A 72,089-nucleotide genomic window follows, 5' to 3' on the forward strand; every position below is an offset into this window, starting at 1 on the left:
TCCAACTGTTCAAGACTCCAGTTTCTTCGGAATCTTCGCATGGAAGCTGACTGTGATGAACCTACCTTCAATGACAGCAGCAATCCCAGCTGTGAAACTTCCTGGCAGATTAAAATTGTGGGCCGGACCGAGACTCGAGCTCGGGAACTTTGCATTTCACGGCAAGTGCTCTACCAACAGCTACCCAAGCACGACTCACGCCCCGTCCTCAGAGCTTCACTTCTGCCAGTACCTCGTCTCCTACCTGAATTCCAGCTGTGTTAGAAACGATCGTCACTGACAGAGTGTCGCACTTATCTGGGATCCGTGTCAGGGCGGCTCCTCTTTCGAAAACTGCTCCTACGCCAAGTTGCATAGCTGCAGCAACATACCATTCTTTCTCGATAAGTTTAACAATATGCTTTGACCATCAAGAAATCGGCCAGTTGCACTCATGATAAGGTTATGGACCCCTACAAACACTATATCACGTTTCTGCCATTCTGCCGTATCTCCTCTTGGCCAATCTTACTGCGCTGATTCCATACACTGACAGACATGTACGCCACTTCACTGCCATGATTTCTGTCACAGATGTCGGGTCGTACGATCGTCTGGTGCCAGTTGTAGACCACCTACAGTGATCCAAAGAGACCAGTGTGTTCTTTTAAGGGGGTGACACATACATAGTTCGTCCAGTGAGCTTATTTTTCTACCAAGTTAGCAGGGGTAGGGGGGCATGAAAAGATAACATGCTATTTGGTAGAAAGATTCCAGAATGAGATTTTCACTCTGCAGCGGAGTTTGCGCTGATATGAAACTTCCTGACAGATTAAAATTGTGTGCCGGACCAAGACTTGAACTCGAGATCTTTGCCTTTCGCGGGCAAGTTCTCTACCAACTTAGTTACCCAAACACGACTCACGCCCCGTCCTCACGGCTCTACTGCCAATACCTCGTCTCCTACCTTCCAAACTTTACAGAAGCTCTCCTGCGAACCTTGCAGAAGTAGCACTCCTGAAAGAAAGGATATTGCTGAGACATGGTTGGCCACAGCCTGGGGGATGTTTCCAGAATGAGATTTTCACTCTGCAGTGGAGTGTTCGCTGATATGAAATTTCCTGGCAGATTAAAACTGTGTGCTAGACCGAGACTCGAACTCGGGACCTTTGCCTTTTGCGGGCAACTTTTAATCTGCCAGGAAGTTTCATATCAGCGAACACTCCGCTGCAGAGTGAAAATCACATTCTGAAAGCATCCCCCAGGTTGTGGCTAAGCCATGTCTCCATAATATCCTTTCATTCAGGAGTGCTAGTTCTGCAAGGTTCGCAGGAGAGCTTCTGTAAAGTTTGGAAGGTAGGAGACGAGGTACTGGCAGAAGTAGAGCTGTGAGGACGGGGCGTGAGTCGTTCTTGGGTAACTAAGTTGGTAGAGCACTTGCCCGCGAAAGGCAAAGGTCCCGAGTTCGAGTCTCGGTCTGGCACACAGTTTTAATCTGCCAGGAAGTTTCATATCAGCGAACACACCGCTGCAGAGTGAAAATCTCATTCTGGTAGAAAGATGTTGATGATGACGATTATTTCCTTTACACCAGCGGTAAAAGCTTCTTTCACAAATGGCAGCAGTGGCCTTAATGGCTACGAACACCAATTTCATTTCTTTACTACACACACTCGTGTGGCATACGTCTATTGGTCGACAGCGACTATTTGTTTTGCTTCATAGAAAAAGATAGAACGGTGAGATTTGACAGACAAGCAAGAAAACTCAATTCAGCTACTTCTGGTCCTGTTTCAGAGTTTTCAGCATGGCCTTCTACGCTGAGTCGTGGCTCACCGAGCTGTTTGTAGGACTGTCGCTGGTGGTGGTGGCAGTGTATGTGTGGTTCTCCCAGTCGTACAAGTACTGGAAGAAGATGGGCGCACCTTACCAGGAACCGCAGTTCCCTTTTGGCACTGCCAAAAATATTATTTTGGGCAAGCAGTCGTTCGCAGTGAGCTCGTCTGACACATACCGGCAATTCAAAGGTAAGATGAAATGAAAACATTTCTTAAATCCATTGTGATCTCCATGATAAGTCATTGAGGTAATGTACACTCCTCGAAATTGAAATAAGAACACCGTGAATTCATTGTCCCAGGAAGGGGAAACTTTATTGACACATTCCTGGGGTCAGATACATCACATGATCACACTGACAGAACCACAGCCACATAGACACAGGCAACAGAGCATGCACAATGTCAGCACTAGTACAGTGTATACCCACCTTTCGCAGCAATGCAGGCTGCTATTCTCCCATGGAGACGATCGTAGAGATGCTGGATGTAGTCCTGTGGAACGGCTTGCCATGCCATTTCCACCTGGCGCCTCAGTTGGACCAGCGTTCGTGCTGGACGTGCAGACCGCGTGAGACGACGCTTCATCCAGTCCCAAACATGCTCAATGGGGGACAGATCCGGAGATCTTGCTGGCGAGGGTAGTTGACTTACACCTTCTAGAGCACGTTGGGTGGCACGGGATACATGCGGACGTGCATTGTCCTGTTGGAACAGCAAGTTCCCTTGCCGGTCTAGGAATGGTAGAACGATGGGTTCGATGACGGTTTGGATGTACCGTGCACTATTCAGTGTCCCCTCGACGATCACCAGAGGTGTACGGCCAGTGTAGGAGATCGCTCCCCACACCATGATACCGAGTGTTGGCCCTGTGTGCCTCGGTCGTATGCAGTCCTGATTGTGGCGCTCACCTGCATGGCGCCAAACACGCATACTACCATCATTGGCACCAAGGCAGAAGCGACTCTCATCGCTGAAGACGACACGTCTCCATTCGTCCCTCCATTGACGCCTGTCGCGACACCACTGGAGGCGGGCTGCACGATGTTGGGGCGTGAGCGGAAGACGGCCTAACGGTGTGCGGGACCGTAGCCCAGCTTCATGGAGACGGTTGCGAATGGTCCTCGCCGATACCCCAGGAGCAACAGTGTCCCTAACTTGCTGGGAAGTGGCGGTGCGGTCCCCTACGGCACTGCGTAGGATCCTACGATCTTGGCGTGCATCCGTGCGTCGCTGCGGTCAGGTCCCAGGTCGACGGGCACGTGCACTTCCGCCGACCACTGGCGACAACATCGATGTACTGTGGAGACCTCACGCCCCACGTGTTGAGCAATTCGGCGGTACGTCCACCCGGCCTCCCGCATGGCCACTATACGCCCTCGCTCAAAGTCCGTCAACTGCACATACGGTTCACGTCCACGCTGTCGCGGCATGCTACCAGTGTTAAAGACTGCGATGGAGCTCCGTATGCCACGGGAAACTGGCTGACACTGACGGCGGCGGTGCACAAATGCTGCGCAGCTAGCGCCATTCGACGGCCAACACCGCGGTTCCTGGTGTGTCCGCTGTGCCGTGCGTGTGATCATTGCTTGTACAGCCCTCTCGCAGTGTCCGGAGCAAGTATGGTGGGTCTGACACACCGGTGTCAATTTGTTCTTTTTTCCATTTCCAGGAGTGTATTTCCTTTCAGTTAAATCCCACCACGCGATAGGTATTCGTCATTTGTCTTTACTGGAAATGCTCTGTAACATAGTATCAACTGAGATGTATGCATTTGATCCAACAAGAGTGCGACTCTTCTTACTTAAAAAAAAAAAAACATCTCTATAACAGTCATTTATATCACAACCAGTCCACTTGCCGGACGAAAATTTCTTAACCCCAAGCAGTATTTTAGTTTAGGAGAGGTGGAGGAGGGGTAAATGGTAACACTTTTTCTCCCGGGTGTTGCAACTACGACAGATGTTTGAGAAGCTATTTCTGCTTCACCTCACTATGATGACGGTTGTACTCGTATAAAGTTGATAGTGCTTCAGCATTTCATGGAATGAGGATATTGCAGAGAGGAGACATGTGACCTTTGTAATGGATTGCATCGTAGAAATCGATATCTAGGTCATGTGTTCGTCGAAAAGACTTTGCGACTGATTTTGTCTTTGCAGCCTTCATTAGATTCAATGACACAGTGGCATATAGCCACTACACGTTTTATGTTAATACAGTGTTCTATATTGACTACGATTGTATTCATATACATCACTGATGTACTCATTAGATCCGTTGATGGTTGCAAAGCTGAAACAAGTCATGAATTTTAATACATTAATATGTGGCTAAGTCCTTGAGTCCTATAGTTGTGCTTGTTTCGAGTGCAGCTCTGTATTCACGGTTTCATTGGCTTGCAGTTCCGCGTAGTATCCTATAAAGATGCCAGGAGTCCTTCATATTATACTACAATATTTCTGAAGCTGACTTTGAAAAGTTTTCCCTATAATGTTTGATTATGGTCTGCAGCTATAGAGGGATGGAGGCTACGTGGGCCAAGATCAGAGCGGTCCCCATTCTAGTGTTGAGGTTTTACCTGTAGATGGTGGCACCTTTGGGTCTCAGTGACTGGCAGACACTGTGAGTACTAGAAATACCACGTCCATAGAAGAGAGGGCAGCTAAGCACATGTTCTGGCACATGGTCGGAAGAACCCAGGCGCTCCTGCCATTGGCGGAAAACGTGGAGAGGACAGCCGCCTTGGCTGACCTGAGTGACCACTATAAATATTAAATAGAACAAATTTCAATGAAAACTAAACCAGCAAGCTATAGAAAAGTTAATAACATAGTTATGAAGAGAAAAACAAGACGAGTATGTAGGTGAAAACGCGCCTTCGGTCTGAAAAGGAGTTCTTAAGTTATTGAATTTCAGAGCTTTTGTAACTATACTGAACTCTGAGAATTAGTATCTCGACAACGTCTTGTGCGATTTTCACAAACTGAATGTGTACAGATAGGTCTTATTGAATACTATTGGAATGTAATGGCAGATTTTTAGTAAGCATTATATACTTAAAAATACACCATACAATGTACATTCTCCAGATAAAAATGTGGATCTACAGGTAAATAATTAATAAAATGCGAGGCATATCCTGAAAGCAAGTACTATTTTGGGAAAAAAACTCATAAAACCATTTTATCTAAATCAAAATTTATACATTATTTTAGATGGCATTGTTTGGATCATCTGGATATCAGTAAAGTAAATTTAGCTTAAAAAATAGTCTGGATTTGCACATTCATGTATTAAAAATGTCACCGGTAGTAGTAGGCCATCTGAAGATAATGCTCTAAGCAGCTGATGATGATGATGCTTGGAACAGCTCTGCTGACTTCAGTCACAAAAGTGCATTGTGTGGAACATTAATTTAAAACTTACACTGAATGAACTTCGATTTATTTTCATTTTTACTAGAGGTTTACGCATTACTTAACATGAGATACTGGTTTTCTTTGCTTTGAGGTGTCACACCGTGGCCCTTTGATTCAGTAATATGCAATTATTAAGCTAATACAGTGTTAAAGAAACAATGAATGAACTAAGTTTTGAAACTTCTTGGCAGATTAAAAATGTCTGCCGGACCGAGGCTCGAACTCGGGACCTTTGCCTTTTGCGGGCAAGTGCTCTGCCAACTGAGCTACCCAAGCACGATTCACTGTCCATCCTCACAGCTTCACTTCTGGCAGCATCTCGTCTCCTACCTTCCAAACTTTACAGAAGCTCTTCTGCGAACCTTGCAGAACTAGCACTCCTGAAAGAAAGGATATTGTAGAGACATTTCATATCAGCGCACAATCCACTGCAGAGTGAAAATGTCATTCTGGAAACATCCCCCAGGCTGTGGCTAAGCCATGTCTCTGCAGTATTCTTTCTTTCAGAGTGCTAGTTCTGCTAGGTTCGTAGAAGAGCTTCTGTAAAGTTTGGAAGGTAGGAGACGAGATACTGGCAGAAGTAAAGCTGTGAGGAGTTGTGCTTGGGTAACTCAGTTGGTAGAGCAGTTGCTCTCGAAAGGCGAAGGTCCCGAGTTCGAGTCTCGGTCCGGCACACAGTTTTAATCTGCCAGGAAGTTTCATATCAGCGCACACTCCGCTGCAGAGTGAAAATCTCATTCTGCAACTCAGTTTTGTTGACACAGACAATACTGCGAGTTGTGAACACTATTTTTCACCATACATTCCTGACCAAGGTCACCCATCCAACACTTTGTAGAGGGTGGGACGGGGAACCTGTGAGTGTGGGGCGTTTTTAACTTTTCTGAAAGTGAATTGCGACATGTAAGTACCCATAAGAAAGGTTCAGTTACGACCCAGTTTGAAATTAACATAATACCAGCTTTTAAATCATGGCTATACTTTATGTTTTCCTTTCCCGGAAGGGACTCCCTTATGTCTTATCTGTTGCAGTTTCACCCAAACTATGAAGTAAAGCTTTGGATGATATCTTATGGCACCAAAGCCAGAAATGCCACAGCAGCCCCGACCAAAGACTGCCACAGCGGGTTTGATCATGCTGGTGACCCTGGGCAGGAGTGTCAGCTCCGACAGCAGAGTTTACCCACAGCAGAGGCAGGCAGCGGGGATTTTTCCGGCACTGGTGATGGTGGATGAGCGACTTCACGCCCTGCACAGGAACAGAAATCACCAGAGTGGAAGGCGACAGAAGCTGCAGCATGACGCGCATGGTGACTAAAGTGGCTGCACATGTGAGCACATAAGGTGCCCCACCGGACTGCCTGCTTTTCGAAGGCTCCTAATTGCTCCTCACCAGAGTGAGCACGGGTGGTGGTTCTGCGACCGAGGCCCCACGGTGGAACTGCCTGTTCCATAGAAGTGTGTAGACAGCTAGAGAGGCAGATGGGAGTCCGACATAGGTCCCCCCTCCAGGCTTCTCGGCTGCACACTAAAATACCTCCACTGAAAAACGAGCAATATTTGTACCAGACTAGTTTGTGCCTGTTGTGCCGCCATACTAGTTATTACGCCCCAGGTAATAACATTGCTGCGGCCTGGATATGGTGAACATCGACCATCTTAGTCGTGGCTGTTCAATCTCTATGCTGCATTCGTGATTTCGCACTTCAGGTTGCCCAGCTTGGCTATGGCGTGAGATAACTGTCTAGTGATCCGCCTGTAATACTTGCGGTTATCAGCGGTCTCCCCTTGTCGAAATTCCGCTTTGCTGTTTTGTCTTAAGTTGCTTTTCTTTGCTTCATTCGTCGCAAAGGAAGGTGTATGAATTTTAACATGACTGCACCCAATATATTAATTCGTGACCCAAGAGCTTGGAACAATGACGAAGTTGAGATGAGTGGCTCAAGTAATTAATGAAGAGATTCTGTATCCAATTATGGAGAAATGAGGTGTGTGATACTGAAATGCGTACTGTACGGAGGTATGTCACGTTCCGTCTTTGACAACGATACCATTCTGACAAAACAAAAAACAGAAAATTGATGTGAGCAATAACTACGCTTCTCACGAGTTATAAACAAATCAGTTCTCAGCCATCTGACTGCGAGTTTTTAAATATTCTCTAACGTCTCCTAGCAACAGTTCTGCAAAGCTCTGGTACGCAAAAGATAACTTGCTTCGCCTTGCTACAGCAACTGTGTGATCAGAAACACGAAACAATATTTCAAATAGCAATACTGCGAGCCATGCAGGATGCCATGCATCACTAATTGCAATAAATACTGCCCTACTTTTATACACAGAAACTGAATGATCAGGAGGGGTTTGGTCAACTTAAGTGATGTAAAGAAAAATAAAAGAAACCAAAAAAACTTTTAATTTTCCTATACTCAGAAAATTGATGATTTAAATGCTGAGAAATCTCACAAAGTCTTTTAATTACTGCACAATACTAAATACTCAATAAAAACATTTCTGGCCACAGCAAATATACGAATAATACTTTGAGTGTATGCATGCATAAATCTGACAAACTCTCTCCAGTATGGAAGCAACCAACAACTGCGAGCAGCGGAAAGGCAGATTGCCAAAAATAAAAAAAACCTTCGATTACTACCAAACTCTCCTCCGGAGCTACTAGAACGATCACGGCAGGCAGCGACCTCGCAGATTCACTCCACCGCACCCTGCGTCTGAACACTTCCGACTCCCCTCGACAACTGCTAGCTCGCTAATACTCGCGATAATAATATCTCAGTCTCATTAGAGTTTGTGTATGCACACACCAGAGTCATAGACATCCAACACAGCTTGTCTAAAAGAAGAGAATGGTTGATAGACTTTGTCCTGAGGCATCAAATTATCGTCACTTTTGTAATAGAAGCAAGGATATCTGTGTGTGTGTGTGGCGGGGGTTGCGACAAGGGAGTGTTACAAAGGGCGATTCAGTAAATGTTTACTAGCTGACGTGGCACATTGGGTTTACACCAAGGATCAGTAACACATAGGAACCGGGGCCACAAAGGCCAACTGCAGCTACTACATGGTGGTGAAGTTATTTAGCCACATGTTACAAATGGACACCCACTATAGGAGATGCTCAAAGTTTTGTCCAGATGCATCGAGACACGGCTGACATAGGCTCTTCATTGAACGGCGCACCCTCTCAAAGATACCTGGTGTATCTTGAAGACATGCTGCTGCCACAACAATCATGCCCTCTAAGTCCTCCGGCAATGTAAGAAGTGTTCCACACACAAGGCCCTTCAGATACCCTACAGAAAAATAAAATCGTTTGGGGACAGATCGGCTGATCGTGGGGACCATGAGACTGGCCCACTACAACCAATCCAGAGGTCGGGATGTGCCCTCACTTGTCTGCTGAAGTGCGTGTGGCCTCCACCGTGCTGAAATCGAATGCAGCGATCAAGAGCCATGGGAACATCATTCAGCGTTCACAGCAGAATCTCTCGCAGGAGTATGAGATACGTGCGACCGTGAAGTCGGCCAATAGAACGTACGGCCCAATTAAACAGTCTCCGGCGATGCCAGCCCACACGTCAACACTGAATTTGCGTTGTGAGGCATGCTTAAGTGTGGATTCACATCCGCCCATGTATGCAGGTTTTGAACGTTCATCAAACTGTCAAGTGAGAACGTAGCTTCATCAGTGAAGAGGATACTTTCTGTGAACCATCGGTCTGCAGCAGAGCCCTGCATAAGCCACAGCGGAAATTACACGAGTTCATTGTAGTCTCCCGGTCGCAATGCCCCGATGCATTGCAAATGAAAGGCTTGCACTCCTTCGTCGTGTACAATGCGCCAGACGGAGGGGATGAGGATATCAGTGGCGCGGTATATACCTCATGTACTTAGTGACTGTGTATGCTGCATCCGCTTCTAACAATACCACCACTTGCAAAATAGGTTAGAAATCAGATTAATAATGTTGCTCACGCAGCATATGTTCGCTTTATCGGCAACAACAAAGTTATTGACTGTGGACGGTATCGTCAGAATGAAAATAATGAAGTCACTGTAAAAAAGTCATTAATTTTGGCACTTATCTTGAAATGGATCCCCACGTAGATTTCGTCGAAGTTGTTATGGTTCATCTTGCTGATTCTAGGGTGATTCCACAATGTTGACTGCTAGAAGGTCCAGATCTGTGTTTTAGCAATATTTGAAGACCTAAAAAATGCGTTTTTCAGGAAATTCTTAATAATCAAACAGTCCCAGATCAGAACAATGGTATGTTAGAAATAATTTTTCACTTAGTATTCACGATCCATATTTTTATTAAACTTCTTGTAAATTCACATGTACTTCTTCTTAATTGTCACATCATCAAGAAAACAGTTTTGTATCAATCTTCATATATTTAATTTCCACTGTAACCAAACACAAGACTTGACTGTTCTTTTACGAAGCGAAATAACAGCTTAACTTCTGCATTCGCGCCAAAACAGCTACAAGTTAGTCAAAGATTATGACAGTCTCACAGAAATGAATACACACAAGAACCATATCACTGTAATACACTCCTGGAAATTGAAATAAGAACACCGTGAATTCATTGTCCCAGGAAGGGGAAACTTTATTGACACATTCCTGGGGTCAGATACATCACATGATCACACTGACAGAACCACAGGCACATAGACACAGGCAACAGACCATGCACAATGTCGGCACTAGTACAGTGTATATTCACCTTTCGCAGCAATGCAGGCTGCTATTCTCCCATGGAGACGATCGTAGAGATGCAGGATGTAGTCCTGTGGAACGGCTTGCCATGCCATTTCCACCTGGCGCCTCAGTTGGACCAGCGTTCGTGCTGGACGTGCAGACCGCGTGAGACGACGCTTCATCCAGTCCCAAACATGCTCAATGGGGGACAGATCCGGAAATCTTGCTGGCCTGGGTAGTTGACTTACACCTTCTAGAGCACGTTGGGTGGCACGGGATACATGCGGACGTGCATTGTCCTGTTGGAACAGCAAGTTCCCTTGCCGGTCTAGGAATTGTAGAACGATGGGTTCGATGACGGTTTGGATGTACCGTGCACCATTCAGTGTCCCCTCGACGATCACCAGAGGTGTACGGCCAGTGTAGGAGATCGCTCCCCACACCATGATGCCGGGTGTTGGCCCTGTGTGCCTCGGTCATATGCAGTTCTGATTGTGGCGCTCACCAGCACGGCGCCAAACACGCATACGACCATCATTGGCACCAAGGCAGAAGCGACTCTCATCGCTGAAGACGACACTTCTCCATTCGTCCCTCCATTCACGCCTGTCGCGACACCACTGGAGGCGGGCTGCACGATGTTGGGGCGTGAGCGGAAGACGGCCTAACGGTGTGCGGGACCGTAGCCCAGCTTCATGGAGACGGTTTCGAATGGTCCTCGCCGATACCCCAGGAGCAACAGTGTCCCTAATTTGCTGGGAAGTGGCGGTGCGGTCCCCTACGGCACTGCGTAGGATCCTACGGTCTTGGCGTGCATCCGTGTGTCGCTGCGGTCCGGTCACAGGACGACGGGCACGAGCACCTTCCGCCGACCACTGGCGACAACATCGATGTTCTGTGGAGACCTCACGCCCCACGTGTTGAGCAATTCGGCGGTACGTCCACCCGGTCTTCCGCATGACCACTATACGCCCTCGCTCAAAGTCCGTCAACTGCACATACGGTTCACGTCCACGCTGTCGCGGCATGCTACCAGTGTTAAAGACTGCGATGGAGCTCCGTATGCCACGACAAACTGGCTGACACTGACGGCGGCGGTGCACAAATGCTGCGCAGCTAGCGCCATTCGACGGCCAACACCGCGGTTCCTGGTGTGTCCGCTGTGCCGTGCGTGTGATCATTGCTTGTACAGCCCTCTCGCAGTGTCCGGAGCAAGTATGGTGGGTCTGACACACCGGTGTCAATGTGTTTTTTTTTCATTTCCAGGAGTGTATATCGATACATCGGAGTACCTATATATGAATAAAACCAAATGTGAATATTGTCACAAAAATATGTCTGTTACTTCCCAGAAAAGTATTACGATATTACTGGTATCGAGAACTGGGGTTGGAGTGCCGTAATGGTCACGTAAAGAAAAGAACCATTACACACTCTATAATGCTTTGTTCCACTGCAACTGTCCGTGTTGTTCGTTGGCGATCAGCATCCGGTTTAAGCACATGGAAAGAGTCGGTTTCACACAATCGGCGATGCAGTATGGTGAATAATGTGTAGCACTGCATCTCTCTATCGGGATGTTTCGCATGATACAATCGCACAGCTTCTCGTTCATTGCAGTTGGCCGCGCCATAAATCAAACCCATCCCAGCCAATTCGCTGTACATACTTCCAACGCTTCCACGGCGTGAATGACGATGGTCTGAATGCACTCCACTCGTGTTCGTATGACAACGATCTCTCGTGACTTTAGCCCCCTCTCGTATCATTTTGCGGTCCCTGGTTCCTACATGATTGCTGATCTTTATTGTATGCCCTATGTGCCATGTGTCCACAAATAGAACAACTTTCGTCTGTGTGAAAGTAGCACCGCATCAATAAAGAGGTCTGTAATATGTAACACACAGTAACGAAACAACCCTCAGAAGAAATACGAACGCTTCAGTTGCTTTCGGAACAGCTCAACACTGCATTGTGTTATCTCTCTATTGCATTCAGTGAAACCATGCACATGGTGCATCTTGACTTACTCATAATCAGTAAACCTATCCCTACTGCCGTGTATCACAGTTAAAGTACAACTAACAGTGTTAGAAAAATAAGCCAGAGACCTGAGCAGAACGAGTCACTGCTGGGTGCCCGGCCGGCTTCGTATCTGAACGAGTGGAATGGCCCACGTGACACGCCTATTGCGGCCAGAAACAGTGGCCTGTCTGAGTCATGATCGATACCTGCGGTAGGTCGAGATACTGAAGTATGACAGATAATCCTTTTAGAAGAAATGTAGTCGGTTATTTGAAACTGCAAAACGATTTAGAAAAAATATCTGAATGGTTCTAAAAGTGGCAGTTGACCCTAAATAACGAAAGGTGTGAGGTCATCCACATGAGTACTAAAACGAACTCGTTAAACTTCAGTTACACGATAAATCGGTCTAATTTAAAAGCCGTAAATTCAAATAAATACCTAGGTATTACAACTACGAACAACTTAAATTGGAAGGAACACATAGAAAATGTTGTGGGGAAGGCTAACCAAAGACTACGTTTTATTGGCAGGGCACTTAGAAAATGTAACAGACCTTCTAAGGAGACTGCCTAAACTACGCTTGTCCGTCCTCTTTTAGAATACTGCTGCTCTGTGTGGGATCCTTACCAGATAGGACTGATGGAGTACATCGAAAAAGTTCAAAAAAAAAAAAGCAGCATGTTTTGTATTATCGCGAAATATGGGAGGGAGTGTCACAGATATGAGGCAGGATTTGGGCTGGACATCATTAAAAGAAAGGCGTTTTTCGTTGCGACGGAATCTTGTCACGAAATTCCAATCACCAACTTTCTCCCCAGAATGCAAAAATATTTTGTTGACACCGACCTACATAGGGAAGGACCGATCACCACTTTAAAATAAGGGAAAACAGAGCTCGTACGGAAAGATATAGGTGTTCATTCTTTCCGCGCGCTATACGAGATTGGAAGAATAGAGAACTGTTAAGGTGGTTCGATGAACCTCCTGCCAGACACAAATGTGATCTGCACAGTATCCATGTAGACGTATTTTTTTTTTTTTTTCAGGCAATCGTTTCTTCGGAACGTACTTCTTCCACCGCCCAGGCCTGGTGGTAATGGACCCAGATTTGATCCGCAGCATCCTCGTCAAAGATTTCTGGACTTTCCAGGACAGAGCAGTGCCAGTAAATGAAAATGAGCCCCTGAACCACCATCTTTTCGTGTTACGTGGGGACAAATGGCGGAGGCTACGAGTGAAGCTGACGCCCACATTTACATCTGGAAAAATGAAGATGATGTTCCAGGTGAGTCAGCTGGCAGTTTTCATATTCTGTGTTCAACAGTACAGAAACGTTGACGCGAGGTGGGTGCAGTCTCCAACGTCTACACAATTACAGTTTTTGGACAGCAAATGAGATCTAGAAGGCAGTGAGGTTTTGCCGACTCAAGAAAAACATGAACTTAAACCTTACATCACCCAATAGTACGGGAAATACGTGTGCATCCGGAGAAAATAAGGATTGAAAGAGGTGGTATTTAGGAGTACCAACTGGCAACGAAGAGTTAAGATTTGCTATCTATCGTATCTATTTTATGATGTAGTCCACAATTATTTCAATCAAATAAGCAATAGTCTGAATATTAAAGACATATCATTTCTCCTGTGAGATTTTAGATCGAATAAACAAATTGGACTCTCTGGAGGCGGGAGAGAATAGCAGGCACTGGATTGTTGAGCTGATAATTTTGAAGTGAGATGTTACTGACCATATGTCGTATTGTTTGAAGCAGATTTTTAAAATGTTCGCAGCTATACTAACTCCAGTTAGCAGAACTTGCTTACTGATGACGGAAATCTACCGATGCAGCCGATGCAAGCTTTGCTTTAACATGGCGGAGCAGATACAGATTATCAGCAACAAAGAACCTACTAGATTAGAGAATAATCAAAATATGCTAGATTGTCAAAGTATTAATTTCGTGACTGTACTATACAAGTAGGTAATTATTTGATAATTCTTAAGATATTTCAAGATTATTTTTTTCATATTTATCGTTTGCAGTGGATTAACCAAGTTTTCAGTCTTGCCGATTTCAAAATAACGAGGATCTGCTGTAGTGCTGAATGTAAACATCAGGGCAATGAGTTACAGAGATCATTATTCTTGTCAACAGTAGGTACTGTCAGCGAACAAGACACACAGTGTGTGGTGTGCGCACTTTAAGACCTTCGGTACACAGACCATCAGATTATTTGACTTGTCGATCTAACGAAGTAGGCGAGTGTCAGCAATATGTCTCGTGGTCTTATCGTGGCGTGTTTATCTTCTGCCGTTAGGTCAGACGATAGAAATGCCACTTGCACGCTTAGAGTAGCAGATTGCCGGTGACCAACTTTAAACAGAACTTGATTAATTTTCACAGACATTTATTAAAATAATTAAAAGCATGGACATTACGTAACTTGATTCTGGATGCTGTTTACAATTGACAATCTGAAGTTCGTTTGGTCTTGGTACGTTAATCTTATTCTCACATATGTCTGATACTTGACAAAGTGTCTATACATTTATCTTCATGACTATGTATAGGAATATGGTAATCTTATTAGGCGCAGACTGAAACTTGACTATAGACTGGTACATACAAATTCAGACTAATGCAGATTGGTGCAGATAAATGCAGACTGACTGATCGGAGGTCTGTACGCTCGTTATAATACCTCGCGCGTTCAGGTATCACTGCACGAGTGTGATCCGCGAGGAGAAAAGGTTACACGTTAGCAGCAATCGCATTGGCTGCATTACATATTAATACGCGGATCGGCGGAAGCAGAATTTGGTCTGTCTCTAAGGCAGCGCCATCTCGTAGTGCGGAGACGGACGAGCGCTGCGCCTGCGCTGTTGTGTTTAGCGGGGAGCGCTCTAGTGGGAAAATTGTGTACGCGCTATGCGGAATTATGCACACAACACAGTGCATACCCTCGACATTTGCACTGTTATGCGTTATTTTCCACACAACATGTCTTCAAAGTAATTCGGACAAGAAACCCACTGGAGACGATGGTTCCTTACACCAAAATACTCAAGGAGGTATCCCTGAATAAGGGTTGGTGTTCTTGTTGACCCTGCATAGGCCTCCTGGTGAAACAAGCTTTGCGGAAAAAAGTAACCTACCTTCAAAAATATATTGAACTAATGATCGACAACAGTTTAGTATACAGTACGTTTTTTGTACATTTCGTCAAATTTAGTGACTGGGGTACAGTTAATCTTCAAATGCAACGATTCAGTGGTATGAAAAATGGCAACTTTTCTTGGATAAATTTCTGCTGACGGCCAGAGGCACAGAAGTCACTGTCAGCTAAGATGTACACCTATGTCTTCGCAGACGATGGCGGACTGCGGCCGCGAGATGGCGGAGGTGCTGGAGGGTCCGGCGTCTCGCGGGGAGGCGCTGGAGATGCGGGAGCTGAGCGCCCGCTACACCACCGACGTCATCGCCTCCACCGCCTTCGGCATCCAGGTCAGCTGCCAGCGGGACCCGGAGAACGAGTTCCGCCAGTGGGGGCGGCGCATCTTCTCGCAGGGTGTGCTGGACATCCTCACCATAATCATCTCCTCCATACATCCGAAACTGCCGACTTTACTCAGGTAATCACCAGGGCGGCTGCGACCCATACCAGATCCATTCATTATGCACTGACTGAACAGGTAAGAGATACCTGTACGATAGTTGTAAGACTCATTGCATAACGAATATTAAATGATTAAAAGTCCATTTCATTCAGAACTGCTGGCAACGGCCTTGCCTCAGTGGATACACCGGTTCCAGTGAGATCACCGAAGTTAAGCGCTGTTGGGCGTGGCAGGCACTTGGGTGGGTGGCCATCCAGCCGCCATGCGCTGTTGCCATTTTTCAGGGTGCACTCAGCCTCGTGGTGCCAATTGAGGAGCTACTAGACCGAATAGTAGCGGCCCGGGCAAAGAAAACCATCATCCGACCAGGGGAGCGGTGTGCTGACCACACGCTCCTGCTATCCGCATCCTCAATGAGGATGACACGGCGGTCGGATGGTCCCGATGGGCCACTTGCGGCCTGACGACAGAGTGCTTCATTCGGAACTGCTGCCCATCACCAGGATCAGTGTGAGGCGTTGCGGCGTTGATGGTTAAGAAGTTCGCGTAACTGCTTACTGTTTCTTCTGTCGTACTGTCAACCATAAAAGTTCCACCTACCTCAGTACGGCGTCTGGTCACCAACCCAATTCTCTGCAACGTAAATACTGTTCAGACGATTTCTGACGACGTTAAAAGCAGCGTTGAAGAAAAACATCACCAATACTGGAATTAGCACAGTCCGCATTAACTCTGTACCTAAATGTCAGGTAAATATAACAATTTTCGGGTGGAGGGCGATTATTTCACCTCTTAGGAAAATGCAAAAATTCGGAAAATAGTTCTTTATTTTGCTTTAGATGCCAAATCAAATAGGTGCCATCAGCCCGCATTTAAAACTAACAGCTAACATCGCCGTCTTCATCTCACAGCTAATACCATCTAGTACATATCCAAGACACCCAGAAATGTACCAAAGTGTAACCCGAATTGTTACGTGATTTCACAGTTTATACTCAGCTACAACACGAGTTTTACATTCGATCCTTTTCAGTTGATTTCTTTAAAAGAAGTTGCTCGCCAACTATTCCGTAAACGATTACGAGGAATCCTTCAGAAAGGCTGAGAGTTCACACGCGTTTATCTCTCCAACTAATTCCTTCGCAAAGCTCAAATTTTCTGCCCGTAAATGCATCTGCTTTCACGTCGATATAATCCAAACGCGAAATAACAGTACCTTCTTCATTTTCCACATGACTTTTTCGAACACATTCAGCATGACCTGCGCGTCCGACAGCGAGACCACGACTGCCTCAATGCCGTCGCTCACAGGGCATATACTACGTGATAGAGCGCAGGAAAGACTTCACTCTGATTGGTTGATCAAACGAACAGCCACCCAGATCAATCTTTCAACATCATTTTCGCGGCTAAACTGTTTTACTCCAATCAACATTCACAGATGCATTTGTGTCATTTTATGCTGCAAATATTATTAAAATGTTCCACCAAAGGACAACTAATCTTGAAATAACTTTAGAAAAACATTACTCGACAAATAACTATTCTGGCTGCCTTCTTACAAAAAAACACTTGGACATATGTCATCAGCAAATAAGGGCAATTACAGCTTTCGTTGCAACAGCTTGTTGCACACTTTCCCAAGACCAAGCTACATAATGTTTAACAGGAGATAATATTGACACTTTACGTATGTCCCGCATACACACTCTCATTTAATCTCATTTATTTACACAAAAAACAAATAGTTATTAAATGAATATTAATTCTTGCTGAATTCTCTATTACGAAAACGAAAAATAGTGAACGTTATTTAAGTATAAAAATTCAAACATACTGACCTAACATTTTGTAAACTTCAGCAATGATTCCAACTGATAGGACAATCTGTTAAGCATCCGAACTGACTTTAAACTTACTAGTGTCGGTTTTTGGTATTTTTGATAATATTCTCTAACTTTGAACGTATCCCAGCCACAAAGCTGAGATTTTGCAACCAACTTTTTTTATAACAAAAGGCTAAATATAAAGTTTTATCGACATTGAATAAGATTTAGTATAGTTTATTTAGATTCTTAAGGGCTTGAATACTCTGTCGCTGGAACTGACAAGTAGCGCTTCCCACGGTTGTCCCAGCGACAGGTGAGGGTGTATCACGCCGAGATACAAGCGGCTGTCACCTCCACCGACTCCAAAGCTATGAGCCCGTACTGCAAGGTAGCTTACTGCAATAAAATGCTGTTGTAGTTTGACTCGCGGCGTTACAGCGTGATCCTCATAGGATGAACGCGCTCAAGTATTCGTAATGACATGAATGAAAAACAGCCATCGAATGTCGTTTTGAGGAATTTCTTGCCGTGCTTGAAATATGCGCCGTGTTATATCGTGGTTAGAGCTGGCTGATCGCTGGTCTGAAGATATAGCCCATCAGACATGAAATATGAGTGACGAATTAGGGGACCAGGCAGATCAGTTAAGGAGCCATGGCCAGTTCGAGAACACTTTTCCACACAAGCGACTTATCATTTGGCTATCTCCCTTCCTCTCTTTTCCTTCATACACTTTCTCCCATGTCAATTTTCGCTTCTAATTGCGATATGCACTCTACGCAAATCTTACACTTGTACGCCCATATCAGCTCGGCGCCTCAAGTGGTCACTAATAACTTGTGATACATTCTGCATACAAATTTTACAATTGTGATGCCTCTGTAATTCCTCTCAGCGTAGCGCCCCAACCGGCGGCTTGGTTTGCTTGGCCTTTCAACCAGAATTTGGGTTTTGAACTGCAGAGTGGTATCTAGCCTTAACCTACTGCAGTATGCCATTTGGTACTGTTGGGGGTCATCCACTCCCAGACTTTAAACCGCTACTGTTTTGCCAGGATGATATGCGCCGAACACTTCAGTCTGTGTTAGAATGCAATCCTAATCTGATCTCTGTCAACACCGTGCTCTAAATTTTCAGTGACTTCTTGAGGTTAACCATATCAGACTGTTTAACTGTGAACTGTTCTCGGCGTTTGTCAATAAATGCACTGCAATGGCATTCTGGAATGCATTTGAAATAGATTAGCTACTCACACTTCAATTCATAGCCACACAGGTGGAGTATGTGCATCTCTAAACGAATCCAGTATGCTATGTGAACTGTGTCAAGGTAGTACATCGATCAGTATGCTATGTGAACTGCGTCAAGGTAGTACATCGACAGAAAGACACGGAACCGACAGAGGAAAGTCCTATGCGGCTATTCACTAGGATTAAACAGACTTGTGCAGCCGCGAGGGGGGGGGGGGGGGGTTAGCCGAGAGGTCTTGGGCGCTGCAGTCATGGACTGAGCGGCTGGTCCCGGCAGATGTTCGAGTCCTCCCTCGGGCATGGGTGTGTGTGTTTGTCCTTAGGATAATCAAGGTTAAGTAGTGTGTAAGCTTAGGGACTAATGACCCTAGCAGTTAAGTCCCATAAGATTTCACACACTTTTCAACATTTTTGACTTCTGCAGCCTTGAGTACTAGTTGTACTTTATGTCGCCTATACTACTTTCTACAGACTCGTAGCTGGACTGAGAAACATTAATGGATGTGTAGTACCATGGTCGAATCCAGCTACATCCACCATGTATGGAAGAAGAGTAGGCACAGATCTGTCCAGGAGAAGCAAACGAAGACAAGAACTTTTAAACTGACTCTGACGAATAGCCAGACGACAACAGTTGAAAACCGGACAGAAATTGCTGAGAGAGTGCCGCACCATTAACTGTCAAGTTGCGTTCGATGCGATCTCACAACACAGTCCTTCTGATCAGACGCTAAGGGCAATGACGTGAAAAGGACAGAATACTTCCAGAACGGTATGTGAGAGGCAACACGCACGCGTAGTGACCACTGCAGTCTCTACACAGAGCGTTTGGTGGGGCGCGTCTTCCACACCTGCTTACTAGAAGTCACCAGCTTGAGCACGTGACTGATGCAGCGTACTATGGCAGCCTGAGCGAGTCCTTAGGTTCAAAAGATACTTCACCAGATTGCTAAGCCGCCAGCTGACACCAAAGATATAGCAACAAGTTGATACAGAGAAATAAATGAAGTACTATTTACAGAATGAAATTTTCACTCTGCAGTGGAGTGTGTGCTGATATGAAACACCATCACAGTTATTGTGATGTTTCAAAGTTACTTAAACTACTACAAGAAAGTGGAATAGTTGAAAATGGAAACTAGAAGTCGCTATGAATTTGTGTTTGGTGTTCGTAGGTCATCTGTTGCTGGATACCAAATGTAGTTAACATATTGAACTATTCTTTAAACTTAGGATGTGATCTATAACTCACTTCATTCTGGAGAAAATGGATTGTATATAGAACAGTCCATTCTGCTCGCGTTCCCAGATGACACAGGGAAAATGCAATATTCAGAACTCCTTTGTATCTCATAAATGGTTTGAGATATAGAAACAAATATTTGGCAAATGATGGAAATGATGGCATACAAATAGGAGAATAATAGTTACTGTGTGTAATTTTCTTATCTAGTGCAATAAAATAAAGTAACTACAGATTTTGTCAATGGAATAATATATTTTTAAGGGTCTTTAATAGCCGATGAAACGAAAGTTTTTCGTTCACAATAGGATTCACAATCATTGTAAGAATTGTGTAGTTCGCTACCAAAGTGTTGCGGACTTGCCTCCAGACACTCCACGTGGCGGTGCCTCCTGTAGATAATTTTCTAAATACTGTAGATAATTTATATGATATACGGAACTTGTCAAATGCAGTCAGTGATGTTGACAGAAAATGCTCAGAAAAATTTGATACAATATTCTATAGTTATAAACATATTCATACAATCTTACCACAACCAGGTGCAGATCATTATGGGAGATTCATTGCAGTCAGCGTTTGGGCATATGGGAAGGAAAGCAAAAGTGTTAGATTTCGTTCTTCTAGTATACTCGTATATCGTTTGACGCAAGAAGGGAGTTTAACGTACTGCCAGACTCACCGCTACGAAAGACATAAGTTGTTGCCCTTTTGTTTTCATTGGAGATTAGGCAGTTTTTGTCAAGGCATTTTATCAAATATTTTCCACGGAAATAATATTTCAACAATCACTTTTCCATATCATGACGATTAATTGAATTTGCTTTTGAAATATCGAGTTCTAAGTGGGGTATATTTTGGAAGCGAACAGAAACTTCACCAGAATTTGCTGATGATATTGTGAAATCTACTTGTTCTCCACTACAGTATCATCGACCTGGAAAGATCCCTGAGTGTCGATGAGCACAATACAGTAGAAATCGAGCTTTCTATGCAGGGCAATTATCGCACCGTATGACACTTAAATAGGGCTTCGGATGAAGCTGTCAAAATAAGACGGTTTCGAAAACTTTTTCTCACACAATCGAAAATGATTTTAAGTATTTATCAGCTATGCTAGTGCAACTTTATTATCGCCTGTCGTTTTAAGACAACGAAAGAAATAAGAGATTACGGACATGTGTGGGCTTGTAGTTTGTAGTTCTGCTGGCACTTCATCAGAAAACTTGTCCAAAATGAATCAGTTGTGATGATAGCCGTTTCACTGGTCCCGTAAAGGATAACGAATATAAACAGTTGCCAATAAGGCTTCTTCTGATGCCACTTTCTCAACAGAACCACAGAAGAAACACAGGTGCGAGCGTCAGTACTGACTGCTACCTACAACAACAGCTTACTGCTGCCCAGCGAAGGCTTTTCCGACGATCGTACTGGGATTGCCGGCGTTCGCATTACGTCACCCGGCAGAAAAGCCGCCCCTGCGTCAGACAGCACGCATCACAAAAGCAATGTTGTTTTTTGTAAATGAATTACCAACTTTTCAGGCACCTTAGAGACACCTATACATACACATAAACTCTAAACTAAACCTAAAAAAATACGTACCTAACATAGTTCGACATGTTGTTGTTGTTGTCTTCAGTCCTGAGACTGGTTTGATGCAGCTCTCCATGCTACTCTATCCTGTGCAAGCTGCTTCATCTCCCAGTACCTACTGCAACCTACATCTTTTTGAATCTGCTTAGTGTACTCATCTCTCGGTCTTCCTCTACGATTTTTACCCTCCACGCTCCCCTCCAACGCTAGATTTGTGATCCCTTGATGCCTCAAAACATGTCCTACCAACCGATCCCTTCTTCTAGTCAAGTTGTGCCACAAACTTCTCTTCTCCCCAATCCTATTCAATACCTCCTCATTAGTTACGTGATCTATCCACCTTATCTTCAGTATTCTTCTGTAGCACCACATTTCGAAAGCTTCTATTCTCTTCTTGTCCAAACTAGTAATCGTCCATGTTTCACTTCCATACATGGCTACACTCCAAACAAATACTTTCAGAAACGACTTCCTGATACATAAATCTATATTCGATGTTAACAAATTTCTCTTCTTCAGAAACGCTTTCCTTGCCATTGCCAATCTACATTTTATATCCTCTCTACTTCGACCATCATCAGTTATTTTACTTCCTAAATAGCAAAACTCCTTTACTACTTTAAGTGTCTCATTTCCTAATCTAATTCCCTCAGCATCACCTGATTTAATTTGACTACATTCCATTATCCTCGTTTTGCTTTTGTTGATGTTCATCTTATATCCTCCTCTCAAGACACTGTCCATTCCGTTCAACTGCTCTTCCAAGTCCTTTGCCGTCTCTGACAGAATTACAATATCATCGGCGAACCTCAAAGTTTTTACTTCGTCTCCATGAATTTTAATACCTACTCCAAATTTTTCTTTTGTTTCCTTTACTGCTTGCTCAATATACAGATTGAATAACATCGGGGAGAGGCTACAACCCTGTCTCACTCCTTTCCCAACCACTGCTTCCCTTTCATGTCCCTCAACTCTTATAACTGCCATCTGGTTTCTGTACAAATTGTAAATAGCCTTTCGCTCCCTGTATTTTACCCCTGCCACCTTTAGAATTTGAAAAGACATACGAGGTAATAAAGAATGCGTAAAACAAACTTACCACCATTCCGTAATTTTCAAGTGCATCGATCATCTGTGGTTACTGACGACAAACGGCTCTTCATTTCTTACATGGGTTAGATGCCGTTCGCATGAGATTCTTCCTTGTGGCACTCTTCTTTCTTGCTTCTACTAGTCTTTCTTTATTTAAATACCCGATACGTGTAAAAGTTCGCGTTCTAACATACAAACTAATTATGTTTTCGTGTACATGAGGAAACTCTGTTTTGATAATCAAAGTTAAACTTTTTATTACGTTGTTACATTTCGAATTTTTCACTAAAAATGACTCATCTGAGAAGATAAAACTTAACAAATTAGTACCTTAATCTAATTGATCAGTATTACACAGTAGCTTGCTTACCTCATAGTCAGGATCAGTGCTGTTTTCAGCTGTACATAAATCTCCGTGCCGGTTGGGTAAACGTTGAGATATAACTGCATCTGCTTTAAGTTTCTTCTTTTGCGGCAACCCCAGGAGTTCGTTCCTCAAATCCCGCTCGTAATCCTCAGGAAGAAAATGAGTGGAGTGGATACGGGCATTATTAACATTAATTTCGTCAGTTCGCTTGCACCGAGATATCCATTCCCTTCGCAGGGAATTCTTGGGAAGACGATGATACACTATACCACTAGTCTTAGTTCCATAATTTTTACAGTTTGCAACTGCAAAATTGCTCTTATTTCTATTCATAATTCGGCCCGCTCGCAACATGCGCCAGTAATAAACACACTGCTGCTGTACTCAATGCTCTCTGCCCGGTGACGTCACAGCGCGAAGGGTACTGTGGGTAAACTGTTCGCGGACACTGCCGGAGTGGCCTACCTTATATGTATAGATACCTTGACTGCTGCCTTTGCTGCCACTAACGGCGCCGGAGTCACTCGAATGCCCTGGTGGCAAGTGTCAGAAAGAAGCATGTCTTCACTCGCTCAGCGCCGCTCTGCCCGCGGCGCCACTATAACCACACCCACTGGACAGCACTGGTTTGTTTCGCCAGTGCTGCTCAGCTAGTCACATTTGGCGCTGCTCTGGTCCTGCCACACTGCTCCACTACAACTGCTGCCCTGGCCACCCTCAAGAGCGGACACGTACTCACACCATTCTACGTGTATCGGAACTGCTTTTTTTGTACTGAAAATAAGCTCACACACGGATGAAATTTCAATCAATTTATCCCAAACACAGTGAACTGCTGAATTATCATTTTGATAGCTTTATAGCCAAGGTATTGATGGTGTAACGTACTCCGATTCCGTCAGTGTAGGTACATGACACGTTGCGAGATGCAACTGTACTATAGCCTAGTGTCGGGTGAGATGTGTCACCTCCAACAAGAATCATAATCCCCAGCAACCACAGTAGTTAGATGTGCCTACATCACTGGTACGTCTTTATAAGCCGAAGCCAGCAGTCGCTGTCGGAGGAGAATAGATACTATTAACACGAAAGTCATTGTGTAGGCTTGGTATAACTGTATTCTACAGAAGTAATAATTAACCTCTGTATAATGCTCCATTTATTACCACACAGCGCGGCCACAGCAGTTCCAAGAACAAAACACACAGAAAAAAATAAACTCCTAGAATTCACAATAGCCGTTAACTATGGGCAAGACTACCAAGTGAACTAAACTCTAGCTATACCAAAACAGTGAATATGTTGCAATGTTAGATTGTCCATCAGGCTTGGTCATCTTCGCCTAGCGCACACATGTTCCACTGATTCAATTCCAAAACGCTATTAGCAAACTGTACATCAAAACATCAATTGTTCTCTTTAGAGCAGCAGTGTGTTTACTCACGGGTTTCTTTAGTAACCTAGAGAGCATTACAGAGATGCTCTTCAAACTCCATTGGCAGGCGCTACAGAAGAGCCATTGTGCATCACTGAGAGGTCTGCTGTGCTGCAGTCTGGTTTCACGCAGCTCTCTGTGCTTTCACGTCTGCAGGAAAAGTAACAGTTGTAGTTTCCCACTGCTTTCAGACGGCAATTATTGGTATATTTCGATTTTTCTTAGGAAGGGTGGTTCCTCATAACCTCATTTGCGCTGTTCAGATGTCGAACTGCACACAGTGCAGCTCTCACAGAACATGTGAATTTGCCGCTGGCTTGTAAAGCAAGAACGACCACTCGTGACGAGCGAGACTCAGCTCGGGAATAAAACGCATGGGGGTGCTGCCGTAGACTCAACTTCCAGATCGAGCACTGAAAGTCACCCACTGAAATGAATCTTAACACCAGCGCAGACTGGCCGTGCAAGCAAACAAGTGGTCAGGCCAAAGTCTGACAGCCCATCGTGGCCCTCTCCCCATGCCCTCTCACCACACCTCTCGCGTCGCTCTGCAAGTCCTGAGTTTTTGTTGTTGTTGTTGATATTTGGTTTGTGGGGCGCTCAACTGCTTGGTTATCAGCACCCATACAAATTCCCAATCTTTACACTGTCCAGTCTCGCCACTTTCCCGAATGATGATGAAATGATCAGCACAACGCAAGCATCAAGTCCCAGGACGGACAAAATCCCCTACCTGGCCAGGAATCTAACTGGAATCCAGGTGAGTTTGTCATGTAGTATTCATTGTCCAAGTAAAAGTCACTGCACCAATTCGTCTGATACGCCCACAGGATAGCAACTGTAGGTACCTTTAATCGGCCGTCCTGCACTATAGTTCGCGCTTTGTCGCTGATGGTAAGAGGTTGAGGGATAATGTGTAAGCCGGCCGGTGTGACCGTGCAGTTCTAGGCGCTTCAGTATGGAACCGCGTTACCGCTACGGTCGCAGGTGCGACTCCTGCCTCGGGCATGGATGTGTGTGATGTCCTTCGGTTAGTTACGTTTAAGTAGTTCTAAGTTCTAGAGGTCTGGTGATCACAGAAGTTAAGACCCATAGTGCTCAGAGCCATTTTTTGATAATGTGTCTTCAAAACTGTCTGGCACATTGAGTCTGTGTGCTGAACCGGCATTCGAACTTGAAATTTCACTTCTAATTCAAGTCGTGCTGGAGAGCGTCTGTGAATTAGAGAATATTGCCGGAAGTGAAGTCGTTTGGGCGGCCCGTGAGTGGTACGTAGCTCAGGCGGTAAAAGCATCGCCTGGGAAGGCGATGTTCCGTGTTGAAGTCCTGGTCTAGCACACAGTTTTAATCTACCAGGACGTTTGGCAATAGCGCGCAGTGCGCTAGGAAGTGAAAGACACTTGCTGGAGTAATGGAGTTTGTCTCTGAAAGAGTATAGTGATTAGTGTACCTCACTCTTCAGGACTGGCACAGTTTGAACAGATCTGTGCATCTCCCTGTATTAACTTCTGGTAACCGATGAGACGTAGCACTGTTGGGACACGTTGCCATGACAGCGCTGTATGGCGGTAAATGTTTTCCCAGAGTGCAAGGCGGCTGTACATTAGTGACGCCGCACTTTAGTCCATCGCAAACGTTTGTAAGACGTGGCAACAATGAAGGCTTTTGTCCAGCCATTGCTACTATGCGCAAGCAAACATCCTCGCCATTATACCTCATTACTCTTTCTCTCTCGCACTCGCTGCTTTCAGACGCGCCTTTACGCGTGACGCACACCATAGAAATAAAAATTGAGAGGCATGCGGATTATTTGCTGTTCATATGTTGTAATCTCATAGTCACTATAGGAAACCTGATCAGTTATTTAGTGATGACGAGTAGTTCCTTAACTGGAACTCGTTTACTATTTCCGCAGGATGAAAAGTAGTTCTTCACTCGTCTCGGAGTACTTCCGCAGCATGGTGAGAGAGACAGTGAAGTACAGGGAGGAGAACAACATAACGAGGAACGACTTCATGCAACTGATGATCCAGCTCAAGAACAAGGGAAGCATCGACGGCAGCAAGGGTGGAGAGCTGAAGGATGCGGAAGCAGATGCCTGGAGTGAGTAACGACTTCTGTTTGTTCATTTATTCAGTCCATTGTACCTCTATGTACTGCACTGCAAACAGATGTTGGAGCATTGGATTGACGTTGCCGAAGAAGAAATGTTTTTGCTTTGACCTGGGAAATTTGTCCAGTTCTCACACTTTCTTTTATACAACATTTCCGTCTTTCTACGTTGGTAACTACTCAGTGCAAAGCACAACCGAGCGGAAGAAATACATAGAAATGGGCGTTGGGAGAAATTTTTCCAGCGGAGTCAGGGCTCTAAAATTGTCATTTTCTTATATACAACAGTTGGCCAGTTTCCAGATATGGCATGACCTAAAATTTATAGATGACTCAAAAAACCTCTTATATCCCAGGGGACTGAAAATTCTGTACTCCAGATTTCAGTGAGGATAAAAGGAGGGGGAGGAGGGGTGGTTACATGTGCCATGTTGCTTACCCCCCCCCCCCCCCCCCTCATCTTGCGGTCGTCTCCGTACATACACGGATACCCCAAAGGAGCACATGGCCGATGCATCCTGCACAGATTGAGTTGAGGCCTTTTAATTGAGAAACGTACTTCCTATAATAGCTTTCCGTGATGCATCATGGTCATAGCCTCCCCATAAACTCCTGCTCCTGTGACAATTTGTCCCCATGAGCGTATCCTGTTAGCACCACATCATGGCAGTCCCAAACATTCAGCATAACCTTGCCTACTGAGGGTTAGCTTTTAGCCTTCTTCTGCGATGGTAAATCCACACATTTCCACTGCATCTTTTGCTCTTTTGTCTTGGAGTCTCAATGATACACACAGCACCTGTTCATGGTGATTAGCTGTGTCAAGGCCTCTACTTTTCTACAGCTGCTGTTTGGAGGATTTTTTATTTTTGTTTATTTTTTAATGAGTGTTAACTTCTCAGCCACCACTGCAGCCATCTTCTGCTCTCGTACAGTTATAGAGTGGAAAGCGTGGTCCGCATTTGCACGTGAGCTCAATGACGTTTACTTCGCATGAGAGTTTAGTTGTGCTGATCTAATTTTCATAGACAGCTGGCTTCACTTACCATTCACTTTGGCGAGAGAATTGGTGTTCATTCATACTTTTCCAGGATCGTTCTTTAACTCTTTAATTTTTTCGCAGTCATTGGACATTTTCATGATGCAGCTTTATATCGTTTCTTTCATGTATCCATCCACCCGTGCCGAGGCTATACGAGTAGTACATACTTTTAACCCCTTGTTCACTTACTAATTGGCTTATTCCTAATTCGGTGGGTAAAACATTTTTGATGTTTGACTGCTACAGTGACTATTGGTTTTCTTTCATAATATGATGGCTCTTGCTATCAATATGTCAGTGTGAGATGCAGTACCCATACTTTCATGTTTAACTGTACCACTCCTAGTAATTCTTTATTCGAGTCCTAGTTTTCTTTTTATTTGCGTGACCTTGTGGAGAGCTTCTATCGCTCTAGGTCACACGGTACAGAATCTGTAGCATCTCAGCATCACAGCTCTTATGCTGACTTAACTACACTGAAGAGCCAAAGAAAATGGTACATCTGCCTAATATAGTGTAGGGCCCCCGCGGGCAAGGAGAAGTGGCGCAACACGATTTGGCATGGACTCAACAGCAGTAGTGCTCGAGGGAACTGACATCATGAATCCAACAGGGTTGTCCATAAATCCGTGAGACTACGTGGAGGTGGAGATCTCTTCTGAACAGCACGTTACAAGGTATCCTAGATATGCTCAATAATGTTCATGTTCGGGGAGTTTGGTGGGCAGCGGAAGTGTTTAAACTCAGAAGAGTGTTCCTGTAGCCATTCTGGAAGTACGGTGTGTCGCATTGTCCTGCTGGAATAGCCCAAGTCCGTAGGAATGCACAATGGACATGAATGGACGCAGGTGATCAGACAAGATGCTTACGTACGTGTCACCTGTCAGAGTGATATCTAGACGTATCAGAGATCCCATATTACTCGAACTGCACACGCCCCACGCCATTACAGTTTCAACAGTCCCCTGCTGACATGCAGAGACCATAGATTCATGAGGTTGTCTCCATACCCGTACGCGTCCATCTGCTTGATACAATCTGAAACGAGACTCGTTCGACCAGGCAACATGTTTGCAGTCATCAACAGTCCCATGTCTGTGTTGACAGGCCCAGGTGAGGCATAAAATCTAGTGTCGTGCAGTCATCAAGGGGACACGAGTGGGCCATGGTTTCGAAAGCCCATGTCGATGATGTTTCGTTGAATAGTTCACACGCTGACTCTTATTGATGGCCCAGCATTGAAATCTGGTGCATTTTGCAGTAGGGTTGCACTTCTGTCAAGTTGAACGATTCTCTTAAGTCGTCGTTGGTCCCGTACTTGCAGGATCTTTTTCCAGCCGCTGCGATGCCGGAGATTTGATGTTTTGTCGGATTCCTGATATTCCTGGTACACTCTTGAAACGATGGTACGGAAAATCCCCACTTAATCGCTGACTCGGAAAGGCTGTGTCCCATCGCTCGTGCGCTACCTATAACACCACGTTCAAACACACTTAAATCTTAATAACTTGCCGTTGTAGCAGCAGTAACCGAACTAATAACCGCACCAGACACTTGTTGTCTTATATACGCGTAACCGACCGCAGCGCCGTATTCTTCCTGTTTTCATATCTCTGTATTTGAATACGCATGCCTATACCAGTTTCTTTAGCGCTTTAGTGTATAACTCACTGACGCTGTGATTGCAGACAGCTCAGGTCGTCCTTTACAAGATAAGCATAAATCACTTTTGTACTGACGGCACAATTTGCAGATCCCTACCCACATGACATTACGATGAATGCTACATAAGTAAACATTGCGAGGCCCAGACATGTGTTTGTCATAAGGAATGCTCCATTCCCAACGTGAAGCACAATAAATTACACGTCAACATAACTAATCCTGAGATAACAGCAAAAAAAGAACCATAAAAATAAGACAGTCTATTATTGCCCATTTTTCTCTTCAAGGGAAGTACCCAGAGGTTAAATCAGGCCTTTACTTACTACTTTTGCTACATTGTTGCAAGTCCGACCTATATAACTGTATTTGATCGTTATTGCACGATTATAAGGACTAAAAAGTCTACCTATTACGCCTCCAAGACATTACTCTAACTGATCTAGTTACCCATCTAACTAAACGACTCATAACTTTCGTGTTTATATATTCATTTAAGCACACAATAAGAGGCGAGGAAAAATCTTACATATAAATACAGAAATTTGAAAACATAGGTATGCTACACAGTAGCTTATCGTATTACATATGTTACATAAGAAATATAGTCCGCCCACGGTAGCTGAATGGTCAGCGCGACAATCCTAACGGCCCGGGTTCGATTCCCGGCTGGGTCGGAGATTTTCTCCGCTCAGGGACTGGGTATTGTGTTGTCCTAATTATCGTCATTTCATCCCCATCGACGCGCAAGTCGCCGAAGTGGCGTCAAGTCGAAAGACTTGCACCAGGCGAGCTGACTACCCGACGGGAGGCCCTCATCACACGCCATTATTATAAGAAATATATATTCAGTTACGCTACACTATAGCTTATAAAACTGTGGAATTGATGAGGTTACCCCCCATTACTCTATTGTAGACAAGCACCTGTTGCAACAGTGCAAGGCCACACCAGTAGTGAACATCATTAATGATACAAAACTCACAAACTGGTAAAAAATAAATTGCATAACCAGACGAGTACTCGATTGCACAAATACAACTTCAGTCAGTCAGCAATGAAGTTTTGAACTCTAAGTCCCACAGTAGGATGTACATTAAATCAAAAGTAATATTGCATACACTCAGTTGAATAAATGAAATTTGCAGTCTGAACATCAGTAGAGACCCTGACACCCCTCTGTCACATGTAAATGGTCCTCCAAGCGACATGGAAAAAATTTGTTTAACAGCAAACTTTGTAATTTTACCTATTCATATGTGAATGTAACGCAACAAACAGTTACAATCATTTATGTCAGCGATTGCAGAAAGATAGAGTTAAAATAAAAGAATATTAGTTTCTCATTAGTATATCTTTATAGTTTACTGATTATCTCTTATTAATTCAGTTCCATTAATATGAAATTTGATCAGCATTAACAAACTTAACAGACATAGCTTCTGTTTCTCTCTAATGCGGTACAAGCAAAAATGATAACTACTGTTGTTGTTGTTGTTGTGGTCTTCAGTCCTGAGACTGGTTTGATGCAGCTCTCCATGCTACTCTATCCTGTGCAAGCTTCTTCATCTCCCAGAACCCACTGCAACCTACATCCTTCTGAATCTGCTTCGTGTAGTCATCTCTTGGTCTCCCTCTACGATTTTTACCCTCTACGCTGCCCTCCAATACTAAATTGGTGATCCCTTGATGCCTTAGAACATGTCCTACCAACCGATCCCTTCTTCTGGTCAAGTTGTGCCACAAACTTCTCTTCTCCCCAATTCTATACAATACCTTCTCATTAGTTACGTGATCTACCCATCTAATCTTCAGCATTCTTCTGTAGCACCACATTTCGAAAGCTTCTATTCTCTTCTTGTCCAAACTATTTATCGTCCATGTTTCACTTCCATACATGGCTACACTCCATACAAATACTTTCAGAAATGACTTCCTGACCCTTAAATCTAGACTCGATGTTAACAAATTTCTCTTCTTCAGAAACGCTTTCCTTGCCATTGCCAGTCTACATTTTATATCCTCTCTACTTCGACCATCATCAGGTATTTTGCTCCCCAAATAGCAAAACTCCTTTACTACTTTAAGTGTCTCATTTCCTAATCTAATTCCCTCAGCATCACCCGACTTCATTCGACTACATTCCATTATCCTCGTTTTGCTCTTGTTGATGTTCATCCTATATCCTACTTTCAAGACACTATCCATTCCGTTCAACTGCTCTTCCAAGTCCTTTGCTGTCTCTGACAGAATTACAATGTCATCGGCGAACCTCAAAGTTTTTATTTCTTCTCCATGGATTTTAATACCTACTCCAAACTTTTCTTTTGTTTCCTTTAATGCTTGCTCAATATACAGATTGAATAACATCGGGGAGAGACTACAACCCTGTCTCACTCCCTTCCCAACCACTGCTTCCCTTTCATGTCCCTCGACTCTTATAACTGCCATCTGGTTTCTGTACAAATTGCAAATAGGCTGTCGCTCCCTATATTTTACCCCTGCCACCTTCAGAATTTGAAAGAGAGTATTCCAGTCAACATTGTCAAAAGCTTTCTCTAAGTCTACAAATGCTAGAAACGTAGGTTTGCCCTTCCTTAATCTAGCTTCTAAGATAAGTCGTAGGGTCAGTATTGCCTCACGTGTTCCAACATTTCTACGAAATCCAAACTGATCTTCCCCGAGGTCGGCTTCTACTAGTTTTTCCATTCGTCTGTAAAGAATTCGCGTTAGTATTTTGCAGCTGTGACTTATTAAACTGATAGTTCGGTAATTTTCACATCTGTCAACACCTGCTTTCTTTGGGATTGGAATTATTATATTCTTCTTGAAGTCTGAGGGTATTTCGCCTGTCTCATACATCTTGCTCACCAGATGGTAGAGTTTTGTCAGGATTGGCTCTCCCAAGGCCGTCAGTAGTTCCAATGGAATGTTGTCTACTCCGGGGGCCTTGTTTCGACTCAGGTCTTTCAGTGCTCTGTCAAACTCTTCACGTAGTATCATATCTTCCATTTTGTCTTCATCTACGTCCTCTTCCATTTCCATAATATTGTCCTCAAGTACATCGCCCTTGTATAGACCCTCTATATACTCCTTCCACCTTTCTGCTTTCCCTTCTTTGCTTAGAACTGGGTTTCCATCTGAGCTCTTGATGTTCATACAAGTGGTTCTCTTTTCTCCAAAGGTCTCTTTAATTTTCCTGTAGGCAGTATCTATCTTACCCCTAGTGAGATAAGCCTCTACGTCCTTACATTTGTCCTCTAGCCATCCCTGCTTAGCCATCTTGCACTTCCTGTCGATCTCATTTTTGAGACGTCTGTATTCCTTTTTGCATGCTTCATTTAATCCATTTTTATATTTTTTCCTTTCATCAATTAAATTCAATATTTCTTCCGTTACCCAAGGATTTCTAGTAGCCCTCGTCTTTTTACCTACTTTATCCTATGCTGCCTTCACTACTTCATCCCTCAAAGCTACCCATTCTTCTTCTACTGTATTTCTTTTCCCCATTCCTGTCAATTGCTCCCTTATGCTCTCCCTCAAACTCTGTACAACCTCTGGTTCTTTTAGTTTATCCAGGTCCCATCTCCTTAAAGTCCCACCTTTTTGCAGTTTCTTCAGTTTTAATCTACAGGTCATAACCAATAGATTGTGGTCAGAGTCCACATCTGCCCCTGGAAATGTCTTACAATTTAAAACCTGGTTCCTAAATCTCTGTCTTAGCATTATATAATCTATCTGATACCTTTTAGTATCTCCGGGATTCTTCCATGTATACAACCTTCTTTTATGATTCTTGAACCAAGTGTTACCTATGATTAAGTTGTGCTCTGTGCAAAATTCTACCAGGCGGCTTCCTCTTTCATTTCTTTGCCCCAGTCCATAATCACCTATTACGTTTCCTTCTCTCCCTTTTCCTACTGCTGAATTCCAGTCACCCATGACTATTAAATTTTCATCTCCCTTCACTATCTGAATAATTTCTTTTATTTCATCATACATTTCTTCAATTTCCTCGTCATTTGCAGAGCTAGTTGGCATATAAACTTGTACTAGTGTAGTAGGTGTGGGCTTCGTACCTAACTACTAATCTCACGTTACTTAAACATCCAAAGTTAGATACCACATGTGCAGAGAAAAAGGAAGTCACCTGTGAAAAACATCATCTTGTAAAAGAATTATGAGAAGCAAGCAGGTATCACGTGGACTCGAAGCAGCTCATCCATTATATATAGGTTCAGATGGCTCTGAGCACTAGGAGACTTAACATCTGAGGTCATCAGTTCCCTAGAACTTAGAACTACTTAAACCTAAGTAACCTAAGAACATCACTTACATCCATGCCCTAGGCAGGATTCGAGCCTGCGACCGTAGTGGTCGCGCGGTTCCAGGCTGAAGCGCCTAGAACCGCTCGGCCACGACGGCCTGCCCATTAATCAACAGATATGACGCATTCGATCCCGGATTATGCGCCTGATGATGAAGCCTTGTGTTTTCTAAATCGATTGCAATTAAAGTGGCAAACAACAGCTACAGATGTTCGGACATGGAAATATAAAAGGGAACACACAGTAGCTCCTTTCTGATGTGAACAATTTAGTAGCAGATGCCCCCACATATTACAAGAGTTCATAAATGCTACATTCCTACTTTGGTTCTGGAAACGTTTACAATTAGGGGGACAAACGTAAAATTTGCCGTTCCCTTTCAGAGTTATCGATCGACGACGTCGCAGCCCAGGCGTTTGTGTTCTTCATCGCGGGTTTCGAGACCTCGTCAACTACAATGAGCTTCGCCCTTCACGAGCTGGCTCACCACCCAGACATCCAAGCGCGTCTGCAGGAGGAGATTGACTCAGTCCTTAAACAGCACGATGGCCAAGTCACCTACGAAGCAATCAACAGTATGTCCTACCTCGACAAAGTAGTCGCAGGTATGTATGAGCGTTTATGTTCTCTCAAAAGTTTGTCAAAATTTAAATGTGCTGCAGAGCTGTGAACAATTCCACATTTTCTGTCACCATAAACTAAATGCTATGCCTTGTCGATTTAGCCACGTTCCTCTCTCCATTGTCTTCCTTCTCGATTCTTCATACGATTTTATCCCCACATCTTCTTTGATGTTATTAAAATACGTTACTCGTGGCCTGCCTCTCGGTTTTTTCCCTAAAACTTTTCCTTCAAATACATTCTTTAGGAACTGATTGTTTCTCATTGTGTGCCCTATCATGTTTGATTTTCTTCTTCCTATATAATTTAGCAGCGTTCTGCTGTCATTCACTTCTCTTAAGACCTGTTCATTACTTTTTGTATCTACCCAGCTTGTTCTCGTCCTTCTTCTCCATATCCACATTTCCATTGCTTCCAGTCTCTTTTTCTCTGCCTTTACCAGAATCCACGCTTCACATCTGTATGTTAAGACACTCCAGACAAAAGGGGTGGCAAATTTTTTCCTACTTTCTAGGCTTATATGATTGTCTGTTAGTAAATTCCTTTTATTTTGCAAAGCTTACTTTGCCAAGGCTATTCTTCTCTTCATATCTGTGATACATATATTGTCGTCAGTGATTGCGTTCCCCAAATAACAGAAGTTCTCAACCTGCTCTAGAACATCATCTTCTAGTTTAATATTAACTTCAACATTTTCTTTGTCTTCCCTACTACAATAGTTTTAGTTTTCTTCTTATTTATTTTTAGATTAAATTCTCTTAGGATTTTGGCAGATTTTAGCAACATAAACTCCATTTTCTTTACAGAGTCAGCAAGTACTACTATATGACCTGCAAAACGGATACAGTGTAGTCGTTCCCCGTTAATTTTAGTTCATCTGGCTATTCTTTTCAATTTTTCAATGGTTATTTTCAACAAATAAGCTGAACAAATATGGTGATGATGGGCATCCGTGCCTTACTCCCCTCCTTATTTTTGCTTTTTCTTCACACCATTCACTTCTATCTCTGCTTCCTGCCTTTTATTCAGGTTCTAGATTAATCTTCTGTCCCTCCAATCAAGGTTTATTTCCTTCATTATTCGGAACGTCAAATGCTTTTTGTAAATCTATAAAGGTCAAGTAGGTTTTCATATTAACTCCAATTCGTCTATCCAATACCATCCTCACAGCTAGTATTGCCTCTCTATATCCTTTTCCGGATCTGAAACAAAATTGGTTTTCTCCTAGGTTTGCATCAATTTTCTTTTTTATTCGATTTTTAATTATGTTTAACATTATTTTGGAAGGGGGGTAGGAAGGAGATAGTTCTGCAGCTCTCACAGTCAGACCATATCCTTTTTTGGGGATTATTACTGTTTTTCTGTTAAGCAAATCTGTAGGTTGTTTTTTTCTATCTTCATAGTACTCTTTAATAAGTTTATATAAGTACTCTTTTGTTGATTCTCCAATTTCCTTCAGTATTTCTGCTGGGATGTTATGTGTGACTGTCGCTTTGCTATTACTTAGATCATTCAAGGCACTGTTGAATTCCTCTTTAGATATAGGTGGCCCTATCACATCGATATCCACACTGCTCTCTTCTTCCAGAATTCCCCCCCCCCCCCCCCCCATTAGCAATAGCTTCTCCTTCATATAGTTCCTCAGTATACTTTTTCCATCTTTCGCATACATCCTCTAATTCGAAAAGTAGGACACCGTTTTTATTCTTGACCATATTTGTTTTGTTCTTGGCTTTATCTGCATTGATTTAATTTTAGAGTAGGATGTATCAGTTTGACCTCCACTTAGATCATGTTGAATTTTCTTATGTTTGTCATGCAACCACTTCTCTTTTTCAAATCTACATTTCTGTATAATTGCAGTTTTTACTCTTTTGTACTTGTAGACTATAGTAGCAGGTGTAAGAAATATAAAAGAACTAACCAACACAGATGGTTTGTAGAAAACTTAAGGAAAAGCAAGTAGATGTGGACATGAACATTTTCTGTGGAGAAGAAAAGTATCTCCATGAATAAGTTTCATCCCTCAGGCACAACCAACATGAAGTGACACTATTACTTGTTTGTTGAAATAAAACGCTGAATGAGTAACAGAGCAGGCAGCCATACCTGTGTGTTAAAGATTTCCTGGACTATGGAAGTCCATAAAAGTTGAATAAATTCTTCAGGAACTTGATAAAGTGATCATATGGATTGCACCATAAAGTGAAAACTATTGCATATTCGTTGGAACATTTTCATCAACAGTAAAAAGTGTAAGCCCAGAAGATTCAGAAAAGACTATATTCCATGCTGGGCTGATGACCGTGAAGGACTGTATCGGTCTTATGTAATCACCACCGATTGTGAAACTGCTAAGGAATTGCTAGAACATCTGGAGAAAGCTAGTAAAGAATACTGGAAACAAAAAAACAGATAGTCTAGATTTTAACAGGTCAAGCAGTACGGCAGGGAGTCTCCTCAGAAAACTGGGAGGACGTCGACCACCTACCCACGAAGATCCTGAAGTAACACCAGATCAATCTGCAAATAGAATAACTTCCCTCTCCTGTGCACATACATATAAGCCACACACAAGAAGCAGAAGGCACTTGACAAATCACAGTATGCCAGAGACTTCACTTTAGATGAGATTAATGTAGCACTCAAAGAAACAAAAAGAGGCAAAGCTCCAGAATTTGATCATGCTATTGGCTAACTTTCCAAAAGTCTCAAAACAACAAAAATCATAGCTATACTGATACCTGGAAAAGCGGCACATAAAGTTTGTAGCTATCTTCCATTTCGTCCTCTCTACCTACTGCTACACCGTTTTAGAAAGACTCATCCTTAACAGAACCATTCCAAAGATCCACGAAATAATTCCCATGAAACAAGCATGATTCAGATCTAACTGACCAAGTACTCAGCTTAACCACATACATAGAAGCTGGGTTCCAACAAACATTTATAACAGCAGTGGCTTTTATTGATCTTACAGCTGCCTATGACACAGTATGGAAGCAATTTCTCCTGTACAAACTCGCAAGTGCTGTACACTGTCGAACCTTAATTAGTCTCACAAACAACGTGTTATCTGAGTTATACTTTCAAGTAGTGCTCGCCAATCGATTAAGCAGACAGAAGAATCTGAATAATAGTTTTCCTCATGGTACTGTTTTGGCACCAGTTCTGTTGGACTCACGAACATCTGATCTCTCTGGAACGGAGTTTGAGGAAGTTTATTCATGCTTATGATCAGGCTTTGGCCACTGAATAGAGAAGTCTTGAAGCTTGTGAAGAGACAATCTCTGCACGCCTAATTACAGTGCAAGAATATTTCAAACAGTGGAGATTAACATAATATACAACGTAGACGGAAGTTAGCTGTTTTCTTTCTTAACAAAGGTCAATGTAAAGCTAAATGTCACCTTTAACGGTCGAATCCTCCATCACCAACTTCCCAAAATATTTCTGAGCAAACTCTTGAGGGAACCTCGTACTACAAGAACGACATAGAAAACGCCGAAGGAGAGCTGAGAGTGTGCAATAGCCTCGTGCAGGCACTGAACGGTACCTCCGGGACGCTAGAACATTTCGATGTTATCTCTTAGAACTTGTCCAGTCTACTGCTGTATACTGCGTTCCAGTGTGGGATAATAATTCACATGTGAAAAAAAATCGATGAATTCAGTAATGAGGGCAGTAGTGGGTTATATCAGATCTAGTCCTCTTCACTGATTACCAACTCTAAGCCACAGTGCACCACCAAATACTCGCTGTTAGATTGCTCTTTTCAAGGATATTAAGCATTCCGGTTGGCTCTGAGCACTATGGGACTTAACTGCTGTGGTCGTCAGTCCCTAACTAACCTAAGGACATCACACACATCCATGCCCGAGGCAGGATTCGAACCTGCGACCGTAGCAGTCCCGCGGTTCCGGACTGCGCGCCGAGAAAGCATTCCGATGGGAGCAGGAAACTATTGTTCCTCTATCATACTAAACTTAGTTTCTAACCAGACATTAACAGGGCTAACCACAATGTACTGTACAATTACTTTGCAAGTAAATTTCGAACGTGTATATCAACCGTTAGAACACACTTACACCTAAATGAAATGTAGAATCGTCGATTACAACGCCATCTAACGCGAATGCAAAACAATGGTTTAATTAAATCGTTCGTATTTTCGGGTGTACAATCCGAAGATGCAGTAAAAATGGGGGACTCCCACTTGAAAGCACTGTTACAAAGTTGACCCCGCCCACGCAGAAGGGATGGTCAGGAGGTGGCCACTTGGAGTACAAAAGATGTTCCCCCTTTAATAACATTCACTTTTCATCTACAACATTGTTTTCTATGATACGACGTTTTCGAGATAGTTGTCTCAAGCTAAAACAAACACGCTGTTCAAAGGTTCAAATGGCTCTGAGCACTATGCGACTTAATTTCTGAGGTCATCAGTCGCCTAGAACGTAGAACTAATTAAACCTAACTAACCTAAGGACATCACACACATCCATGCCCGAGGCAGGATTCGAACCTACGACCGTAGCGGTCACTCGGCTCCAGACTGCAGCGCCTAGAACCGCACGGCCACTCCAGCCGGCAAACACGCTGTAAGCTAATGGTATCCAAGATGCCTACAGCACACACATCAAAGAAGAGGACGAGATATGACTGATCGAAAATTGCAGAAGAACTCGAAGGTTCAAATGGGCACGAGAGAAATGTGATACGTTCACTAGGATATGTAACATGTTAACGACAGGGCCATGTACATGCCTTTGAGACCTCCAACAATCAAGCTTTCCTCATGTGTGGTATGGAAGTCATTATTTTATTATCAGTGTTATACACGATAGTTACAGGAATGTTGATAGATTGCTTGATAATTTGGTAAACGGGCAGTATCTTGTCTCAGAGATCCAGGGATGTAAGCTCAAGTTGAAGACTTTCATTTCTTCGTGTCGCTAATGTCTGAAACTTTGGCTCATAATTTACAGCAATTTGTTTTGCGCTAATTTTGAAATTTATTTGCAACTGCAGAATCTTTCTGACATCAGCTGGATTAGGTTCGAAGATATTACCTTATGATGACACACGAAAGTTCCTGCCAGACCGGAACTCGAACCCAGATTTCCTTCTTCTCGTGAGTGATCACCTTAAGTTCTTCAGCTATCTAAGCACGCTTCCAGACTCAATCTTCCATATCTCATACTGTCTACGACCTCATCGGTCGTAATTTTCCTTGGATTCCCGCCACAGTGTTTCAAGGAGACAATTGCATTCGACATTAGTATCATTATCGTAATTTTGGCCATTGAGGCTTGTATACCTATTTCTCACAGTGTCTGAAGAAACAGAGATTGCTGACGATCTTGTAACTATACTAAATTATTAAATTTATTTGAAATTTTGAAATCTTTAGTACAGCTGCAAGATCGTCACCAATTTCTGTTTCGTCAGACATTGCTAAAAAAAATAGTATTACAAGCCTTGTGAGGCAAAATGAGATTCGTAATATTAACACTGAATGCGTTTGTTTGCTTAAAACACTGTGGCCGGAATCTAAGTTAACAGCGATGGGCTCGAAGACAGTATAGAAGTTTGGGACGATCGTGGAACCGTGCTTGGACAGTCAAAGTCTTTCAGGCGATTGCTCGTAACACACGGGAAATCCGCGTTTGAGTGCCACGTCCAAATATTTTTCAAGTGTCATCAATAGAGGAGATGTCTTCGTACCTAATGCAGATAATGTCAAGAAGATTCCTCAATCGCGAACAGATGTTATGAATTTACCACAGCTGCAATATCGCCACCAATGTCTGTTTCTTGTAAGACTGATAAAAATAAGTGCTAATTTACTGTGTTGTTTCTGTTACAGAGACCCTGAGATTATATCCTCCAATTGCAGGGCTGGTCAGAGAATGTAATGCTGAGTACAAGATCCCTGACAGCGAGGTGGTCCTGGACAAAGGAATCGCTGTCACGATACCTGTGTACGATCTGCACCACGACCCCGAGTTTTACCCAGACCCTGAGCGCTTCGACCCCGAGAGGTTCTCTGAGGAGCAGAAGGCCCGGAGACACCCCTACGTCTACCTGCCGTTCGGAGAGGGCCCACGGAACTGCATAGGTGGGTCCCGCAACAGGCTGCAACCTGCAACCTGGCTGCAGTGCGCTGAATCGTAACTCCGTAACGCCATCCAAAACTTGCGATACACGACACAAAAACGCTTCGGTTGTCGTTTGCGGCACAATATGTCCCAGAGGTAGAAAGACGTCTTACATCGAAAGGAGCGACGTTTGGAATTTTCCTTGCCCTGTCGTGTTCACTTGACCTGAACACGAGCAAGTATCCGTGGAAAGGGTAGACGGAATGCGTTTAAGAGAGGACATTTACGACTGTAGGGGCTACGAGTTATGCGAACATGTCACCACTGGAGAATCTGAATCCAAGCGCCTACTGTAGTCGCAACTCCAGCTGATGGGACTTCTACGCAGTGGCAGCGAAACTCCCCTACCTCACGTCACGGTTCTCTCTGATACCTGTTGGTGGGTCCTGCAGTTACAAATCAGTCTCTCCCAGTACTACTGTACTGCATTTCCCGGGTCGATGGACATTTTTACTGGTTCGGAATATCCTGTCTGAGATAGACCCAACCACCTCTCACACGAGTCTAGTTTGTAATCGATAGCTAATTTGAGGACACGTTTGTGGAAAAACATGTAATTAAGCCGCCCTTCGTCTCTTTCACGTGTTGATCTGTGTTTGGAATACGGAAGAAGCATTCAAAGGACGCTTTTATCTTCGCACAAAATTTTCCATTCAAGATTTTTTGTTAACTCCAGGTTACTGCCATGATCCTCGCTACATGTGCATACGATTCCCTAGCAGATCTGGTTATTCCCTCCGAAGCTTAATTTCTTACACCGTTAAGTCCGAATAAATTCTATTATTTCCGATTGTATCATACAGCATGACTGTCCCTGTATCGTATTTCTTAAAGGTTTAACCGTTTTTCTCCATTACTGTTTCTTATTCGACCCGGCCAGAGAGCGGTGCGCCTTCGTACGCCGTTGCAGGGAATCAAGGAGACGCGCCGCTCAAGGATCGAAACCGACCGGCGAATTAACGACGAAGGCCGGTGTGTCGGCCAGCCAGCCTGTGGTTTTTAAGCAGTTCCCCACGGCAGACTAGCTGAATACCGGGCTGCCTTAATGTAAAAGGCGAAACGCGTAAATAAACGTAAATTGCAGCTAGGATAAGGCATTCCAGTTTATAAAAAACAAAGTGAAGACAGTATTTCTACAATGGATTTCCTCTGACTAGCCTAATAATTTACTCAGGAAATTGAATATTTCACCGTTTCAAAAACTTGTTTCACCACTTTCAGCCAGTTGCGCAATGCAACGAAAACGGGGTTATGATATAGTTGATACTCGGTTTGGCACAAAGACACATTTGAATCGATTCTTTTCTATCTTTAAAAATACATACGAGTACATAGAAGCATACATGTACAGGGTGGCCCATTGATAGTGACTGGGCCAAATATCTAACGAAATAAGCATCAAACGAAAAAACTACAAAGAAAGAAACTCGTCTAGCTTGAAGGGGGAAACGAGATGGCGCCATGGTTGGCCCGCTAGATGGCGCTGTCATAGGTCAAACTGATATCAACTGCGTTTTTTTTAAATAGGAACTCCCATTTTTTATTACATATTCGTATAGTACGTAAAGAAATATGAATGTTTTAGTTGGGTCACTTTTTCGCTTTGTGATAGATTAATATTTTGTTATTGTTCCAGGTATGCGATTTGGATTGTTACAAACGAAGGTCGGCCTTACGAACATACTCTCAAACTATAAGGCAGAACCATGTGAGAAGACCGTTCGCCATTTGTCCTTTGAACCCAGATCTGTCATCCTCACACCGAAAAGTGGTATACAGCTGAGACTGAGCAAGAGGAACAAAGTATAGTGCTTGTTACGTATTATTGGATGCTTTATAAAAAACAATGCCTTAAAATTATTATAATTGTACCTGAAGTAATAAAGATATTGTACCTGGTTAATTGTTTGTGCTGAAGATATCCACCTGCTGGTAATAGTTTCCATAATTTCCACAACTCAATGGTCAGAAGCCACTTACAGTGACTTTCGTAGCCTAATGCACCTGTATGACACAGGCAGTAAGTGTTCTATTGATAATACATGGCATGTAGAAATTCAACGGCGTTTTCCTTCATAATCCATACAACGAACAGAGTGTATAGACGCGACTACTTGTAATTATACCTAAACTTACGAACAATAAACACTGTGTACGGTACCATATTTTTTTTAGCCATACGTTTAGAGAAGTATTCTCCTTTTAGTTTTCCTTATGCATACATTACTTACCGTTTGGTTAGATAATGTATGTCGCTAATAGTAAGGACATTTTGTTAACGGCAAATTTTTATCACGCATTACACTGTTAACTTGCAAACTAGGTAGAGTCGCAACGTGGAATATAATCGCCTACTGACTACAACAAAACATCGACCTGATCAGTGACACCAAAGCAGCACTATTGTCGTGTTGTTTGGAACAAGGCTGAATCGAATACCATTCCTATATGGCTACGTAGGTTCTCTAGCTAACCGGTAAAGCTCTGTATAGAAAAAGCATGCTGAACTTGTCAGCAACCGACATTTTGTGCCCATCGTCCTGCTGGTCATACACTGAATACTGTGGTATATTTAGCCGTTTCTAATAAGCGAGCCCAACAGCCTCACTTATTGCTCAGGTACAGTACTATCTCGAAACAGAACGTCTTGAGTCTTAAGCCACAAAAATGTAACCAAATATGTCGATCAGTGGACTGTATTTTATGACGAGTATAAATCCCCGGCTTTCGTGCTGCTGTCACTTATTAACAGTTTCAGGGATAGATCTCTCAATTCCTCAAATAAGTAGTGCTGTAAAGAATACTTTTAAACTGATCATCTCAAGTCATCAGTACCAGAAAAGGAAAACTAACATTTGAACGTAAACAAGGTTTTTACGAGTAAAAATCATATGTCGGACAGACAGCTAAACACTGGAGTGGTTTTCGTTAACTTAATGTAAAACAAATGAGCTAAAACAAGCCATTTACCTGTGCACAAACCATGCTCCTCCAGCAGCATCCATTTCATGACAAAATTAATGAAAATTTCTTGTACTTCTGGTTTAGGAATGGATACTGAGACAGGCCATGATTTTAAAATTTCGATTGTTGTTGTTTATAGTTTTATAATCCTAAGGGCTCGAGTTCGATTCCCGGCTGGGTCGGATATTTTCTCCGCTCAGGGACTGGGTGTTGTGTTGTCCTAATTATCATTATTTCATCCCCATCGAAGCGCAAGTCGCCGAAGTGACTTGCAACCGGCGAACGGTCTACCCGACGGGAGGCCCTAGTCGCACGACATTTATATTTACATTTTAGTTTTATAATTCTTTGAAATGGGACATGAGGAGGAATAAACTGTTCCCTAAACTTATTCCTCCTAGAGTCCAGTGGATCATACGTTCCACTTAAAATAGTTTTGTTAATAGGGCGTAGGATATGTAAAAAGAAGAGAGTAAGCACCATTATGTCAAAAATGTATTTATTTACATTTTTATGAAGATATGACTGAATAATCGGTGCTACTATGCAATAGCTGCATATGAAATTAGTCCTAATCTCTTGCTTCCACGTGCTGCAGTGCCTGCGTCGTCTCTTTGAGCTCCTTGCTGGAAAATGTTATCCAACTGCGTAGAAGCGTATATCCTCACCATACAAGAGGGTATGTATTTGCAGTAAAATGGCAAGATAATAGGCCAGTTACAGTTTTGTTAGCTGCTCAGCATTTGAATGATATAAGATTCGTCACAAGTAAAAATAGGGATTGTGCAACATAAATTATATTCTGCCCTGCATCCGTAGCAGAGTACACAACTGTAATGGGAAATGCAGAGCGGTTCAACCAGAGGAGAGAAAGATATACCACTGGCAGAAGGTCATTCAAATGGTGGCTTCGCCTTTTTCATTTTCCTTTGGACATTGCAGTGCTAAGACAGTTTCATCATGTGTACCTGTAATAATGGAGGAAAATGTGACCAAATTTCTTTTCATCTTGCTTTTGCAAGGCAGTTTTCAGCTGGGCGAAGTATAAAGAGAAGAAAAACAAACCAGGAGTTTTGGAAGTATGCCGTTTCATATGAAATCAAGGGAAATAAAATACAATTACATCACCGAATAAAATCTATAAATGCAAAGATTTATGTGTAAATGTGAACAAAAGGGGCAAGTAAAAATTCTCTACGACCACTGGCCATAAGGGAAAATTATTAAACGAATTTGAAAGTGTTTTATAAATAAATACATTCACAAAACAACATATTTCAAGCAAATAATGTAAAAAGACAGTAATGCGCTTATGTATTACAGACAGGAAAAAAAATGTAACCGCCAAAACGCGAGTCACTCAACGCACAACTGAAACAATTAAGCGGTATCTCACGTATTAGGTGCCAAAAAATAAGTCTGTTGTCTCCAAACAGTTGATACATTCAACACTAGATCGTAGCACCTCACAGACGTGAGACTTTCATATCCCTGTGAACTCAGGGAAATAAATTCGTGAGTTGGACACATGACCGCTGACGGACCCGCCCCGTGGGGGCATCGCAGAAATGTTGTTGAAGCTGTTGAAATGCTAGCTACTTAGTTGTCCGTCTCTATTTCCGTAGGAATGTAGTAGCATTTATCTAGGGTCGTCTGGCAACAGTATGACAGTTAAGCACCATCACAAGATGCATCTAAGGGGTACACTTATGCTGCAGCGTGTAAGGTGCACACGTTTGGGACCGCAGACTAGTTATTGTAGGCCTGTATACATTACAAAATTGGCGCGGGATACGCCTGTCGCGAATCAGCGCAAGCGCACTAGACGGCAGTAATGTATGGAACTCGAAGGCGACTGTTTCTCGTAAGGTCGTTCACACAGGCTAAAAAAATTCTAAAATAAATTATTAAATTATACAGGGTGAAAAGTATTCAAACCGACAAACTCTGGGAGGTTGTAGGGGACATCAGAAGAAATATTTTTCCCTAATGTCATTTTTTCCTATGAGGAGTATTCAAACCGGTAGAGGAAGATTTCTCTGGCGGTAAATTAATTAAACCAACAAACACTTTTCCAAGAGACAACACATTAACACAACCCAATTTCAATTACCGTACATTTTCAAAAATGCCTCCATTGACACGTAAACAAAAGTTACACCGTCGGATCATGTTCTCTCTGATACAGGCAAAAACCCCAGAAGTATCCTGAAATGTTCCTGCTGCTGCTACTATCCAGGGCAACCAGATCCTCTTCTGATGCAACAGGAGTTGCGTAAACAAGGTTGCACATCTCTCCCCACACATAAAAGTCCAGAGGGGATATATCTGGGGATCGAGCAGGTCATGGTACAGGACCACCTCTGCCAATCCACGTTTCTGGGAACTGTCGGTCCAGGAATCGACGCACGCGACGACTGAAATGTGCCGGCGACCCGTCATGTTGGAACCACATGCGTTGTCTTGTAGGGTGCGGGACGTCTTCCAGCAACTCTGGCAATGCTCTGGCGAGAAAATTGTAATAGTGTCTGCCATTTGATGGCCTAGGCAGCAGATACGGCCCAATTAAACAGTCCCCAACAACACCGACCCACACATTAACGAAGAACCGCACTTGATCAGCGCTAGTAACTGTGGCATGTGGGTTATCCTCACTCCAAACATGCGAATTGTGCATGTTGAAGACTCCATCACGCCCGAACGTTGCTTCATCGGTAAACAACACAGAGGATGGAAATGTAGGATGGATGCATTTCACACTGTTCCAGGTACCACTGCCAAAACTGTGCTCTGGATGGATAATTAACTGGTTCCAGGTCGTGGACACGCTGTAAGTGAAATGGACGTAACAATTGCTCTCGAAGGACTTAGAGAGGAAGCTGATCGCCATATTAAAGAAAGATGCATGCTAAACTGAAAATACCCATTTGTTTATACCATATTCGCGGCCCGTTTGGTACGCAGAGTTTTTCCCAACTGACACTTCGATCCAACAACAAGCAAATGCAACAATGCTCTGTGGAAGAGACAAGACAGGCAGGAACATTATCTTGGCCAGTAATTCCAGCTCTCTGAAACCAGTCCTACCAAGTGGCACTTCACTTTTTTCAAGTTATTGAACTGGTACAAGTGAACAAGTTTTACCTCTGAAGGTGTGGTTGCACCAACTTCAGCCATGCATACTAAAGAAACCCCATCCTACCGTAAATCAGTATACAAATAAATTTCTTGGCGTATTTATTTTGCTGCTATCGTACACGACAGAATAAAAAAAAAATTCTGCCATGTATGATAATCGAACAAGATATTCGCTGTATAATATGACACTGAGTACTTAAAAGTAACCTCCTGTACTTATCAACGTATTTAACACAAAATGGTTTTTACATCATCATGTGTGGAGGACCCGCAAGAGACAGACTTAAGGAGAAAATGGGAATCCGGTGCATCAAAAAGAGAAAGAAAGGCTGAGACGATTATATGCAACCGAGCTATGAGGTCGAGTACGATGAAATTTCTTAAGAAAACTACAGGTGTAACTGCTCCAGAGGCCTCTGATGAAGCTCTCATCCAAGTGTCTTTAGTTTCTGAAACAGAAACAGCTGCAGGATTGAGTGAATATGTTACCCTTTCTGATACAGCATCAGAGTTGGGTGAAACTGCTGTGATCCGCGATTGTGAGGCCAATAAAGACTTCAAAAGTGGTAATCAAGAGCGATCCGTTCATATAAAAGAATCATTTATACAATTGCATCCGGGAAACTGGGTATTTCGCGGCATCATGATTTAATTCAAAATGGTTCCCAACGAAACCTAGAGAAACGTGATGAAAGTTACCCCAAAGATGCAAGAAAAGACATTATACTAAATTTCATTTTACCAGAAAATTGAGTAACGGTGAAAAGCAACATCGCAGATTGGTTAGCTTACTCCAAATCTCAAGACGAAGTTTATTGCTTCCCATGTGGATTTTTTTCACATTTGCAGATAGATGGTTGACTGGAAAGATGCGAGTAGGATATTGCAAAGGCATGGTTAGATGGATAGAATTCTGTAAAGGAATCAAACACGGAAAAACAATAGATAAGGAAAACAAGAGACTGATTGAGGAATCACAAAAGTATTGGCATAACTTGTTCGAAGACTGATCGATATTATAAAATATTTAGCTTCACACAATCTAGCCTTTAGAGGGCATGAGAATCCCTTAACCTGAATGATATTTTTATCCAAATATTATGTAACACTAAAAGAGCACTTGCAATGTGCTAAAGAAAAGCAACTTTGTCAGCATTACTTGAGCCACGACATACAAAATGTATTAATTACATTACTGTCCAAATCTGTTATTAACGAAATTATAAACACAGTCAATCGAGCAAAATATTATGCCTTTATGCTTGATTGTACCAGGGATTCAAGCCGTGTGGAATAAATGTCAAAAACATGAAGATTTTGAATTCCTCAACTGGAGAGATAGGGGAACATTTCGTTGGGTTTATTGCCGTGGCAGAAACAACGGGAGAGTATTTAAAAAATATCATTTTAAAGGAACTAGGAGAGAATGGCCTTGACATCCAAAACTATTGAGGACAAGGATATGATAACTGTGCCAGTATGATTGGCATTGACATACTTGTTAGAACAAGAACACTCGACATTAATCCTTGACTTTTACTCACGCCGTGCGGATGTCATTGTTGGAATTTGCTTTTGCTAGATTCCGCTAACACTTTTGCAATAGCTAAAACGTTTCTCGTCTTCATAAATAAAGCTTATGTACTTGTTATAAAATCAAGCAAGCGTTGGAATCCTATAAAAACTAAATTGAAATTGACTCTGAAACCTCTGTCAGAAACACGATGTGAAAGTAGAATTGGAGCTGTAAAAACGATATTTTTGTAGTTTGATTATGTCATCGAAAGTGCGAGTGACCTGAAAATAGAAGCGATCATTCCGAAACTCTTAGCGACTGAAAGCAGTCTTCAAGGAAATTTTACCTTTTGAATTTATTGTTGCAATACACGTGTAGTATGAGATTTTACTACGTGTCAACAACGTGAGTAAACCATGGCAACTGGTTCTGGTAAACTTCGAAGTCGCTATTGATACTTTACATTAATTTCGTGCCTGGATCCAAGAATTCCGTAACACAGGATTTGAAACAAGCGTTGCAGAAGCTCATTTATTTGTAGAAAAAACAAGTTAGGAAATTGAGTCACAACCAAAAAAAAAAGAATAGCACAGCAAATATGAATGTTTGGTTATGAATAAAATGATGAAACTATACAATCTGCTGAAATGCAGTACAGAAATAGCTTTTTTAACACAATGGTAGACATTATAATAGTCGACACTGAATGTCAATTCAAAGCACTCAACGAATACTTTGAACGCTTTGGTTTTATTTGTTGTTGTTGTGATCTTCAGTCCAGAGACTGATTTGATGCAGCCCTAGATGCTACTCTGTCCTGTGCAAGCTTCTTCATCTCCCAGTACCTACTGCAACCTACATCCTTCTGAATCTGCTTAGTGTATTCATCTCTTGGTCTCCCTCTACGATTTTTACCCTCCACGCTGACCTCCAATACTAAATTGGTGATCCCTTGATGCCTCAGAACATGTCCTACCAACCGATCCCTTCGTCTAGTCAAGTTGTGCCACAAATTTCTCCTCTCCCTAATTCTGTTCTATACCTCCTCATTAGTTATGTGATCTACCCAACTAATCTTCAGCATTCTTCTGCAGGACCACATTTCGAAAGCTTCTATTCTCTTTTTCTCCGAACTATTTATCGCCCACGTTTCACTTCCATACATGGATGCACTCCATACAATTACTTTCAGAAACGACTTCCAGACACTTAAATGTATACTCGATATTAACAAATTTCTCTTCTTCAGAAATGCTTCCCTTGCCATTGCCAGTCTACATTTTATATCCTCTCTACTTCAACCATCATCAGTTATTTTGCTCCCCAAACAGCAAGACTCGTGTACTACTTTAAGTGCCTCATTTCCTTATATAATTCCCTCAGCATCACCCGACTCAATTCGACTGCATACCATTACCCTCATTTTGCTTTTGTTGGTGTTCATCTTATATCTTCCTTTCAAGACACAGTCCATTCCGTTCAACTGCTCTTCCATGTTCTTTGTTGTCTCTGATAGAATTACAGGGTCATCGGCGAACCTCAAAATTTTTATTTCTTCTCCATGGATTTAAATTCCTACTCCGATTTCTTCTTGCTCAATATACAGATTGAATAACATCAGGGATACGCTACAACCCTGTCTCACTCCCTTCCCAACCACTGCTTCCCTTTCATGCCCCTAAACTCTTATAACTGCCATCTGGTTTCTGTACAAATTGTAAATAGCCTTTCGCTCCCTGCATTTTACCACTGCCACCTTCAGAATTTGAATGAGAGTATTCCAGTCACCACTGTCAAAAGCTTTCTGTAAGTCTACAAATGCTAGAAACGTAGGTTTGCCTTTCCTTAATCTATATTCTAAGATAAATCGTAGGGTCAGTATTGCCTCACGTATTCCAACATTTCTACGGATTCCAAACTGATCTTTCCTGAGGTCGGCTGCTACAAGTTTTTCCTTTCGTCTGTAAAGAAATCGCGTTAGTATTTTGCAGCCGTGACTTATTAAACTAGTAGTTCGGTAATTTTCACATCTGTCAACACCTGCATTCTTTTGGATTGAAATTATTATATTAGTCTTGAAGTTTGAGGGTATTTAGACTGTCTCATACATCTTGCTCACCAGATGGTAAAGTTTTGTCAGGGCTGGCACTCCCAAGACTTTCAGTGATTCTAATTGAATGTTCTCTACTCCCGGGGCCTTGTTTCGACTTAGGTCTTTCAGTGCTCTGTTAAACTCTTTACACAGTATCATATCTCCCATTTCATCTTCATCCACATCCTCTTCCATTTTCATAATATTGTCCTCAAGTACATTGCCATTGTATAGAACCTCTATATACCCCTTCAACCTTTCTGCTTTCTCTTCTTTGTTTAGAACTGGGTTTCCATCTGAGCTCTTGATATTCATACAAGTGGTTCTCTTTTCTCCAAAGGTCTCTTAAATTTCCTGTAGGCAGTATCTATCTTACCCCTAGTGAGATATGCCTCTATATCCTTACATTTTTCTAGCCATCCCTGCTTAGCCATTTTGCACTTCCTGTGGATCTCAGTTTTGAGACGTTTTTATTCCTTTTTGCCTGCTTCATTAACTGCATTTTTATATGGTCTCCTTTCATCAGTTAAATTCAATATCTCTTGTGTTATCCAAGGATTTTTAACAGCCGTTGTCTTTTTACCTACTAGATCCCCTGCTGCCTTCACTGTTTCATCCTTCAAAGCTACCCATTTTTCTTCTACTGTATTTCTTTCCCCTATTCTTGTCAATTGGGCCCTAATGCTCTCCCTGAATCTCTCTACAACCTCTGGTTTAATCAGTTTATCCAGGTCCCACCTTCTGAAATTCCCACCTTTTTGCAGTGTCTTCAGTTTTAATATACAGTTCATAACCAATAGATTGTGGTTAGAGTCCACATCTGCCCATGGAAAATGTCTTACAATTTAGAACCTGGTTCCTAAATCTCTGTCTTAGCATTATATAATCTATCTGAAACCTTCCAGTATCTCCAGGCCTCTTCCATGTGTGTAACCTTCTTTCATGATTCTTGAACCAAGTGTTAACTATGATTAAGTTATTCTACCAGGCGGCTTCCTCTTTCATTTCTTACGCCCATTACATATTCACCTACTATGTTTCCTTCTCTTCCTTTTGCTACTATCGAATCCCAGCCACGGATGACTATTAAATTTTCGTCTCCCTTCACTATCTCAATAATTTCTTTTACCTCATCGTACAATTCGTCAATCTCTTCGACATCTGCGGAGCTAGCTGGCATGTAAACTTGTATTATTGTGGTAGGTGTGGGCTTCGTATCTATCTTGGTCACAATGATGCGTTCACTATGCTGTTTGTAGTAGCTTACCCGCACTCCTATTTTTCTATTCATTATTAAGCCTACTACTGCATTACCCCTGTTTGATTTTGTATTTATAACCCTGTATTCACCTGACCAAAAGTCTTGTTCCTCCTGCCACCAAACTTCACTAATTCCCACTATATCTAACTTTAACCTATCAATTTCCCTTTTTAAATTTCCTAATCTACCTGTCCGATCAAGGAATCTGACATGCCACACTCCTATCAGTAGAAACTCAGTATTCTTTCTCCTGATTACGACGTCTTCCTGAGTAGCCACCGCCCAGAGGTCCGAATAGGGAACTATTTTACCTCCGGAATATTTCACCCAAGAGGACGCCATCATCATTTAACCATACAGTAAAGCTGCATGCCCTCAGGAAAAATTACGGCTGTAGTTTCCCCTTGCTTTCAGCAGTTCGTAGTACCAATACAGCAAGGCCATTTTGTTTAGTGTTACAAAGCCAGATCAGTCAATCATCCAGACTGTTGCCCCTGCAACTACTGAAAAGGCTGCTGCCCCTCATCAGGAACCACACGTTTGTCTGGTCGCTCAACAGGTACCCCTTCGTTGTGCTTGCAACTGTGGTACGGCTATCTGTATCGCTGAGGCACGCAAGCCTCCCCAGCAATGGCAACGTCCATAGTTCAAGGGGGGGGGGGTGCTTTTATTTTCCATATCAATTATTTGAAATCGTTATCCAAGGGCGACCTTTGCAAACATTGTAATGAATGAGGTACAATACTTCGAGCAGGTGAAAATAGTGACACACAGCCTTTCGCAATTTATTAGGAACTCCAGCTTTTAAAATCCGACCTACAGGACTGAATCGAAGACGCAAAACAGCTTATTTAGTGCATATTAGAAATTTATTTGAGAGGAGAGTATCCAAATCTTTTTATAACAACCAGAATAATGCTTACAGATCGTGTTAGTACAATTTCTTCCGGGAGAAGTTCCTCAGAGTTAAAATTGATTAAATCATACTTAAGAAGCACGATGTGCCAAGAAAGACTATCTGCTTTATCAGTACTATCAATTGAAGCGGAAATAGCGGCTGGTATTAACTACAAAGTAATATGATCTGATGTGGCGATCTTGCTGATCAAGTTAAGGTTTGGCAAGCACAATGACACGCAGTAGAAACTCTCACCTTGTGCAGAAGGGGGATCAACTTGCTGAAACATAAACTCAGGATGGTTTGCCATGAAGAGCAATAAAACAGGGTGAAGAATATCGTCGACGTACCGCTCTGATGTAATGGTACCGTGGATGACAAGCAAAGGGGACCTGCTATGAAAAGAAATGGTATCCTCGACCATCACCCCTTGTTTTCACGCCATATGTCTGGCGACAGTTAAGTGGTATCCCACTGCAGCCCGGGGCATGTCCAAGAAGGTCGTCCTTTGTCACTGGGGCTCATTTCTAAGTGAGACTCATCACTGAAGACAATTCTACTCCAGTCTAATGAGATTCCAAGTCCAGACGCCCCAGACAACAGTGGGGTATCAACATGACTGTTGCCTGCCATCTGGTCCTACAAACAGGAGTTAAGGAAGGTCCGGGATGTCATTATTTTCACAGCATTCTTACTGCACAATGGTACATTGATGATATAGTACGCCCTATTTCTTTGCTCTTAGTGGTAAGCCGTCCTCACCTTACATTTCATCAAAATAATGCGCATCCACACATGGCGAGAGTTTATAATTCCACACTGAATATGTATCTGGAGAGACCTCAGACATCTGTGACATGCCAACCTGACTATCGCCTGCCACAAGACCCAACCACCAGGTGTGATGGTTTGGGGTGCCATTTCTATTGATAGTACCATTATTGCACTGTGGTGCGTCGACGATATTCTACACTCTGTTTTGTTTCTCTTCATGAAAAGCCGTCCTGGTCTTACGTTTCAGCAACATAACGCCCATCCGCAGGTAACGAGAGTTTGTAATGCTTTTATTTGTGGTCCCAAGGATTGCATTGGCCAACAAGGTCGCTGAATCTCTCCCCCATTGGAAACACCTGAATTATTGTGCGCTGGGGCCTCCAACCGGCTAGGGATTTTGACGATCTAATGCGCCAGTTGGACAGAATTTGGCACGATATCCCTCAGGAGGATATCCAACAATGCTATGACTCAATGCCAAGCCGAATAACTGCTTTCATAAGTGCAAGAGGCAGACCAATACATTACTAACTATCTTAGTTTGTGAAGTTCTATCTCTTGAAAAAATTATTCAATATTTCTGAAATTGTAAGTATTTGTTTACCTACACATGTATGTCACGTCTAAGGATTTGAATTCAATTATACATTGGTAACCCGAATACTATTCACTTTTGGGTAGCAAGACAGATTGAGTCGCTTTGCTAACGTCACAGTGCCTTCTATCGGACTTCCTGCTGCGCTAACACGTGACCATACTTGCCATTCAGCACAGCAGAAACGATTAAATGTACGTACACCGAAGTAGAGGTTATTAACTCATAACGTAAAACTAGTCTCATAAAGTTCCAGGGGCGTTTTCAGCGTATTTATTATTCAAAGTCGAGTGAGTGGAACAACCTATACAAAGACAAATATTTCCTACTTTTTCACTAATAGCAAAAGTAAGTACCGTTTCTGTGCAGTATACAACAAGAAATAGACTTTCCCAAGCTCAAGATCTTACAATATCCAGCGACACATATTACAGCTTAATGCTTCATATTGGAACCTCAACTGATACAAAAATTCTACTCGCAACCAATATAAGTCTTGTAAAATTGGAATTAACCTGTGAAAATCTTAACATCGCTTTGGCTTAGGCGAAAATTGACTCGAAAACGATATCTTTGCAAATTCATCTGATGTATCGTAATAAATAACTATCATTAATCGAACGTGATAAATTTCCTCAGGACAAAGAGAATGCATCAATTGAGATATTAATCGTCTGTAGTATTGTATTGTAATAGCTATCAATTATCAATAAATCTGTCTCTTTCTTTCTTCTTTTTCTTAGAAGTTGTTAAACATATATATATATATATATATATATATATATATATATATATATATATATATATAGCTTTCGAATATAAACACTATGTCAGAACCACAACTGTAGTTACCTTGTCAGTTGGTCATAATGTACAGCACAAAGATAACACAATCTCTGAATGTCAAAGAAACTGAGTAATTATCATGCAGATTTGTTACCAACTTTTATTTACTCAAAAGAAACTCTCAGAATACAAATCAGGTTTTCTTTAACAAGAAGTATATACCATTCCTCTGACAAAGGGTGTCACTGTCTTAAGTAAACAAACCAGCCACTTGCATTAGCTTCATTTAGCGGCTCTTTAGTAAACAAACTGTTCACTTAGGTGCATGTTTTGCTAATAATTAGTGGGCAGTAGCTGTCATGATAATGGCAATTAGTGGTCAATAACTGTCATGACAGTTACCATACTGTATGGGCAAGATGGCAGCATGTTAACTCTGGTGTTTAACGCTTTTAGCTTAAAGTGAAAACTATCACTTGTAATGTATGAACAAAAGAAATGACACCACAACGCTCCCACTGCCCTGTTATTGGGCACACACCTACCCCCCCCCCCCCCCCACCACCACCACTCATTAGTGTCCTCCGAGCACCGAGCGTCTCGAGACTATCATTCTTAATGTGTATCTCACTGGAGCAGCAGCATCAGTAAATTCAGGTGATATTGCAAATCTCCAGCATAGCATTGCACTCAGTAGTATTGGACTAGTTTCCACAAATTTATGACACCAACGCTATTGTCTGCAACATATGAAATTATTTATAGTTTCATGGTCAAGTTTTGCTGATTTTTTAAGAAGACGCATTGCTATTATACTGATTTCCCTCATTTTTTACTAGGATGTATGTAAGCATGGGTTTCGTTGCTATTTTCCCCCATATTCTGGGTAGCTACACGTAAGTATGTGCTTCATGATTAATTGTACCAATTTATTTCGTGACAACACACATAAATTTCGCTGATATTTTATCTATTTTCACGGAACACTCGTGCAATACACAGCTTTCAATGTTTATTAACATACTCCATCAAAAACATATGACACTATTAATAATTTTTATGTAAATTTTATCGTCAAAATCCTATCGATTTCATCCAGAAACAGCTACATTTTTTTCTTCAGGGATACACACTTAAAATTATTGTGGTGATCTAAGAAATTACTCGGATATTCAGCGTTGAACAATTTTTATTTGACAACAACATATAGACACCAAGTCGCTGTTTCAATGAAAACGAACGTACCACCTGTGTCGTGTAACGTAACTATCAGATCCCCTAACACTACATCAGGATACTGCGCTTTGTTAAAAAATAACAGCTGGAACATTTTTGCAGAGAAAGCTATATTCTTCGCTATCATGCGGCACTTTACCACCTGGGTAAGAATAGGCAAGCTGTGCAATGCTCTGGAAGTCAGTAATTCTCTCCATACTTCACTCAGTGTCTCCCATTGCACTGCAAGTGCCAGAGTTCTTGCATGTAATGAGACGCTCGATCGATGGTCACCCCCTCCCCCACCCCTCTGCACCCAGCAGGCATAATGACAGAGACGCTTTGTGCGACCAGCTGGGACTATGTGCGTCACCACCTCCTACTGTCCATCGCTCCCCTCCCCTGTCCCCCTTACAAGACAACCCAAAGGCAGAGGTGTCTGCTGCCGCAGCCAGTTATATGAGTGACGAGGTTGTTTCGAATAAAACACAAGCAACACACCACCTTCCCACTAGGAGTATGTATTCGAACAGACTGCATACACGCCCCGGCATCCCTCCTACTCACTTATAGTGTGATCAGGCTTTCTGTTGGTGTTTATTGCAGTCATGGTACAACTATTTCTGTTTGATTAATGGTTTGTACCCGCGTTAGCTGTTCTGTCCTATGCTCTTCTCTGCCATCTTATTTCACGTTCTTATGCATTGATTTATTGCTGATCAGCTGATCATCATTATTAAAAACGTACATTTTCGGCTCAAGATCTGTTTATGGAAAATTTTCCACTTTGTAACTCTGTAAACTACTGAGACATTGGCATATTTCCCACAGAAATATCACTGGCGAGTGGTAATCATACCCTTTTCATTCACCTTCTGCAGTGCAGTGCATTCGTTTTCTAGTTTATGTGCGCTACTTCGGAAAATTTCCACCTTTCCTTCACACATCACATATTCCGTCAGGATTATGCAACCCCAATATGGCAAATGAGTGACTAGAAGTAACTCTGTATCCAATGATACTGCTACAGCAAAGGATATGTAAAATGTATATATTAAAAACGTTTCCCTATTATTAAATTTATGAAAAATTTTAAAAACTTTTGGAGATTTGCCATTGGAAACGTTGTTTACAGTTCTTGTATAAATACAAATGTAGATGTTCATTTCTTCAAAATCTCAAATCTCTTAAAATTCTTCACAGATTGCTTTGAAAATTTGACACAACATTGCACTCAAATACAAACATGCTTTTTGTACCTACTGGAGCGCCATTTGAAGTACAGGGTGTTTCAAAAATGACAGGTATATTTGAAACGCCAATACAAACTAAACGAGCAGCGATAGAAATACACCGTTTGTTGCAATATGCTTGGGACAACAGTACATTTTCAGGCAGACAAACTACTGTAATTTCGAAAGTTTGTCCGCCTGAAAATGTACTGTTGTCGCAAGCATATTGCAACAAACGGTGTATTTCTATCGCTGCTCGTTTAGTTTTTATTGCCGTTTCAAATATACCGGTCATTTTTGAAACACCCTGTATATGTAATATATAAGTAATAAAAGGTGAGTCATCATAAAAATGTAGTTGTTGGTTTGTTCAGAATCGTTATTCTCCGAAAATTCTTGAGAGATTTCTTTGAAATTTTGACACACCATTGAATTCTAATACTGATCTGTCTTTAGGTACCTAATTCTTTAATATATGATGTATAGTATATGTCTAATATGTCTATGTAACTTTTTCAACTTCTTTGTAGTAACATTTCCCTATTAGAAAATTTACAAACATTTATATATTATATATATTTGAAAGCAGGTAAATAAAAAATGTGCATGCCAATGGAGTACTGAGTCGAAATTTCAGAGTAATTGGAAAACTTTCAGAGATTTGGGATTAATAGCATCTACAGTTTCTATATAAGTGCAAATGTAGATGTACATTTCTTCAGAAGCTCAAACCCCTGAAAGTACTTCATGGATTGCATTACAAATTCTGACAACATTGCATTTGAGTACTCATATGCTTTTATATACCTGTTGGAACGCCATCTGGTATATACGCAATATATACATAATAAAAGGGGAAATGTTGGCTTGTTCGAAATAGTTAATCCGTGAAACTTCTTGACCAATTGCTTTCAAATTTTAACACAATATTGAACTCTAACATTGTTATCAAAAATCTAAAAATGTACCTTTCCAATTCGTTCAAGTTTTTACACATTACTGTAACAAATGATTAGACAGATATAGACTACCTACTTTTTAATATGTAAATATATATCCATAAAATATACAACAGTGAAACACTGTTAGCAAGCAGGGAAGTTTTAATTATGGCTTACTGGTTTATGATTAGAATACTAATACTGAACCTGAATTTGCAATAACGACCAACAAGGCTCAATGGCAGAGAGGGAAGTAAGAGGAAATGGACAGAGGGGTGGGAGGAAATGGCTACAGAAAAGTAGGAGGAGAAGATGGACAGAGAGGTGGCAGAAGAAGATGGAGTGGTGGAGGAGAAGATGACAGAGGAAGAGGGGAGGAGGTGATGTACTGAGAGCGAGGTAGAGAGAGGGGGTAGGAAGAGATGGAGAGATTGGGGGAGGAGAAGATGGACAGACAAAGTGGGAGGTGGAGATGGTCAGAGACAGGTGAGGGAAGGAGATCAGGATGTATATCCAATTCACAAACATATTAAAAACGTGTGCTTTCTCTTCTTTTTTATTTAAGCAGACTGAGCCATAGCAAAATGTGGCTGGGTACAGTTAGTTACATAATGTTTGGGTGGTTAAGCCATACTTCTTCAGTCATGAACTATCTTGAACCATGAAATGGAAGAAGATATATTACATAATATAGAACATGTGATGTTTGCAAATGAACTGAGTTTCGTCAGTTTCCTAACAATTTTCCCTTTCTTGAAAATGAAAAGTTATATCACTTGCTAATAGCTTCTGTTTCAGAATATATTTGAGTTGTAAGACAACAGTTCTGCTTAATTTGGTTTCACTACCTGATTATTAGTGTATAGTAGAGTTAAAACATAACACATACAGTACTGACAAGATTTTATAAACTGTAAAACTTTTAAATGTTAGCAGACTACTTGTTCCCATGTACACAACCATTTTATACATTGGAAGGGTTTTCTGCATTTGGATAAACGCTACTTTATAGGGTAATTTTATTATTTCAAAAAAGGACTGCTGCACATAAGAAGCGAGTTCTATTACTTCAAAACGAGACGAGAAAATATATTTAATTTGTATTACATGACCAAAGAGACATATGAAAATTGGTATGTGAAATAAAGACTATGAAACACCTTGTCAAAATATTTGTATCCTCCTGAAGTTTGGCAGAATAATATATATCTGTAGGTTAAAATGACTGATTTGAAGTTCAGATCTTTTTACCTTCTCTCTTTCCTGTATTAAATGTTCCATTGCATCAAAATCTATCCTGTAGATGTCTCTGGGATAATTATCCTAATTGTAAGGATTGAACTAATGTATAACATACAATATGTTACCTGTACTCGCTCTGGACTACAGCACAAAACCATTGCAGGAAAAGTAGACCTACATTATTGTGAGCATCCTATTGTTATCACCACTGCTACTGTCATCACATTTCTGTAATCAGGACATCTGAGATGTCTGATAACAAAGATGTGTTGAAATGAAATGAAATGCCATGTGACAAGTGCCTACCATCAGGAACACTGTTTACTTGATGCAATTCTGTTTAGCTGACACCACTTCAGTGACTTGAATGTCGATGAGGATGACATGATGATGAAGACAACACAACACTCAGCCTCTGACCACAGAAAATCTCCAATCCAGCTAGGGATTGGACACAGAACCCTCTCATGGCATTCTACTGTGCTGACCACTTATCTACGGAAGAGGACAAGATGTATTGAAAACAATATATCGAGATGCGAGAAGGATTCCAGATGCTGCTCTGTTGTTTATTTTAGATTGTTTTCCACAGTGAATACCAGTATGATGACTATCAAGGATTTCATCAACCTTACACCAAAAAATAAACAGAATACCTGACACTGTCAGAAAAAGAAATTTAATAATGCTTAAAAAATGAATGTTCTTGTCTGTATTTCTGAACGAAATATGAGTCTCACTGAACAAAGTTAAACAATATACAGGAGAATGCTGGCAGGTTAACTTATGGTATTGGCAGACTTCAGCTAGTGAAATCCATAAAATGTAGGAAGAGTATATAAGAAGATAAAACAATAACTATAATAAGTAGGCTTTTTATTGATAATGGAAAGTACTCCTTAGTAAATTACAAAGTAATTTAACAACTAAAATGCAAGATACAGAAAGAAACGCCATCCCATCAAAAGAGGCACCTGGAGGCTGCAATGAACGTATCTGTTGCACAATATTCCCTTTCTGCCCGTCTGCATTTTGTGGTGTATTTGTTAAATTATTTATTTCGAAATTTAGTGACATGAAATGAACTTTTTCACAACAAATATTTCTCGTTGGATCTTACATTTTATTTGTTAAATTACTAAGTAATTTACTAATGAGTACCTTTCATTATCACTTAGTACCCTGATAATTAGAATTATTGTTTTGTCTTCTTTCACACACTCCCCACGTATTATTATTTTCAGTTGTTGAACTCTTTTACTACTATAAGTTAACATGCTAACATTCATTTGTACATCGTTTTACTACTATAAGTTAACATGCTAACATTCATTTGTACATTGTTTAAATCTGTTTTACTATCAAAAATTTTTTTGTGGAACTATGCATACAGTGGTGCCCTCTATAAATGCACACATCTTTGTATCTTATAGAACTACTACATAAAAAACAGTGGATTTAATCACTCTGTACTTGATTGTAAAACATGTGATGTATTATTCTCTGTAACTGTATTTGAGGGAATTTTCTTTGTCACTTTCTTTTCTTTTTATATTGTACATATTGTATATAGACAGAGCTTGAAAAGAACAATTTTTGTCTATAGATCTGAAGATGATTGCTGGTTCTGGCGAAGACGGTTACTTCATTTTATAAACATGTAATCTAGACAAATAAGAGTTCCAAATAAAAATAATTAATGTACTTTGTTTGATGACTTGTTATAGACAATATGTTTCCAGTTTGCATGTACGTTCATGTCTTGGTACTGAAAGGTTTCTTTTTGTTTGTGTTTGTCAAAGAATGTCCTAACAATCCACATTTTTTTCTTTGAAAATTTGAATAGTGACGTAGGTAGTAAAGAGACTTTCTGTTTTAATCAGTACTATTAAAAAAGCAAGTATGACAAGCTTAAAGCAGTTCTTAAATAACATTTACTAGTTTCGCTTCATGCACGTCTCAGTTTCATATCTGTCTTAGCAAAGAAAAATAATGTGTAATGAGAAAACAAAGATAAGTACATATGCAGAAATTATTCTGGTATGAATTATTTATAGCTACGTTGGGGGCAACATAACATCTTTTTATTTCCCACGTATTACATAGTTATTAGTGATTTTGAAATAAATAAAGCTATTAGCAATGTAAACTTTATTTTTTTAATGGCACATTTATGAATTTATGACTCATTTAGATGGCTAAAGTAATCATCTTCAGATCTCAAACAGACAAAAAAAAAAAAAAAAAAGAAATACTATTCGTGCTGTATGGAGAAACGGAAGAAAGTGTCACATGACATACCATTAAAATTTCGTTACAATAATTCATCACATTTGGCATAAACTTGTACTATGTCATTAAAACTACTGTGTGTGCTAATGTTTAATAATAGTAATTACTCTCTGTTGCTACTATTTAAGATAAGGATAAACACCCATCTGCTAAACCACAGAACTGGGCCCACAATTACATAATGTACTAAATAATTTAACGAAAGAACTACCAGGCACAAAAAGAGAGACTGGGAGAGAAAACAGTGCCCCGCTGGTGAGTTTATTAGCGCCAGGCAGCGGTGCGTCCTGACTGCTTGCTGTTTTCGGTCGCTGGTGTGCCGTGGGCAAGTGCAGATGGGACTAGCGGAAATGGTTTCGCTGCCTCCTTGGTTTCACACAGGACAGTAATTGTCAGAATCACTTTAGTTTATATATGTTAATGCACTACATATTAAAAAACGTCAAAATGTCGTATCACTAATGCACGTCCTCAAAAAATTTAAAATGTTGATGCTGACTAAACTCGAACTGTTCATTTAACATTTGTTCTGGAGGGTACTTTGTATTGCCAAACATTTCCGTTTTCTGTAGGTCATCGAGTAGTTTTTCCTTGGTTCAAGCATGTAGTACTATTAGTGATGGCATGAAACAACCTACGATTGCATAGGTCACATATAATAATAATAACAATAATAATTCATGTGTTGATTCCTTTTCTTTCATCTTTTGAAGAGGAAGACAGTGAATGAAGATTGTTGTAGTACATGATTTAAACAAACAAGAGACATTCATTTATTCATCCGCCATTAACGGTAATTTAGCGAATGGAAACTATAATCCACCATTAAATCCAAATTAGGGATAATACAGAATGTGTGAATATTAATATTTAGAATAAATTATTAAGTATCGAGTCATACACTTGCAAGGAGACATAAATAATAAGCCGATGGTAAGAATTATAGTTTGCTCAGAGTCGTCCGTACATTAGAAATCCATATTGACATTTTTGTTCTCAGAATCCTATCCTCGACGGTGTTAATTTGCTTAGATATTCCCCATACCGAATCGGACGAACCAAGGCTACGTGGTCATAAAAGGGTGCAAATACTTTTAAGCGACAGAATTTGAAAATCCATATAATAATATGCCAGGCAACAGCTGACTCGATAAACCTGCCAGAGGTAAGGCTATCAGAGTCTCTCTGGCGACATACTATATCTCGCGATATCTCTTTCGATTTCGATAAGAAAGTTATGTAGTATTTATTATAGGTGCATTACATGTCACTTTAATAACGCGATGATAAACAAAGTGATAATTTCAATAACATGCAGAAGATATCGCTTAAATGCTGATAAGCCCTAGAGAGGTAATGATTTGCATAAGCTGACACATTTCATAGCTGTCGTCACAAGGCAGATGATATACGGAGATAAAGGCGAACAAAACATGTCTTCGTTAATGTGAACTTTTAATCCGCAAGCAATGCGGCACTCTTTGAATCAGTTCCATATGCCTGAGGCTCTCAAATGTAAGATTACAGAACATTCCTGTTATATACCGAATTTAACAATTTAGACCGGTCTCGGAAACTGACATACGACCGGGAGAGCGATGTGGTCACCACCTGCCCCTCCATATCCACATCTATTGACGCCTATAGGTTGAGGATGAAACGGCGGCCGGTCGGTACCGTTGGGCTTTAATAGCCTGTTCGAGAGGAGTTTTAACATCTAAGACGTCTGTACCATCACTGGTCGCAGTCAGCTCATCTCCTCTTGTTGAGGGTAAAAGTAACCTTCGCTGACGAACGTCTTCAAGTCCACACTATCGAATTGATACCACTGAGTCGTAAAGACGGGATCAAATACCATGAACCCGGAACCTACATATTAAACATCTCAAGCTTAAATAAAATATAGAAGAAGTCCCCTGTGACGTAACATGGTGTTTGGTTCTTTGACTAAAATAAAAAATAGTGATGTAAGAAAGGTTACTTGTGACAGAGTTCGTACATGCTGCCACTTAACCCTCTGTCACGGGTCAACATAACGTATATTCGGCAGCGAAAGGACATCACTTTTAATGTGAAACTGGGACTACGGTTCAATAATACGTGGATGAGTCAAATGAAAACCTTAAATATTTTATAAAACATTATTTATTGTGCAGAAGTGGTACAAAGTTGTATCACTTTTCAACACAATCTCCCCCAACGCTCAATGCAAGTCCTCCACCCATAACAAAGTGCATAAACTCCTTTAGAAAAAAATTCTTTCGGTAGTCCGCGCAACCACTCATGCACCGCGTGGCGTACCTCATCAGAACGAAACTTCTTTCCTCCCATTGCGTCTTTGAGTGGTCCAAACATATGGAAATCACTTGGTGTGAGTATGATGGATGAGGAAGACACTCAACATGCAGGTCTGTGATTGTTGCAACTGTTGTACTGGCAGTGTGGCGCCTTGCATTGTCATGTTGCAAAAGGACACCTGCTGACAGCAATCCACGTCGCTTTCATTTGGTTGCAGGCGCAGATGGTTTTTGAGGAGATCTGTGTATGATGCACTGGTGACATTGGTCACTCTAGGCATATAATACTCCAAAATGACGCCTTTTTCGTCCCAAAAGAGAGTCAGCATAACCTTCCCTGCTGATGGTTCTGTTCGAAACTTCTTTGGTTTTGGTGATGAGGAATGGCGCCATTCCTTGCTCGCTCTCTTCGTTTCCTGTTGGTGGAAGTGAACCCAGGTTTCGTCCCCAGTAACGATTCTTGCAAGGAAGCCATCACCGTCTCGTTCAAAGCGACGAAGAAGTTCTTCACAAGCATCAACACTTCGTTCTCTCATTTCAGGAGTCAGCTGCCGTGGCACCCATCTTGTAGACACTTTGTGAAACTGGAGCACATCATGCACAATGAGGTGTGCTGATCCATGACTAATCTGTAAACATGCTGCAATGTCATTCAGTGTCACTCGGCAGTTTTCCTTCACTACGGCTTCAACTGCTGCAATGTTCTGTGGAGTCACAACTCGTTGAGCCTGACCTGGACGAGGAGCATCTTCTACTTAAGTCACACCATTTGCGAACTTCCTACTCCATTCGTAGACTTGCTACTATGACAAACATGCATCACCGTACTGAACCTTCATTCGTCGATGAATTTCAATAGGTTTCACTCCTTCACTACCCAAAAACCGAGTAACAGAACGCTGTTTTTCGCTGGTGCAAGTCGCAAGTGGGGAGGCCATCTTTATACTGATACTGCGACGGTATGCGTAAACCTGCACTATGCTGCCACTTACAGGCCATTGTGCACGCTGTTTGTAGCACGCTTACCAACTTACAGGGCAACGGCGCGAAATTCCCCATTTAAGATTTTCATTTGACTCATCCTCGTATGTTCATTTGGCGTAATCATGGGTAAGAAGGATCTGCTAGTGTCTATTAAAACGTTTGCCTGAAGTGGGAATGAAATCCCAATCCTACAGGTACTAACCAAGCGTTGAAGTTCGTTGTTGATTTCTTTACTCAGTTTTGTATTACAGAAACCAGCCAGCTATCTGACCGAACGCTCTAGCTACCGTTCCGGCAGTGTTGAACCCGATTAGTCTGCAATTTAGTACACTACAACTCATCGGTCTGCTAACAGTATTAATCTGTTGGAAGCTCAGAAATAATTTACTTCATTTTATAACTCACCAGCAACATCAAAACCTCGGAAAAACGTTTCCACCAACAGCTCGCGGTTGCCTGTCTTGATCGGAATAATTTCTCCTCCACCGACGTATGGTCACGTGACACTACACGGAGACAGCCCAAGTGATGGCGACGGATCCCATCCTGAGTCTATGATCTACAGCGAACGTTTGTACACTCATATTGGCAAACATGAGATTATTTAAAATTGTAGTTTGGTCTTCAGCGTGTAATATTTTCTATAAACAGTGTGTTCAACAACGTTATAACCAGTATTCACGAAGCATATGACATGAAGAATACTAAGGATGTAATCTACCACAGCGGGCAAAATTTACCAGGAAAAAGGAGATTGGTGGAATGGTTTGTGGCGATTCTGGATTTAATAGAAGGACGAAGGCAGGAAATTTGAACATCTGTGCCCTGTGCGGGATGAATGTTATTGAAGAAGTGAAGTCGAATGGTAGCTTTCTCTAGGCACGTAGAACAATTGTAACATGAATTATTTGCCACGTTCAGCAACCCGAACCTCTCTGATTCTCTCACATAAGAGTTAAAATGTTAATTTCCTGGGATATTAGAACCTAAAACTACCGCAGCTTCGGTATTCGGGGGCGACGTCGTTTCGACTGATCTAGCGATCTGCTGCAGCACGGATCACTCCCTGATAGTGCTAGTCATGGCTAAGAGATATAATGACAATGAATGGCTCTGAGCACTATGGGACTCAACTGCTGTGGTCATTAGTCCCCTAGAACTTAGAACTAGTTAAACCTAACTAACCTAAGGACATCACACACATCCATGCCCGAGGCAGGATTCGAACCTGCGACCGCAGCAGTCGCACGGTTCCGGACTGTAGCGCCTAGAACCGCGAGACCACCGCGGCCGGCTAATGACAATGAAGACGCAATTAGTTGTAGTGGAATGACCTCCCAGAACTAAAAACATTCATATGATAGTTGAGAATGTTTAATTCCAATACGTAGACAATATCAAAGGAATTTAGCAAGATAATTCTGTATCACTCCAGGAAGTATCTAGACTATCATAGGATTGAAACTTCCTGGCAGATTAAAACTGTGTGCCAGACCGAGGCTCGAACTCGGGACCTTTGCCTTTCGCGGGCAAGTGTTCTACCAACTGAGCTACCCGAGCACTACTCACGCCCCGTCCTCACAGCTTTACTTATGCTAGTACCTCGTCTCCTACCTTCCAAACTTAACAGGAGCTCTCCTGCACACAGTTTTAATCTGCCAGAAAGTTTCATATAAGCTCACACTCCGCTGCAGAGTGAAAATCTCATTTTGGTATCATAGGATTGTCAGACTTAACCTACGGTAGCCAAGTCTTTATCTTCATTGCAACATAGAGGAATACGTTTCCACAGCCGATGAATTTCTTCAGCAGGCTAGCAATCCAGGGGTAAGGCTTGCTCCTCGAAGGCTCAGCGGAAGCATCTCGTAAATTGACAGTTGCCTAAAATACCGAAAGGTGTAAGCCAATGTGTGTAACTCATCGGAAAGAACATAAATTAATAACAGAGGAAATGAACTACGTAGATGGCTTTCCTCTTCATAGACATAATTTTTTCATTCCTGTTTTAGTCTGTAGTTTGTAAGGTCTCCTGGCAAAACGTATATTATATGTGGTTAAAAGAAGAAGGGAAAAAACATTGAGCTGGATGATTATAATTTTATTTCTGCGTGGACAATGACTGTGTGAACTTTACGTAATAAAGAGAAACCATTATGTGTCATGTTTTATACTTGTATAGAAGTATGTATCGATTTTATAAAGATAACTGTGTCGGCGAGTACTAGAACCGCCGCAGATGATACTTATTAAATATCAAACAAAGATATAAATGTATTAAAGCGAGTATAAATAGTAGTGACCGAGCATTAATTTCTCTGTCGTCTTTTTGGAGTTACGTGAGTAGGAAGAGCCTGTGACGCTAGATTGTATGCTTGTGTAGCATTCTTTTGTCAAGACCGAGAGTAGGACGTCATTGAGCATTGGTTTGTAAAGGCGTGTAAGAATTTAATCTGTCTAAATGTTTTGAATAGAGTTACTTAGTGAAAACGTGCATTATGATTTGTAATAAGCTTGCCTGGTATTTTATCCCACCCTTTTAAGACATTTTCAGCTATTTAAATATTATTCGTAGTGCAGAGCTGCGCTACGAACGAACGAGCCGCTGCCGCGACGTATACAAACTGCATTAAATGAAACCATTCATACCGCGAAGAAACGAACAGGTAATAGTGAACTAAAATTATTTCTTTCAGCTTTCGGGATTGCAGGGCAGAACAGCAAATTTTATGATGTGTTCTACAGGTGGACGCCGGCTGCGGATGATGTTATATTGTTAACAGTGCAAAAATATAATTTACCTTCATGACATAAAACAAATCTTGCTGTGCGTAGTTCTGGTCTGGCAAACATTATTGTAAAAACATTTTTTTCTCTGATAATAGTCTCATCTTTTCGTGTTAGTGTTGGTACTTATTGGTGTTTTAATGTTAACAAAAATCCATTGCAAAATTATGATGTTGAAGAAATAATTCGTACTGTAACATCAGTATTGATAACTAGATAATTTTCAGTAACGTTTTCAATAACTGTAAAGTAAGAAAGATATGTTGAACTTTATATCAGTAACGAAACAATGTTCCTTTCATAGAAAGTCAGATCCAGAATAATAAGAGCATAATATATTTTGTTTTGTTGAAAATGAATGATCCAAAGAAAATCACAGCACAGCATCAGTAAAAGCTATTTCAGGGATCTTTTCGTAGCAATATATTTTATTTCATCCATTTATCAATATATTAGCTATTATGCGAACAGTAACAATGATAGCGAAAAGTTTATCAGAATATTCGTTGGGATTATCGAGGAGTAATTGTTATAATGGACTGCTAAATCAAATTTAAATAGGTCAATAATTAGTTTTTTTTCTATTGAAGGGCTCAGTGACAGCAAATCCTTAAATAAATAGAAATGAAAAAAGTAGGACGGTATGGCGTTAACAGTCAGCGACCCACGGCAACATAAGATGGGAAGACAGTGTCATACCGTGAACAGACCATCCAGTAACTATAGCAGTAATACGTTAAAATACCATGTTTCATTAACAGTATTCGTTGTCCACGAGATTATTACTCATCAATGAGTGAACGATATCGACACACTACAGTCTCAGGTTATAGCAGTTAATAATGAAGAGCTCTTTTTGTCACTTCTTTATTCGGTAGCTAATGATAACAGTCTATTTATTGCAGAAATTTGTTTGTTTACGCCTTTAGGTGTGGCCTATCATCATAACATCATTTGAAGTGACTTCATACATAGTTTTTGTTTTGATGACGGCAGTAGCCGAAAGGCAATGGTGAATAATGATGTACGAGGCCTGTTCAAAAAATTTCGGAATATGCATAATTTCGCGCCAGTGCTGTGTTGGTGCGAAGTACGGTTGGCATCCCTACACACGCCGGTGTTTAATGCGTAGCTGCTGAAGGTTTCATTGCTGTTTGTCTGTTAGTTATTGTTCAGTCCTGTATTGCGTAGAACGTTGTGTTGCACAGTTTGCGAATTTCGAGAAGGCAGAGCTACAGGAGCAACCCGTGTGCATTAAATTTTGCGTGAAACTCAAGAAAATCTTTACAGAGACACACCAAAAGTTGCAGGAAGCCTACGCTGATAAGAACTTGAGCCGTATTCGGTGTTACGAATGGTTCACGGGAGTTAAAGATGACTCTCACTCAAGACGCCCTTCGACGTCTACCGACGACGTTCATTTCAGGAACGTCAAAGAAACTGTGTGTTCCAATCGAAGACTGAGTGTCCGAGAGATTGCAGAAGAATGTAACGTTTCAGTTGGGTCATTTCATCAAATACTGACACAGCATCTTGGAATGCATCGTGTTGCTGCCAAGTTCGTGCCACGGCTCATGAGTCTAGATCAGAAAAATCTTCGCCTCAAAATCTGTGAAGTGCTATCGGATCACACAAATGAGAAAGAAATGTTCCTTAAGAGAATCATAGCTGGTGGTGGAACGTGTGTCTACGGCCAAGGTTTAATCTTCACAGTGGGTCGGGAAAGGCTCTCCAAGGCCAAAGAAAGCTCTTCAGATCAGGTCAAATGTCAAAGCGACGCTGATAGTTTTGTTTAACTTTGAAGGATTAGTTCGTCATGAATTCGCGCCACAGGGACAAATTGTTAATCAGTGGTACTATCGGTGAGTGTTGCAACACCTGCGACAAAATGTGAGAAGGAAGCGGCCTGAAATGTGGCGAGACAATTCATGGTTCTTGTCTCAGGATAACACACCCGCACATTCATCCCTACTGGTGCTTGAATATTGCATAAAAAACGAAATCACTGTGCTGCCTAGTCCTCCGTATTCTACAGACCTGGCCCATGCGGATATTTTTTATTTCCAAAGTTGAAAACCCCGTTGAAAGGACGGAGATTTGCAAGGATAGGCGAGATAAAAGAAAATTTGCAGAGGGCGCTTCTCGCGATCCAGCAAGATGGAGATCACGCACAGTAAGTAAAAGGTAAGTGTAGAAAAAATTTGTGGACAACGTTCCAGAATTTTTTAAACAAATCTCATATATGAGGGACATTGAATAATTAAAGAGAGAAATTGATGTAGAAATGTAAACGTCTGCAGGAGTTTCTTACTTTCACGACTTTCGGTTTTCATCACTGGAATGAGATGATGACAGCCGATGGATAAAAACTGTTTTACTAGTAACTCAATATTGAATTTAACAATGACGTGTGCGCTTAAATATTCCACATTAGTTCAACAGTATTCAGTGATCCGTTATTTTGGTTTCTGAAGATGGAAAAGTAGCTAAAATCTGTTATAGAATGCTTTTATATTGTTGTGAAAGTTGTACGAGCGGCGAAAATTATTGTAAGTGGGCAGAACCAGTTCACAAACGGTCGAACCTCAGTGACTGACAAGCGACGTCCTGGCGGTCAATACAAGTGTTCACTCCTTCGCTTGAAACCCACATGACGATATTATTCGTGAAGAACGACGTGTTACAATTAAACATACAGTAAGAATAGTTCAAACAGGTGTTGGCGTAGTTCATGACTTTATCAGTAACAAGCTCAAGTATAGCAAAAGTAGTTTAAGCCTGTGCCAGAAAGAATTAATGCAACAAGACAAAAAATCAAGACTCAAAGTGTACAAAGAAGACTATGGAAGGGAATTGAACCCTTTTACAAATAACGTTTTAGCGCGTGATGAAACGTCGGTTCACCATTTTCAGATAGGGTCCAAAGACAAAGCATGAAACAATGACTTGTGGAAAAGTGGCTCAAATCAACAAAAATCAAATTGAATTTACACACAGGGGAAGCTGAGGCAGCTGATTAATAGTGATTTGATCGATATCGAAACGACATTAATATACTCCAGGGAGTCACTAAGTCAGAATTCTCTTCCAGTGTGGCTCCCAGGCATAGATGGAGACGAGTGGCTTGGTTAGTATCCATTGGGTCAGAATTCCATTTCTACTTCAGGCAAAAGTTTTAATAGGTACAGGCAAGTAGTAGGGAGATGGGGTCGTCACTCCACTTTTGACATCAAATTGGTATGCAAATTAATTAAACTGATCTGTAACTCACCCCTGCCCACCCCCACCTCCTACCACACCTGCACCCACCCCTGACCACGCCCAACCCCACCACCAGATGATGTCACGTGTTTTTCTCAGCATTCAAGTGAGCCCCAGCCTCCTCCTCCCCCTCTCTCTTCCCCACCCTTCCCCTCCCCAACCTTTCCTATTGGAGTGAATTTCAAATTTTGGTGAGATTTCGAATTTTGGCAGGAATTTCTTTATCCCAGGACTGTGGTGACATCCGACAGCCTACCCCACCCAGGAATTGGTGGGAAATTAACAATGACAGTGACCATTCTGGCACTTGAACCCTGGTCCTCCTGGACAGAAAGGCCCCCCCCCCCCCCGCCCCCCCCCCCCAAACACAACTTAACCACCAGAGGCGCTTGGAATTGATGGGAAATAAAAAATGGCGATGTCGTTTCCAGGACTCAAACACCCTGATTCTACCGGATGGAAAGCCCAAGTGCATCCCTCCCCCCTTCCCCTCAACATATGGAAACTGTCCACATGCAGGATAGGAAGTTTAAGTTACTGTTCTTTATTTATTTTGGTCGGAAAACTCATGCAAAGAGCGACTCTAATTACGTAATTAATCATAAAGATTGGGCATAATTACACAACTATATGCACAGTGCTACACAAGGACGGTATAAAATTGGAATACAACTCAAAAACTGAGGATGTCATACAACTGGTGTTATCCTACTGGGTAAAAATTTCGCAATACCTCTCGCAATTAGTGACAGACCCACTCAAACTTTACCCTTCACTTACAAGCTGGTGGGAAAAAGGCAGGGGTGTAAGGTACCATCTTTTCTTTCTGGCAGGAAATACGTTCACCTGATGAGATGCTGTTGTGGGACAGAGAGGAGTTTAAAAAGTGTATTACCTGTAAGCATACAGTACCTATCGCTGTTTGACATCAGATGCCTACTCAAAAACCATCCTGCAGCCCAGGCAATCGAAACCAATACACGCTGTCACAACTGATGTAGAAAAATATGTCACCTAATTACACTTCGAAACTGTCGTGCAAAAACCAGCACTCGTAATGAACAGGTCATGATACAGCATATTTACTGGGGAAAATCGTCGTCCTAAGAGACTGTGAAGGGAGTGGTGGTTGAAGGTGCATTCGCCTCGATGTTTAATTACAAACTGCCGAAAACCGAGGCCTTCTCCCTTCCCTCCATCCCTCTCCCCTGCCTTCATCCATCCACCTACTGGGAGGACACACGCTTCTTAAAATGGCCAGATGCTCCGCAGACTGTTTCGCGCCCCCACCCTTCTAAGGCAGCTGGCCGCACCAGTCGTTCCGTTACCCTACACACTAGCTCCCGACAAACGGCCTGCTTTGAGGCGGTGCCCCATAGCACAGAAAGGAAATTTACCAGCATAACCTCTCCCACCCACAACAGATGCATCCATGCTGACTCCTCCTTTGCGGCCACTGGCTACA

General features: G+C 41.9%; 1 protein-coding gene across 1 annotated transcript; it reads left to right on the forward strand.

Annotated features, from left to right (window-relative positions):
• The first annotated feature begins 1,782 nt into the window (after positions 1 to 1,782).
• LOC126272297 (probable cytochrome P450 6a14) lies at positions 1,783 to 42,250 on the forward strand. Its single transcript, XM_049975062.1, has 7 exons — positions 1,783 to 2,006; positions 13,042 to 13,280; positions 15,367 to 15,629; positions 26,342 to 26,529; positions 33,954 to 34,175; positions 40,061 to 40,312; positions 41,989 to 42,250. Exons 1-7 carry the CDS (start codon positions 1,787 to 1,789, stop codon positions 42,159 to 42,161), a joined length of 1,557 nt encoding a protein of 518 aa, XP_049831019.1. The 5' UTR covers positions 1,783 to 1,786; the 3' UTR covers positions 42,162 to 42,250.
• The last annotated feature ends 29,839 nt before the right edge of the window (positions 42,251 to 72,089 follow it).

This window comes from Schistocerca gregaria, chromosome 5 (assembly GCF_023897955.1).
Source record: "Schistocerca gregaria isolate iqSchGreg1 chromosome 5, iqSchGreg1.2, whole genome shotgun sequence".
Classification (NCBI taxonomy): domain Eukaryota; kingdom Metazoa; phylum Arthropoda; class Insecta; order Orthoptera; family Acrididae; genus Schistocerca; species Schistocerca gregaria.

What these genes read in the sequence shown, in the direction of transcription:
- LOC126272297 (XM_049975062.1), top strand. Translation starts at nt 1,787, where the DNA reads ATGGCCTTCTACGCTGAGTCGTGGCTCACCGAGCTGTTTGTAGGACTG. An exon ending in CACATACCGGCAATTCAAAG is followed by an intron (nt 2,007 to 13,041) that starts GTAAGATGAAAT and finishes TTTTTTTTTCAG; the next exon opens with GCAATCGTTTCTTCGGAACG. An exon ending in AAACTGCCGACTTTACTCAG is followed by an intron (nt 15,630 to 26,341) that starts GTAATCACCAGG and finishes CTATTTCCGCAG; the next exon opens with GATGAAAAGTAGTTCTTCAC.